This window comes from Fulvia fulva, chromosome 1 (assembly GCF_020509005.1).
Source record: "Fulvia fulva chromosome 1, complete sequence".
Taxonomy (NCBI): domain Eukaryota; kingdom Fungi; phylum Ascomycota; class Dothideomycetes; order Mycosphaerellales; family Mycosphaerellaceae; genus Fulvia; species Fulvia fulva.
The window spans coordinates 8,640,326-8,712,414 of record NC_063012.1 but is presented as its reverse complement, the minus strand read 5'-3'; the positions used below and the strand labels follow the sequence as shown (position 1 = coordinate 8,712,414).

Sequence of the window (72,089 nt, the reverse complement as noted above, 5' to 3'; positions counted from 1 at the left end):
AAGAGACCACACAGGCCCAAGGCCACCCTGCTATGGGTAGACCAAAATCAATTGTGGTTGCAGGAAGAGACCCGTCACAAAGCAGGCTCAACCTTACCACAATCCCAAATAGCAGCCAGCAGCAGGAAGCACGAGAAGACCAGCAGGAGACCAGCATGGATGAGTCATGATTGAGACACCTAATCTTACCACTATCCAGTACAACGTCAACAAAAGCCAGCACAAGGTCCAGAGAAGCTTTCTCCAAGCACTGGACCCAAAGAAACACCTAGTTATTGCAGTCCAGGAACCTTGGATCAACAGCAAATCTAACAGACCATCTACTGCTAACGACCCAAGGTATCACACACTCCTAGCCAAACAAGGCACCCCTAGAACATGCATGTACATCAGCAAAGAGATGGCAACAGACAGCTGGGAACAAATCCAACAGGAAGGGGGAGACATCACCTCAGTCAGACTCAACACCAACCAAGGCAGCATCCACATCCACAGTGTATACAACCCACCCCCCAGCTCCAGAAGCAGCACCCAGCTGGGCACACTACAACAGCTGCCAGACATCCTGCAGAGTGACTCCCAACACATCGTGCTGGGAGACTTCAACTTGCACCATCCTACATGGGGATCAGACTTTGCACCTGCCCATCACTTCCTAGCTAACAGACTCCTCTCCACTACCCAAAGCAACAACATGCACCTAGTTACCCCAAAGGGCCTAACTACCTGGTCACAGAGAGCAAGCTCAAGCACCATTGACCTGTGCTTTGCATCACATGACCTGCAGCAGAAGGTCACCAGATGCTGGGTTAACCAGGACTTGGAGTCCTCATCAGATCACCTCCCAATTCAGGTGGAGTTTGAAACACAGACACAGCAGGAAGGAGACCTAGAACCTCAGCTGGCCTGGAAGGCAGCCAACTGGGAACAGATCAGACAAGACCTGGAACAGAAGCTAGCTGGACTAGAGACCAGGAGACTGGAAACAGCCTTAGACATAGACCAAGCAGTGGCAGAACTGGTTAGAACAATGCAGGAAACTGCGGCAGCCCACACCAGAGAAAAGAAACAGTCACTGTACCAGAAGCCATTCTGGACAAAGGAATGCTCAGAGAAGGTCAAGGCAGCCAGGCAGGCCAGGAGAGCCCTTACCCAGAGCCACTCCCAGGAAGCATGGGACAGATACAACCAGGCAACCAGAGACAAGAAGGCCCAGATCAAGAGGGACAAGATGCTGGAGTGGAGGTCAACAGTTGGATCCATTACCCAGAATCCTGAGAAGATGTGGAAACTAGCAAAGTGGGCAAGACAACCCACACAGGACAGAAACATGCTGCCCCAGTTTCCAAACATTGAAGACCAGGAAGGAGTAATCCAACACACTCTCCCAGGAAAGGCACAGGCATTGGGGAAACATTTCTTTGGCACACAGGTAGAAGCTGACCTGCAGGATCTGGAGGGCAGTGTGTATCCAACACCACTAGAGCAATCCTGCACAGTGGGAGAGGGAGAGATCAAGAGCATCATTAAGACACTCTCAGGAAACAAGGCCCCAGGACCAGATGGGATTCCAAACTTGTTCATTAAGACATGCAAGGACCAGATCTCCCCTGCACTGTCAAACATCTTTTCACAGTGCATGGCCCAAGGACACTGCCCTAAACACTTCAAGGAGTCACTGACTGTGGTCTTGAGAAAACCACAGAAAGAGGACTACACAAAGCTAAAGGCATACAGACCTATTGCCTTGCTCAACACACTAGGCAAACTCCTGGAAAAGATCATAGCAGAAAGGCTGACAAACCTAGCTGAAGAACATGGAATCCTTCCTGAAGAACAGATGGGAGGCAGGAAACAAAGATCAACACTAACAGCTGTGGAACTTATCACAGAGCAGATCAAGACCCTATGGCACTTTGGGAACAACAAAGCAGCCACACTCCTCTCACTAGACATATCAGGAGCCTTTGACAATGTCTCACACCAGAGGCTGATCCACATCCTGAAACAGAAGGCTATCCCTAACTGGACAGTCCAGTTTATCCAGTCCTTCCTCAGAGGCAGAACCACAAGACTAAGACTGGGCAGATACAAATCTGACAGCATGCCTACAGAGACAGGAATCCCACAGGGATCAACAATGTCTCCAATCCTGTTTCTCCTCTTTATGGCAGACCTGCCAGCAAAGCTAAACTCCAGAAACACATCAGCCTCAGGGTTTGTAGATGACACAAACATCCTAGCCTGGTCAGACAGCACAGAAGAGAACTGCAGAATCTTGCAGAAGAAACACAAGGAATGTGAGGAATGGGCCAGGAAACATGGAGCCAGATTTGCCCCAGAGAAGTATCAACTCATCCACTTCAGTAGAGCCAGAAACAGACACAATATGCAAGCCCCAATCACTATTCAGGGACACACAACAGAACCCTCAAGTGAATTAAGGGTGCTAGGAATATGGATGGATCCAAAGCTCAGCTGGGGACCACAGGTCAAGAAAGCACAGGCAAGAGCAGACAACAACAGGCAATCAATTGACAGGCTTACAGCCTCCACATGGGGAGCCACATTTGCGAAAGCAAAGGTTATGTACAAGGCCATTGTGAAGCCAGCCATGCTATATGGAGCCCAGATCTGGTCAGCCCAAGACAAGATCCCAAAGAGAATTGCAGATCCCGTCAGCAGAGCCCAAGCCTCCTGTCTGAAAAAGGTGCTTGGAGCATACAAGTCAACTCCAACAAGGGTGGTCGAAATGGAGTCTGGCTCCCCACCAGCCAAGCTCTACCTTCAAGGGTTGAGATACCAGTATGCAGGAAAGACGTCTGCATACCCAGCCCAGCTAGTAATCCAGAAGGCAGTCAACAAAATCAGGAGCCAGTGCACAAGAAGGCACAGACAAGCAAGACCCAATCCAGCCCCACAGAAGCAGCAGGACCTGCAGAAGTTCAAAGAACTAACAGAACAGCTGCACCTAGCCCAGCAGGAACAGGACAGAAGGGCTCAAGGGAGAGGATCAGCAGCCAGCCAAGGGAAGAAGCAACAGTCTCTAGCTGAAAGGATGGCAGGACTCCTCTGGAAGACTGAATGGACAAGAACCCCACAGAGGCCAGGAACCCCAAAGGCACTCCAACAGTTTGGTAGCCACAACTACCTACTGTACTCAGACCTGACCAGGTCAGAAGCAAGCATAGCAATACAAATCCGCTCTGAACACATCGGAGTCAGGGCATACCTGCATCAGAGAAAAGCCCCAGGTATCGAAGACAAGAGTTGCCCATGCGGCTACCTGTCCCAGAATGTCGAACATAGACTTCTGGTTTGCAAAGAATGGAGTACAGGGAGAGGTGAATGGAGGGCAAGGGCAAGGAACAGAAACTTCCAAGCCATGATCAGCAATAAGGGAGACCTCTAGAGAATTACAAGGTGGATCATCCACCAAGGATTTTTGGAGCAGTTCTCTCTTACTAGGGAAAGAGAGAGATGGATTGAGGAGAGAAAGAAGGAGGAGGAGAGCAGGAAGAGGGGGACAACTCTAGGGTTGCAGACAAGGTAGTCAGAGGCTAACCACCATGACACTAGTGCACCCTAATGGAAGGAAAACTGAGAACTCATGGCAAGGAAGCTATTAGAGAAGGAGAGGAGGTTTTTACCTAGGAGTAGGTTTCCTACCTTATGTAGTAACATATATAGACATAAACCCGCATGGGCCGGAGGGTACCACAACGGGTAAATGAATCATCTATCTATCTATCTATATATCTAGGGACTATATATCGACTACGAGACGGTACGCGAACTGTCCGGGGCACTACCTATCGTATAGTACGGAATGCCTATAGCGGAAACTAGCGAAAAACAAGGCAATCACAAATAGAACCGTCGCCCTAAGATTCTACGGCGACCGTAAGGCTAGCCTATACCGGAACTAACTAGCGGCGGTCGGGTATAAGCGCCCTAGGGCCGAGAACGATATAAAGGATACGTAACCTAGGGCGTACGGGAGGCTACGTGCTCTACTAGCTACGGCGAGGGAATCTAACTAGGCCCGGCTCCCCTTTAGTATATAGCCGATAGGCGTAGACTAGGACGTATAGGGTAGTAGGATATAGGACGCTATAGAGGAAATGATTATCGATACCGATAACTAGCCTCGACACGCTTAGTATTATCTAGTATAATGTTAACTATAGTAAGGATATAGTCTAGAACCATTTCCTATACGAGGCGGACCTACGCGTCTACTACGTCCTTATAATCTAGGAGCTATAGATTAACCCGTACTATAAGAGACTAACGACCTATAAGTTACTAGGCTATACGACATACCTACGAGACGACGGTAGACCCCGTACGTACTTCTATATTAGCAAGGACATACTAGAATCCGACTAGGAGGTAGTGTACTACGTAGATAAAGAAGGCGGGGGCGATATTACCTCCCTCTACGTAGGTAGTACCTAGATATACAACCTATATATAACCGCTAGCCTCGAGGTCTAGCCGCGACCTAGGGGTCTATAGACACCTAGACAGTACGCTTAAGAGATAAGGGTACTATATCGTAGTAGGAGACTTTAATATATACTACCCTTCCTAGGAAAGCCTTATATAGCCGCACCCTATAGCCGACGAAGTACTCGACTTAATAGCGAGCAACGTAATTGCCCTTAATACCCCGAAGGACCTAGGCACCTAGAAGAGAGGGGGACTCTAAGGCACGATCGACCTCTCCTAGATCTTAGATAGCTACTACTATACGGTAACCTACTATAGGATCGAATATAAACTCGAGGCGTCGTTAGACTATATACTAGTTAGGACCTCTATTACGATATAGATATAACGTATACTAGCGAGAACCCCTAAGCTAAACTAGGGAAAGGCCTACTAGGCTAATATCTAGGCGTACCTCGATGACTCTAAGAGGCTAGTCTAGATCGCGTAGCAGCAATACAATAGTAAAGACGAGATAGACAAGGTAGTCTAGGGGTTAATAGACGAAATAAGAAAAGCGACCTTACTTTACGTTCCGCTTACCTAACTAACGACATAGTCTAAACTATACTAGACGCCGAAGTGCACTACGGTAGTAAGAGAAGTAAGGAGAGCCCGCCGGGTATAGACGAGTAGCTATAGCGAGGAGGCCTAGAACGTATATAGGGAGGCATACTAATAGAAGAAAGCTATAATACGGAGGGAGAAAGTAGTCGGCTAGAGGGCTATAGTAGAAGAAATCGCCGGCAAGCTAGAGAGGATGTAGAAGCTAGCGAAATGGGCCCGATAGGACCCTATATAGGGCCCCTCCTTCTCTATCCTAGCGCTACAATCGCCTAGTAGCCCGGTTAGCGACCCCGAGGCTAAGGCGCGTCTACTAGCTAGTAAGTTCTTCCCGCCCCTAGTCGAGGCTAATCTAAGCAATATAAACAGCTCTACTCCCCTAGCCCCTAGTATTACGGTCTAATAGGAGGTGTCCGAGGGAGAAGTTGCCGCTATACTAAGGAAGTTACCGGCGAAGAAAGCCCCGGGGCCGGATAGGATCCTAAACGAGCTACTAAAGAAGTGTTAAGATTAACTAGCCCTAGTAGTTATAGCGATCTTTAACGCCTACCTATAGACCGGATACTACCCGATAGTATTTAAACAATCGACGATAGTAGTCCTACGTAAGCCGTAAAAGGAAGACTATACGTAGGTGAAGTCGTACCGCCTAATTACGCTCCTTAACACTCTTAGGAAGGCGCTCGAGAAGCTAGTTATAACGAGACTCTCCGAGGCGGTAGAGGAACACTCCCTACTCCCGGACACCTAGATAGGTACGCGCCTATAGCGATCGACGCTATCCGCGATAGAACTTATTACCTCTTAGACATATCGGGAGCCTTTAACTACGTGTCACACCCGCGGCTACTCTATATCCTAAGGTCGAAAGGACTCCCTAGGTAGCTTATTAACTTCGTACGGTCCTACCTCTAAAACCGTAGTACGTCGATCCTAGTCGGCTAGTATAGAAGCCTATTTTAAGCAGTCTATACTAGAATCCCGTAAGGCTTAACGCTAGTACCTATTCTATTCCTCTTCTTTATAGCGACGCTACTCCTAGCCCTAGAATCCTAGAACACCGCTACGAGCGGCTTCGTAGACGATATAAACATCCTAGCGTAGTCTTCCTCGACTAAGGAGAACTATAGGCTACTATAAGAGAAGTATAAGATCTACGAGGACTAGGCTAGGAGGCACGGGGCTCGGTTTGCCCTAGAAAAGTACAATCTAATACACTTTACGCGCCGGCTACGGTTCTACAATATATAAGCTTCTATCTAGATATAGGGGCACACGACTAACCCGGTAAATCAGCTTAGGATCCTCGGACTATAGGTAGACCCGGCGCTACGGTAGAGGAAGTACGTATAGGTAATATTACGGAAAGCTAAACAGAATATAGCATTATACTAGAGGCTTACTACGTCTATATAGGGGGTAGACTTCCGGTAGTTACGACTTCTATATACGGCTATTATACGGCTAGTCCTTACCTATAGTAGCTAAGTATAGTCCTTAGACGAGAGGACCTACCTATCGAAGGGACTCGTCGCGCCGCTAGCGAAGATCTAAAACTAATACCTAAGGAAGGTCACCGGGGTATATAAGTCGATACTAACGAGGATGCTTAAGTACGAGACCGCTATACCGCCGATCGACCTATATATCTAGGGACTACGGACCTCCTACTTAGGTAAGTCGGCATAGTACCTAGTATAGAAGGTTATCGCTAGTATAGTCGTAAGGTCCCGTAAATTAGTACTAGCGTATAAGGGTATTCGACCCGGAAACGAGCCGAACTACCGGGTAAGGGACGAATAGCTAGTAATATAATAGGAAGGTAAGAAATCGTTTATAGAGTAACTATAGAAAGAGAGGTAGAACAACTAGGTTATAGGGCATAGTAGACGCCCTTAGCTAGCGGGACAACCTAAGGAATAGTTAGCTACGAAATCTGCGGTTAAGTACCCCCCGAAGCTTATCTACTACCGCCTTATAAGGGTATAGAGTAGTATAGTAACCTAACTACGAAGCGAACACATCGGCCTCTAGGGGTACCTATTATAGAGGAAGGTTCTAGAATACACGAATACTAGCTACCCCTACGGCTATCGCTCCTAGAACGTACGGTACGTACTCCTTGTCTGTCCGAGGTAGTCGCTAGGAAGGGGGGAGTAGATAGTAAAGGCGAGGAACCGGACGATTAGGGCACTTCTTAATAACGCTAAGGACCTACGGCGTATTACGAACTGGATACTAGAGAAGGGCTGGCTAGAATAGTACCGCCTAGTAGGAGTAGTATAGGAAGAGAGGACACGACGTAGCGCGACGAGACCGGCTAGGAGCGGGGGCTAACGGGGTAGTGACATAGACTACGTACGTTTAGGGGGAAAGCTAATCTAGATAAGGAGTAGTTAGGGGCGGGAAGGGTTTTCACCTATTCGGGTTTCCCTTTATATATAACAATAGATATATACCTATATAGGCCGGATAGGGTCCTAGAACAGGGGAATGACAAATCTATCTATCTATTAAAAGCCTTATCTAGTGAAACCTTGAACCTATCGTAATCTAGGCTATTTAGTAGTTTGTTCCTTATATAAATTTGGGCCTCTAGTGCTTTAGGCCAAAATTTAACCGGCATTTTAGCCTCTTTAAGCATTGCCCTTATAGAGTTCTCTAAGGTTTGTATTGACCTCTTAACTAGTCCATTCTATAGAGAGTTGTATGCCTTAGTCGGCTCGAGCCTAATCCCTAAATCCTTCTCCTACTGCTTTACTAATGCAATAAGTTCTTTTGTATTGTTGAGTCTTACTACTTTTAGCTACGCTAATGATTTCCTCTCTACTTTGATCTTCTAGTTCTAGAGAGCAACTGGAGCATCTTCTCTTTTCCTAAGAGGAAAGGTCCACTTCTTCCTAGAGAAGTTGTTAATAATCTTAAGCTAGTATTTGAATCCTAGTCTTAAGATTAGTAGTGGGCTATATATGTCAATAGATATAAGGGTAAGTCTTTTAGGTCTTCTCTCTATAACTTTGCCTTTATACTTCTTCATCTTTGCTATTAAATATACTCTATACTAGTGAAAGCCATCCTTAGTAATAGGAATAGGTTCTTTTAAGTCTATTACCTTATGAAGATTCTAGAGCAAATTCTTCCTAAAGTATACAAATCTTCTATACTAAAGCTCCTACTACTTTAGGTCGGTCTCTTATTAAGCAGTCACAAAGGCATTCTCTATTAGTAGTGCATATAATGAGTAATGTGCCCGTTCTTATAGGAGAGGAGAAATCTTATTAATAAATAGAACCCCCCTAAGGAGCTTTGTCTAGACAATAGTCTTACTCGAGGGGGAAATAAGAGAAAATGATAGAGGTTGTATACTAAACTGCTTACTAAACTAGTTCTATAAAACTAGGTTCACTCCTAGCTTAGGTATAAGTAGGATATCTTCCAAAACAACTTTTCTACTAGCTCTCCTACTTATCTCTACATTCCTAATATAAGTGGCCAATAAAAACCTACCTCCTACTTTGATCCATTTCTTCCTTATTAAGGGAGTTATAGATCTAAAGAGGTAGCTTTGGTCAGTTATATAGGATAAAGTATAGGAGTTAAGTAACTACTCTAACGAGGGGAACTTGCCTTAGACTTCTACAGTTAAGTAAGCCACTTCATTATACTCATTATCATTAGACATTGTCTCTAGGGATGAGCTACATAAGTCACGTAAATCTTAGGCAGAAAAACCTTTTCTAGTCTTCTTTACTTTAGAGGTATAAGACTAGGTCTAGTTCTTCTAGAGTAATAGTATATTAGAGCTGAGTTTCTTTACTATTTTCTTAAGTTCTTCTATAGAGGACTTCTCTCTTAGTGTCCTCCTTAAAGTAGGTAGTAGAGTTCTCTTCTTCTTAATATGTGTTATATTCTAGGAAGATAGTAGTTAGAAATGAGATCTAAGGACCTTTCTTACCTTAGGTAGACTAGGGCAGTCCTTGATTAGATGATCCTTCTTATAGAGAAGGCAGGAGAGTGGTCTTACTAGACCTAAGGGCTTGACCTAGGTGGCTACTATACTATACTTAGCCTTAGAGGGATCTAACCTAGCTTCTTAAGCTTCAAGGATCTTTAAGGTCCTTTTATAATCTATCTTTAGCTAAGCTATAATAGTATCCCTAGCTACATAGTAGTTAGGTAGTAGTGAGCTTAAGAGCTAGGTTATCCTTATATTAGCTTTCCTATAATACTGACCCTCTAGGTCAACATTAGCAATCCTTTTTCTAAGAGAAACTAGGTGTGTCTATATAGATCTAATAGTGAACTCTTCACTTATCTTAAAGGTCACAAATTGCTTTATAAGCTTATATATATAGGTTAGTAGCACCTAGCTATACTTGTTCTAGAGATATACCTACTTCTTAGTAGCTCTTCTAGATTTATATAAGCCCTTAAGCTCAAATTCATCTTCTTCTATAATCCTACTAAGGATACTGAAGTTGTATACTATATTATGTCTTGTCTATATTAGCGTATTAAGGATCTCTTTAGTTATAGCCTCTTCTTAGAGTTTCAGAGTCTTGCCCTTAATGTTGTCAAAAGACACTTCTATTAGGTCATTAATTATAAAGAATGCTGATTAGCTCTCTATCTTATATCTCTAAAGGTTGAACTATCTCTTCTAATTGTCCCTCCTAAGAATTAGGATTTTGCCTCCCTTCTCCTCTGTCTTCTCTTAGTATAAATCTATAATAAATTGGATGTAATGAAACAAGGTATATATGTTCTAAAGTAGTGGCTCAGATCCTACTAAGGCTTCTAGTATAGAATAGAAAAGTTCGTAGGTGTAGATTAAGGTAAAGAAGGAGCGGTATAAGGTCTCGGGGCTAGGATATAGGTCTGTCTCTCCTAGCAGAGCTTCAAATGATTTACTTAAAGTCCTTCTTAATAGTATCTCGATGCAGTTCTGCCTATAGAGTATCTTTAAGGTATTGGCTTTAAGTAAGCCGTATAGAGTCCTTGTCTAGGTTACCTATTACTTAGTATCGAACTAAGCTCCTTAATAGGATAGACGGGGTAGACTTCTGATTCCTAGATGTTTTCTACTACGATAGCAAGGGATATAAGTAACCTATACTAATATAGGTTGCTCTTATTCCTATATAAACCCGGGCTTATAACCTGTTAAATAGGTACGGGTAGATAGTAGCGGAGTAGAGTAAGAGATCAATCGTTAACTAACTAATAGCACGAGTATATAGCAATATATTAGGAACCAATATATTGATTATATTAGATGTCTATCTAAGCTAAAGAGGAGAGAAGGTATCTCCCTACAAGCTGAGTTATCGTAGATGCCTTAGGCTACTAGATCACTTCCTAATTATTGACTCTCTTTAAGATACTATATCTTAACAATTTTACTAAAATGTACTAATAATACCACCGGGTATATACTTAAAAACCCCCCTTATTAACCACTAAAATATAGACGACTAACTACCCTAGTAAGTAAGGGCGCGCCTAGTGACCTTAAGATAGCTTACGCGTAGGTATATATACTTATCGGTCCGCGGGCCGTAAAGTATATATAGTAATCTTAAAAAAAAGATAATAAATCTAAAAATTTTAGATTCCCGTATCTTCGCCTTATAGAGAGATTCCTCGTAAATCCTTAGCTTCCTACTAAGGTTGCCTCCTAACTATATATATCTTAGTAGTACCCCTATATACCCCTACTACGTAATTAACCGTTAAAGGTTAACGAGATTAGACGCGCAAATTTCAGGGTCTAAAGAGGCCCTTAGCTCGTTAATACTAGCCTAGCTAAATCTAGGATAGGAATCCGCTATAGTCCTACTTAAATCCTACGAATCGCGAATCTAAGAAGGTAAAGGCGAGACCGCTATATACTCCTAGAGGTAAGAGGGAAAAGGCGGCTACTTTGTCTACGAAGGTAACTACCTAGTTATATCCTACCTAGAGCTAGAATCGGTAAAAGAGTTCGTAAAGAAGAAGAAAGCCTAGAACGTTCTAAAGAAGCCTAGGAGATAATAGAAGGATAGGAAAAGCCAATCCGATAATAAGGATAAGACAAAGGTAAAGGCCGGACGAGCCTATACCTCCCGAGAAAGCGTTACCGAGGAAATATACGACGACGAAGTCGCTTATTCTACTACCGAAGTAAAAGGTAAGTTTCCGGCCTCCGAATAGTTACTCGACTCCTATACCTCCTTATATATAACTAACAATAAGTCCCTATTCAGATCGCTTAGGAAACTAGCGAGGAGGAAGGTAATTAAAGTCGGTAGAGGGTACCTAGATACCTTCTATAAAGGAATAGTAACTATAGGGGGACTAGCGGGGAAACAAATTACGTTAGAGAAAGTCTTGTTTGTTCCTAATCTCGGAGTTAATCTAGTTTCGTAGAGGTAGTTTAGTAAGTAATTCGATATCGAACCTCTAAACTTTATACTTAAGTCTAAGAGCGGAAAGCCTATCGTACGAATAGTATTACGGGGGGAGTACTAATAGTATCTTCGATATCCGACTCCCTAAACAGTACTTATCGGTCGAGATTACTAAGCTAGGTAGGTAATATATCTCTAGAGATATTACCCGCGGGTAATATTCCCGATAAGGAAGCTCTAGCCGCGGTAACTACCGAAGATTAGTAGGAGCTTTAGTATAGGAGATTCGTATACCTAGGAAAAGGATTACTCCGGAATATCTATAGAGAAAGTATATAAATATAGCCTAGGAGCGGTACGGAGCGATAGTTTACCTAAGCTACTAATAATCCTAAAAGAGTAGGAGAGGGATTCTAGTATCTAGTACGATACGACGGATCCCTATAACTCTTTATAAAACGGAGTAGTAGAAAGGTTAATCTAAGTATCGGAGAATACGATCCGCGTAATACTCGAAGAAACGGGAATACCGGTAGAATTCTAGCCTATAGTACTAGAGGTATAGGTGGTTATACGTAACCTACTAGCGAACGGGCCGCTACTTAATAGCGTCTAACTATTGCCGGAAGAAGCGTTTACTAGGAAGGTACCGACGGTATATCACATAAGAGTATAGGGCTATAGGGTAGTCGTTTACGTAGACCCGAAATCGTATCTATAAGGGCTACGAAAGGATAAGTTAATAAACCGGGGTAAAGAAGCTATTTTCGTTAAGTACGGTTAATCGACTAAGTAATAGTTATTCTAGGAGCTAGATATACGAGCTATTAGGTAATATAGCTAGGTAGATTAGTTCGAAAACGAGAAGGGGGGAGATCTAGATTTAGGTCTCTCCTTTATAAACTAATCTAGTAAGGCACCTAAACGAAGGCTAGTCGGTAGACTACCGGCGGTCTCGCGGCTACCGGCGACCTAGTAACTAGTAGATGTCCTAATAGTAATCTTACGATCCTCGGTTAGTATAATACCTAAACCTATAAGGGCGCGCGTACTATAGAGTCCGAATAAGAGAGTTATTATTCTACGAAGCTATAAAAGAGGAGCGCGTAGCGCGGCGAAGTTATAAAGTAAAGCTAAGCCGCGCTAACCCGATACGGAAGGTCCGCGGTTTACCCGGGCCGACGTAGCTATAGTAAGGGGTCGCGGTCTACCTATAATAGTACCCCCCCTCTTAAAATACGTCTTAGTCCTCTAAGCGTTATCTATCTTATACGGCCACTTGCCCGTACTACTCTATAACCGTACGAAAGTCTAATTATCCTCTAATACCTTATTATCGTCTAGTAACATATCTACATCCTATCTATCTATAACTAGCCTATCCGCGACCGGCTCCCTTCGAGAAATATACTACCTAGTTAGCTAGTTTACCCTAGACCTAAGTCTGTCTTCGGCTAGTACTCGCGTATAATCCTTAGAGCTAAGGTTAGGTATTATTATAGGCTCTATAGGTTTTACTCGAGTATCGGTATAACTACCGGTACTATCGTAGAGCTAAGAGTAGTAGGTAATACCGGAGTCCTTAGTTAAGAGAGTAGGCTTCCCCGTAACCTAGCTAGTATAGCGGTACGTAGTAAATATATACTAAGTAGACTCTATTAGAGGTATAGCTCGAGACAACTTATTCGTAACTATTACGGTTTACTACTACCGTAACGTCGCGCCGCGGCTCTTCTCCGCGTACTAGCGCCTTAGCGCTTCCCTATATATCTCGCGCGCTTTACGCTTCTCTTTCGTAGCCTTACTAAGGAACGCTTATTTTACGGTAACCCTATACTATCTTATAGATCACTACCCGTAATAGTTTGTTCGGTCTTATAAGCGGCCTATCTAGTTAGGCTAGTAGTTATAATCAAATCGTACTAGTAAAGTACGCGTTAAGGTAGGTCAAGTTTACTATAGTTACTAACCGTCGAGTCGCGCGTATAGGCGTATTAATAATAACTATAGTCGCGTAAATAAGCGTATTAGTTAAGTCAATAGATTATCTCTCTCCTTCGCGTAAAACGCGCGCCTCTCTACTCTTATAGGGCCCTTATATACCTACTAAGAGAGCAGTCTTATCTACTACGTAATAGTATAATATAGCTATACCCGGTAGTACTACTAACGGGGTACTCTTACCTAAGTAACCTCTTTATCTAGGTCTTAGTAAGTATAAGCGTTAGTCGCTTATACGCGCTAAGCTTTTCCTAACCGTATCTACTAAAACGTAGACACTCGATAACCTAGGTATCGATACCGCCCTAGGTGCCTTCCCTTCCGACGACGACTCGAACGTATTCGCCGCCGAACAATAAGAGATCGAGAAGGATCTACTACCTAAAGAATAGTAGTTTGCCTTAACCTCCGACCCTATTAACTTCGTACAATTCCTCGACAAAGAATAGATCTTAGAAGAAGGAGGAATCAAGGTGTATAAGATTATAGAGCTAAGAGATGATATATCTATATAAGATAGTAAAACTAATGATATACGCTAACCTAAGGAGTAGGCAATCGCCTTAGAATATACTACTATTAAGAGCCTAGCCGAGTTCGCGACTCGTACTATAGTACACCCGGAGATCTTGTTTTACCTCGTTCGATAGATATAGTTAGACTTGATTATACTTTTTAACTAGGTCGAGTCCCTAAAGAAGGCTAATAAGGTTATATAGCGTAAGTACGCCAATATAAAGAAGGAACGTAATATCGTATCCGAGAGTCTTAGTTAACTCGAAAAGGATAAGGATGTTAAGGGCCTCTTTATATTCTACTTTAAAAAATACTAGAAGTATAAGAGTTAGATATAAGACCTTAAGGAAGCTAATTAGCGCCTCCGATAGGACATCGATACGCTTTTTGGATAGGTCGAGGAGTCGTAGGTAGGTATGTTACCTAAGGACATTAAAGCCCTATCTAAGCGCAATTAGGCTCTAAATAAGGAGTTGGTAGAGCTAAAGGCTTAGCTAGTAGCTAAGAATACTACCGGTACTAGCGATACTAGCGGTACTAACGGTAATAATAATAATGACCGTAGTTATTAGGTCCGCGTCTACTCCCCTCGTCGTAACGGTATTTCACGATTACCTACGCCTCCTACTTAGTAGGACCGTATAGGTAGAGGCACCCGACGAGGAGGTAGTAGAGGTAGTAGCGATAACGACGGAGACAACTCTAATAAAGATAAGGGTAGAGATAATAGTCGACTACGCCGTTACCTACGCCGTAACTCCTTACGACGAGAACGCTAGGGCATACCTAGTAGTACTTCTAGGGTGACTAGCAATACCGCCGTTAGCTAGTTCACTACTATCGAACCCTCCGTTAATGTTATATATACTAATAAGTTAGTTAAGGACCTAGAAAGTAAGTTCGATAATAAGAATATAAACTTTGACCGTTAGCTCGATTAGCTAGAGATTAAGCTGTCCGTAATATAGATAAATAGATAGATTATTCATTTGCCTATTTTAGTGCCCTATAGCCTATATAGGTCTCTCGCTATTTAGGTCTATTTATATAGGTAGGAAACCCGATTAACGGATAAAGACCTCCTCGTCTTTACCCTCCTCGTTCTTTCCTATCTTGTCCTTTCGTTCTCCTTCCTTTAGGGTACGCTAGTGTTATAGTTGTTACCCTATAACTACATTGCCCGTAACCCTAGTAATGTCCTCCTCTCGATTCCCTTTCTCCCTTCTATTTCCCCGGCTCTTCTCTCTCTCCCTCCTCTCTATCTACCTTTCCGTTTCTACTACTAGGGATAATTGCTCTAGGTAGTCCTCATTAAGGATCTATCTTGTCACTCTCCTTATATCTTGTCTGTTCTAGATAATAGCCTAGTATTGCCTATCTCTTACCTTCGCCCTCTACTAGCTTCTCCCTTTTACCTACTTAGTATAGTTTAGCACTATATACTCCGGGTTTTGGGATAGGTAGCTATAGGGGTAACGTTTAGAATCGTATCCTAGGACTCTTCTTTAGTGTAAGTATACTCTTAGCCTAATGTGCTTAGAGCGAATCTAGATAGCTATACTTACTTCCGCCCTCTTTAGGTCTTTATAGATAAGGTAGTTATACCTCCCGAAGGTCCTAGCCGCTAGTAGGGCTCCTAGCCTCACCGGTTTTTAGTTCTAACGCGTTTCCTATAGGTGACCTACGATCCTTTCTACTTAGCTTTGCTTCTTTTTCCCTTTGTCCCCTATATTAGCTTGCTCCCTTAGAGCTTCTCTCTATTTAAGGGCTACTAGGATTTCCTATAATGTTTTTAGGTCTGCTTCCTTCTATAGGATTATATATAGCCGGTTAGGTCTTCTCCTCCTCTCCTACTAGGTTCTTATCCTTTAAGTAGCTACTTAGATAGTTCCCTAGGCTAGGTATACTGATGTCTTCTCTACGTATTAACACCTTATGCCCTAGAGGTACTCCCTAATAGGGGCTGTACCTGATTCCATTTCTATTATCCTATAAGGGGTTGACTTATATGCCCCTAGTACTCTCTTTAGGTAGGCTGCCTACGCTCTATCAAGGGGGTCCTTAATTCGCTTCGGGATATGTTTTTCCGCTGCCTAAATTACTACTCTATATAGCATTATAGGCTTAATAATAGCCTTATATATAGTCTAGGCCTTTGTAAAGGTCGCCCCCTAGGTTAACGTAGTAAGTCTCTCGATTAATTATCTATTAGTATCCGCTCTCGCTTACGCCTTCTTCACTTATAGTCCCTAGCTAAGTTTTAGGTCTAGCTATATCCTAAGGACTCTAAGTTCCCTTATAGGATAGGTCTCGAACCCCTAGATTTTTACTAGTACTACTAAGTTGTGTTTTGTCTTTATCTTACTAAAATAGATAAGTTAGTACTTGTCCGATACGAATTTTGCCCTATACTCTCTTGCCCACTTTTCGTATTGTCTATGTCTCTCCTCTAGGAGTGCGTAGTTTTCCTCTATAGACCCCGACTACGCTAGGATATTTATATTATCTACGAACCCCGATACTAAGGTGTTTACTGTTTCTAGGAGTAGGGTTAGGTCGGCTATAAAGAGGAGGAACAGAATTAGGGAGAGTGTAGAGCCCTATAGGATGCCCGTGTTCGTAATTAGGGTCTACGGGGCTTTAAAGGACCCTAGGAGGATCTGGGTTGTTCTGTCCTTAAGGAATGACTATATAAAGTGTACTATCTAGGCTGGGATGCTTTTTATTTTAAGGATGTATAGGAGCCTTACGTAGGACACATTGTCGAAAGCCCCTAATATGTCTAGTAAAAGTAGTAAGGCTACCTTATTATTACTATAGTACTAGATGTGTCTAATTTGCTCTATAATCAGTTCGACTACTATAAGGGTAGATCTCTTTTATCTCCCCCCTATTTACGTTACCGGGAGGAGGTTGTGTTCTTCTACTATTCCGGTAAGCCTTATAGCTACGACCTTCTCTAGGAGCTTCCCTAGTATATTTAGTAACGTAATTAGTCTATATGACTTCAACTTAGTATAGTCTTCCTTTTAGGGTTTCCTTAGGACGTAAGTTAGTAATTACCTAAAGGCCTTTAGGCAATACCCCTACTTTATATACTAGGTAAAGATTAGCGTAAGTACTAGAGTAATAAGGCTACTACTAGCTTTTAGGTAATAGTAAGGGATCTTGTCTAGGCCTAGGGCTTTGTTGCCCTTTAGTTTCTTAATAATATTTCCGATCTCTATACTAGACACTTACTAGTTAGCCTCCCTTAGCGGAGGAATGTATGTTCCTAGGATATTGCTTAGGTCTGCCTCTACCTAAGTCCCGAAGAAGTGGTCTACGAATACTTTCGCTTTCCCTATCGGAGTGGTTTACGTTTCCCCGTCTTAGTCCTATATTAAGGGAAACTAGGGCGGGGAGTTTCGTTCCTCGTCTAGTTTCCTAGCCTATTCTACTAGTCTCTAGATTTGTTCCGGGTGTTCTATAATCATCCCTATAGTTAACCTCTACTCCTACGTCTTATCTCTTCTAATCTACGCCTTCTTTGCTTTATACGTATCTATCTATCTATCTATCTATATATATTTCGAGTACTTATCGTATAAGCTATTAGAGGGTCTATTATACGTAGATCCCCTAGTTACTAAGGTTCGTTCTTATTGAATATAAACATTATATAGGCTTTGGCTCCCTTTCGCTTAGCTATCTTCTCGATTGCTCCCGCGCTAACTTCCTAGATATCGATATCCGGTAGTATCGGTATAGTTACTTTATCGGCGGGTAGCGTACTCGACGGCGATGTCGAGCAAGTACGTAGGCGCGGACGCGGCTTTATAATTGTGCCGGAGGTCATTATCTCTACCGGATCTCCTTTATTATCTTCCTCTATAGTAGCTCGGAAGGGTAGTCGTACTAGTAATATAGTCTCGAACTTCTATATAGTAACTATAGGCTCTTATCCTCTATTATTAACACTTTAGGCCTAAACTAGCTTACTATCCTATAGGTAATATTCCTTATAGTACTCCGAGTTAAGTATTATTATACTAGAAGCTAAGTAGATACCTAGTTAGTGTTCGTCGTACTAGAGCCTTCCGAGTACGATATTGTATTTAAGATAAGTTACCTAGAAAGTTCTTGTCTCTATATAACCGTTACTAAGTATAAGTTCTAGGTTTATACGGTGTTCTATCATTTCTTTAGCTATTAATCTATTTGCTAACCCGAGAGCTAGTAGGTTATTAAGCTTAATTAGAGGTAGGTTATGTTTTTACCTATAGGAGAAGTCGCTATATTTAGAGTTAGTACTATTATTAAGGAAAGTAAATATATATTGCCTATTAGCTATCCCTAGTATTATAAGGTATAAGCCGATAATAGGGTTATATTCTATTTCTACTATCCTAAGAACATATAATAATAGCTTAAGCCCTTCTAGCGGCTCTACGAGTAGTACTTCCTCGTATCGTATCTTCTCCTCTTTGTATCTACTACTTATTACGCTTAAATAGCGGACTAGGTATTTTCGCCGGTGGTATAACGGTAGTGCCGCTAGCGTTAGTACTAGGACGTACTAGTATCTCGTATTCAAAGAGTTTATAAGTACGCTACTATAGATAGTAACCGGGCTTACGACATTTCTTATAGAGGTTCTTACGTATATAACGATTTTTTTAGCTTCGTCTATAGTCTCCCCGAGATTACTCTTAAAAGGTTTAGGACGGGTAGACTAGGCCTTACGGGTTAGCTTATTAGAGCCTAAGCCCGAGCCTAGGCCTACTAGCTTATCGCCCTTGTTCTTATTATCCTTCTTATTGTTCTTTAGCTTCTCGGAGCGCGGGTATAGGGCGTCGAGGATCTTAAAGTCTTCGTCTACTTAATAGAGATTGTCGATTATCTTAGTTATTAATAATAGTCGGAAGTTAAGATACTTATTAGGGTAGCGGACAGTTAGCTTACGTTATAGATTATCTATTACATCTTTACCCTTAAGGCCTAGGATGTTAGTATTCTAGCGCTACTTAGGAAAGAAGGTCTAGAAGCTATCCTTATTATCTATCTTAAGATTATTTAGGCGGTTACGAGCCCTATCGACTAGGTTACGGTCTCTATATCGCTTAGCAAGTTCCTTAATTAGGACGTTAAGGCCCTTATACGTCTTCTTACTACTAGTTAGGCTTCCTAAGATAGTAGGGATCTTAGGTCTAACTAACTCCTAGGCGTTACCTAGCGAGGCTAGTAAGTCGTATACGAACTTAAGTACTACCTTCTTATTACGGAAGACTATATAGTCGATAATAGTCTCTAACTCGGAGAAGAACTTCTCGAGGGAGGGTCTAGATAGCTTACTATTAATAGTACCGATAAACTTCTTAGGCTTGTCTATACTACTCTAAGTCTTAAAGGGCTAGCTAAGGTCCGGATCGTACTTAATTAGAGACTCGAAGTCGTAGACTAGCTCCTTCTTAGAAGAGCGGCGATAAGTACGAGCATCGCTATCTAACTCCGAGGCCTCCTCTAACTTATTAGATAATAGATCGGAGTCGTTACTATTATCTAGCTTACGTATAGACTTCTTAGCTTTCTTTCTAGTAGTACGGCAAGCTACCTTATCCTCGTACTTATTACCGCGGTCCTTATTACTAGCTCTACTAGCTCTACTATTATTATTCTTATCCTTAGATAGGGTCCGGCCGTTTTATAGGGCACGGCGCTATAATATAGCGCGAGAAAGTAAGGATTATACTCGAGAGCGGCCTCGGCGGTCGTCGAGTTACTTCTTAAGGTTATCTACCTAAGTTTACTACAACTTATTAAGCTACTCGATATCGCTCTAATAGGTCTAGGCTTCTGTCTTATATATATTAAGGTCAAATTCGAGGGCCTTAATCTTCGAGTCGTTATTAGATAACTACTAAAGTACCTCCTTCGCTTACTTCTTTAGGGTATCGAGTTATAGGAGGTTATTAACGGGGATTCGGAGGGTCTTCGCGACTTATTATTATGTCTTACCTTCCTCTCCCTCGCCTTCTTCGGTAGCGCCGTCGTCGTCGTAGTTAACTACCGCCGTAGCTATACTATCGGCATTCTAGATCTCGTTATCGGAAAGAAGGTCGTATAGGTTGAACTTAGGCGGTAGGTCGGTAACTAGTCGCTATAAGCTCTCGAGTTTATACTATAAGGCGTCGTCGGTAGTTTACTACTACTACTATATTTGTCCTAGAGTCTATATATTATATATAGACTTATACTATACTACTAGTTATATAGCTAGTAGTAAGCCTTGCTATCCTTAAGGGCGTACTATATTAGGTGCTACTTAGCCTAAGGTAGTAGTCTCTTATACCGAGTCGTACGTTTTTTTAACGTACGCCGTAATGTCTTATTACGGTTATTAATAATCTATACTCTTATAGATCCTGTCGTAGCTCTTCTATAGATATAGAGACCTAGCTAAGTATAGCGGTTTATAGTCGTGTTAATATAGAGTAGCTAGGTACGTAGGAAAGAGGAGCGCGAGGTACGCCGAGGCTATATATAAGCCGAGGTGTTACGCTAGTACGCGCGGTCACGTGACCTACGTACTAGCTGTCTATTCACTAGGCCTAGGGCCGTGATAATAGAGATAGTATATCTCGCTATACCGTTCACCTTTAAAGTGTTCTTAGATATAACGGAGTCCGGGAGGTTAGCCGATAAGTCGTCGATAACCTAGAAGACTTCCCGGCTTTCGAGATAGTCCCGTAGTATTACGAACTAGCGCTTCTAGTTCGTACGGGTAAGAATAGGGCCTACCTTCCGGGGGCCCTCGTAACTCGTTAAGTCTTCTATAGCGAAGGTAGCCTTAGATATATAGTAAGGTCTCCTACTTAACTACGGTAGTTATTATAAGCTTAGACTCCCCGAGTCTATTAGTAGCGTTCCGTATAGACTCCCCGAGTCTATTAGTAGTATACCGTACGATTCCTAGTATAGGGTACGATACCCTACGTCGTACTTCCTAAGTATATTAATGTCCTATTAAGTAAACCCGGGCTTATAACCTATTAAATAGGTATAGTATATATACGTATAGAAGTTAGGATAGGTAATAGGGAACGAGGAAATATTAATATAGTATTCGACGGTATATAGTAGAACAGCTTTTAGTTATAAAGGTATCTTATCCCCTAGGATTAGAGACGTAGTCTCTTATACCTATATAGGGGGAATCTAGATCTCTAGCCCCTACTCCTTTCCAAACGCCTTAGCGGTTTTACCTACGTTTTACTATACGACGACGATCTCTATAGTAGTCTCGTACTAACGCTATACTAGTGTCTCGACTAATACGATATACCTACCGACCTATATTAGTAATCTATAGAGCCGTTAGATAAACCTACGCTACTAGAAGAACGGAAGCAAACGGAGTTATATAAAGAAGAACTATATATAGAAGTATATAATAGCCCGCCGGCTACGGTTCTATAATATATAAGCTTCTATCTAGATATAGGGGTGTACGACTAACCCGGTAAATTAGCTTAGGATCCTCGGACTATAGGTAGACCCGGCGCTACGATAGAGGAAGTACGTATAGGTAATATTACGGAAAGCTAAATAGAATATAGCATTATATAAGAGGCTTACTATATCTATATACGGGGCGGACTTTTAGTAGTTACGACTTCTATCTACGGCTATTATACGGCTAGTCCTTACCTATAGTAGCTAAGTATAGTCCTTAGGCGAGAGGGCCTACCTATTAAAGAGACTCGTCGCGCCGTTAGCGAAGATCTAAAACTAATGCCTAAGGAAGGTTACCGGGGTATATAAGTTAATACTAATAAGGATACTTAAGTACGAGACCGCTATACCGCCGATAGACCTATATATCTAGGGACTACGGACCTCCTACTTAGGCAAGTCGGCATAGTACCTAGTATAGAAGGTTATCGCTAGTATAGTCGTAAGGGCCCGCGAATTAGTACTAGCGTATAAGGGCATTCGACCCGGAAACGAGCCGAACTACCGGGTAAGGGACGAATAGCTAGTAATACGATAGGAAGGTAAGAAATCGTTTATAGAGTAACTATAGAAAGAGAGGTGGAACAACTAGGATGTAGGGTGTAGTAGACGCCCTTAGCTAGCGGGATAACCTAAGGAATAGTTAGCTACGAAATCCGCGGTCAAGTACCTCCCGAAGCTTATCTACTACCGCCTTACGAGGCTATAGAGTAGTATAGTAACCTAACTACGAAGCGAACATATCGGCCTCTAGGGGTACCTATTATAGAGGAAGGTTCTAGAATATATAAATACTAGCTACCCCTACGGCTATTACTTCTAGAACGTACGGTACGTACTCCTCGTCTGTCCGAGGTAGTCGCTAGGAAGGGGGGAGTAGATAGTAAAGGCGAGGAACCGGACGATTAGGGCACTTCTTAATAACGTTAAGGACCTACGGCGTATTACGAACTAGATACTAGAGAAGGGCTAGCTAGAACAGTACCGCCTAGTAGGAGTAGTATAGGAAGAGAGGATACGGCGTAGCGCGACGAGACCGGCTAGGAGCGGGGGCTAACGGGGTAGTAATATAGACTACGTACGTTTAGAGGGAAAGCTAATCTAGATAAGGAGAAGTTAGGGGCGGGAGGGGTTTTTACGTATTCGGGTTTCCCTTTATATATAACAATAGATATATACCTATATAGGCCGAATAGGGTCCTAGAATAGGGGAATAACAAATCTATCTATTTATATATATTGTTCATTAAGCTATTATAGTGCCTCCTAGCCTATATAGCTATTCTACGTACTTCTATCTTACGAAGGGGAAACCGCTCGCGGTAAAAACCCCTCTTCTCTTCTATACTACTATTATCTATTATTTGCCTTCCTACTTTCCTTATAGAGGGTGTACTAGTGTTATAGGCCTACCCTAATAACTACCTTGTCTACATCTCCTTAGTCTCCCTCCTCTTCTCTATCTACTCCTCCGTCTCGTTAGCTAGTTTAAACTAGGTAAGGTATCCTTATCTTAGGACCTAACGTACTATCCTCTATACGTCGCTCTTATTCGTAACGATTGACTAGTAGTCGCGTCTAGCTACTCTCGCTCTCTATATACTCCGCCCTTCTACCTACTATAGGCACCGTACGACTATATATTCCGGGTTCTACGACGGGTTGCTATACTCGTACGCTAGGTTATCTATATCTAGGACGTGCCTCCTATATAAGTAAGCCCTAAGCCCGATATATTCGGACCGGATTTAGATTATTACGCTTGCTTCTACCCTTATAAGGTCGCGGTATAGGAGGTAGTTATGTCTCTAGAAGGTTCGTAGGGCTAAGGGGCCTATTCTCGCTAGCGGGTTACTATTCTATTCCTATTCTTATAGGCAGCCGGCTACCTACTCTACGAGGCTCTAGGACTTTCCCTTACTCCTCTTCTTTTCCCGGGTTCTTCGTTCCTCCTCCTCTCTTACTAGCTACTCCGGCGTTCCTTATACTTTCCTAAAAACCTATAAGTCGTCCCGCTTCTAACTCCTCCTTACGTACGGTCCTATATATAGCCGGCTATATCTCTATACTATTCGTACTGTCTTATCGTAGATAGTTTACTATACTAGGTACTCTATCGTCTTCGCCGTATATTAGATCCTTATCCCTTAGATATAGTAACGGATAGGTAGTGTCCCGGTCTCTATCTCGGCTACTCTCGTCGGTATAGTCTTATACGCTCCGAGAATTCTCCTTAAGTTGCCTACTTAGGTTCGATTAAGAGGCTGTTCGATCCGTCGCGGTACTAGCTTATTGACTCTCCCCGTGCCCTAGATTTATATCCCGTAAAGTATCGCTAGTCGAACGATTACTTTATATATTATTCTTGCTTTGTCGAAGGTCGCCCCCGACGTTAACTTAGTAAGACGTGTTATTAATACCTCGTTTACTTATACCCTATTCTAGGCCTTCTTAATCTATAGGTTCTAGCTTAGCTTTGGGTCTAGCTAGATCCTAGTACTCGGAGTTCGGGGGAGGGCTTCGTCTCGTATCCCTAGATTATTATAGTTACCTATATATTGTAGTAGGTCCTTACTTTACTAAAGTAGATCAGATAGTATTTCTCTAGGGTAAAACGGACGCCGTAGCGTCTAGCCTAGTTCTCGTATACTCTATATCTCTCCGTAAGTAGTCTATAGTTTTCCTTTGTTATCGCGGACTAGGCTAGGATGTTTATATCGTCTACGAAGCCTAACGCCGAAGTCTAAGGGAATGTAAGTAGGGGGATGAGGTCGGCTATAAAGATTAGGAATAGGATCGGGGATAGCGTAGATCCTTAGAAGATTCCGGTCTCTACGTATACCCTATTAGGATCTATCTATATAATAGCCGGTCTATAACGATACGTATACTTAAACTAAAGTCCGATCTCTAGTAGAGAATCGCTAACGTATAGCTATAATAATAGAAGATCGCCGTATTAGATTACGAAATTATCGCGGATCGACTATACGTCGATAAAGCCTTATATATCCTAGCCTTTTAGAACCTCCGTACCCGGATAGTACGTAAATACTATAATAGTAGAGTAGCTAGCTACTAAGGTATAGTAAGGACTTTTAATCTACTATCGAGGTAAAACCTCTTCTAGCCTAGTATAGTAAGTAATGTCGTAAGATACGTATAATACTACCTAATATATAGGCGCTCGACTCTATTAAGACTAATAAAGTAAGGTACCCTATCTCTATACTATACGCCCGGTTACGAATAGAAGTATATCGCCGTAGACTTTATCGTCGACCTACCCGCTAGTAAAGATTATAATACTAGACTAATCTATAAATATATTATAATAGTTACTAATATACTAAGTAAACGCGTACGGCTACTCTCTACTAATAACTTAAACTTTAAGTACGCCGCTACCTTGTTCTATAAGTATATATTCCCCGTATACGGCCTCCCGGAGGTAGTCGTAAGCGATAAAGGCACGTAATTTGTTAGCGCGCTCTTCCGTAGACTCTACGTAAGGCTTAGTATCTACTAAAATCTTTCTATAGCCTTCTATCTAGAAACGGATAGGTAATTAGAACGTACGAACTAAGTACTCGAATAGTATATCCGTACCTATACTAACTATTAATAAGATAACTAGGTCGAGTTACTAGCCGACGCCGAGTTCGCCCTTAATAATTACGAGTCTATAAGTACCGGAATAACTCTATTCTTTGCCGACTCTAGCCGCTACCCGCGGATAGAGTTTAGTAGCCTAGCTAAACTATAAGTTATAGCTCGGGAAGTACCTAACGTCGAGGCCGCTAACGCGTTAGTTAATAATATATAAGACACTTAAGTATAAATACGGCGGGTACTCGAGTCTATACGCCGCGACCGCCTAGACGAGCTACGCGACGTATATACTTTTACGTAAGTACGAACGGCCGACGCCGTAAGTACTCGGCGAGCGCTAGCGCCTACCTACTAGCCTAACGATATAGTTTTACTAGATACCCGTAATATTAAGACTATATACCTAAGTAAGAGACTCGATTATAAGTTCCTTAGACCGTTTCGAGTTATTAGGGCCGTAGGTAGACGCTCGTATAAACTCGAACTTAGCGAAAGGATATAAATCTATTACGTATTCTATACGAGTAAGTTACGCCGCGTAGTAACCGAAGGGATGCCTAGATAACTTAAACTACTACTAGCGCCCGTAACCGTCGAACGCGAAGGCTAGGTATTAGAGGAACACGAAGTAGAGGATCTAGTAGATTCTAAGATTTGGTATAACGATATATAGTATATAGTTATTTAGAAGGATCGTACGCGGAGCTAGGCTAAGTAGTTAGCCGTACTACCTAGATATAAAGAACTCGTAATCGCGTTCTACTAGCGATACCTAGATAAACCTAAGCCTACCTTCGACGGACTCGATTAGCCGGTAACTTAATACGGGCTAGCGCTAATCCTCGGACCGTTTATATAAACGCGGTATAACTATAGCTTCCTCGATAAAGCTCTCGAAACTAGTACCGGTATTAGTACTAGCGATAGCCCTCTATACGCTCTAAGTATTAAACGTAGAAACGTCGTAGAAGCTCCTTATTTGAGGAGGGGGGGTACTATTACGAGATAGCCCTTTTTACGAACTGCCTCGTAATATAGTATCGTCGGCCGTACGGCCGCGCGCTAGCGGCCGCTAGTACCCGCTAGCTCGATTCGCGCGACTTTATCTTCTTACGCTTCTTACGCTCTCTTAGATAGCTCGCGTAACTATATATATCTTTACCCGACCCTATTATAGTACTCTAGCCCGTAATAGAGGATAGCTACTCGATATAACTATACGATACGGAATGGCTCTAGTAACCCTAAAGGGAATAGAGACGTAGAAGGTATATATAAGTACGAGTATAATCGACCTATACTTCCTATTATAGGAACTTAAGGAAAGACTAGTTAACTACTAGCTAAACTACGTACTAGAAGTATCCTCTAACTATATCCCTATATAGATAACGCTCGACGTAAAAGCTATAGAGGAGCCTATAAGAGAACCCCGCTATAATTAGAAGAAAGCTTAATAGAACGAAATACGGTAATATATTATAGTAAACCTACTATAGAACTAGACCCTCGAGACGATAACCTAGTTAGACTATATAGTAGAACAAGTTACTACTATAATCTAGTAAGTAGTAGATCGATATATACCGCTACTTAAACCCTCGACCTACTAGAAGCTATACTAGACCTAAGATTATACTATAAAGGTAAAGGAAGTAAGGAAGGTAAGGATATAATAGATAGAAGAATATACTTAAGAAGTATAGGATCGCTACTACCGCGCGGTATAGGATAAGAAGGTATAGATACGGCGCGACAAACTATAAGAATAGAAAGCGATAGTAGGGATAGTTATAGAGTACCTAGAGTAAATATAGAGACTCGCTAAATAGGCGAGATTACCCCGAGAAGAAAGGGCTCCCTACTTCCCCCCGATCGTAAATAGCGAATAGGTTACCTAGACTACGCCTAGAGATAAAGCTAGAGCCTTAGCCGATTACTTATTCTTAATATACGTAGAGGCGGACCTTACCGATATAGACTCGATAACGTATCTAGAGCTATTAGAAATAGACTAGGCGGTTACTCTAGAGATAGTAGAGGGAGTTATAGATAAGCTTAAGGGACGAAAAGCCCCGGGGATAGACAAGATACCCAACCTCCTACTAAAAGAGTATAAGAAGGAAATCGCCCCGAGCCTAGTAGCCCTTTTTACCGTATACCTACGATAAGGATACTACCCGAAGCCGTATAGAGAATCGATAATAGTAGTACTTAGGAAGCTATAGAAGGAGGACTATACTCGACTTAAGTTATACCGACCGATTACGCTCCTTAATACGATAGGTAAGGTCCTCGAGAAGATAGTAGCCTAGAGGATTACGTAAATAGTTAAGGATAACTACCTACTCCTAGTAATATAGATAGGCGGACGGAGTTAACGGTTAACGCTAACGGCGATAGAACTAATTACGGAATAGATCTAAACCCTCTAGTACTACGGTAGAAACCGGGTAGCGTTACCACTCTCTCTCGATATCTTAGGAGCGTTCAATAATATCTTATACTAAAGGCTTATCTATATCTTACGATAGAAAGGCATCTCCCTCTAGGCTATAGAATTTGTCTACTCCTTCCTCTAGGACCGGACGACGAATATCCTTCTCGGAAGGTATAGATCCGATCCGGTAAAAGTAACGACTAGGATTCCTTAAGGATCTACTCTCTCCCCTATCCTATTCCTTACCTTTATAGCGGACCTTATCCTACTACTAACCTCCCTATAGACCTTAGTATCGAGATTCGTTAACGATACTAATATCCTCGCCTAGTCTAACTCTTTAGAGGAGAACTACCGCCTACTCGAGGAGAGATAGTAATAGTATAAGGAGTAGGTAAGGAAATATAGCGCCCGGTTTACTCTAGAGAAATACTAGCTTATATAGATAGATAGATTTGTTATTCCCCTGTTCTAGGACCCTATCCGGCCTATATAGGTATATATCTATTGTTATGTACAAAGGGAAACCCGAATAGGTGAAAACCCTTCCCGCCCCCGACTACTCCTTATCTAGTTTAGCTTTCCCTCTAAACGTACGTAGTCTATGTCACTACCCCGTTAGCCCCCGCTCCTAGCCGGTCTCGTCGCGCTACGTCGTGTCCTCTCTTCCTATACTGTTCCTACTAGGCGGTACTGTTCTAGCTAGCCCTTCTCTAGTATCTAGTTCGTAATACGCCGTAGGTCCTTAGCGTTGTTAAGAAGTGCCTTAATCGTCCGGTTCCTCGCCTTTGCTATCCACTCCCCCCTTCCTAGCGACCACCTCGGACAGACGAGGAGTGCGTACCGTACGTTCTAGGAGCGATAGCCGTAGGGGCAGCTAGTATTCGTGTATCCTAGAACCTTCCTCTATAATAGGTACCCCTAGAGGCCGATATGTTCGCTTCGTAGTTAGGTTACTATACTACTCTATAGCCTCGTAAGGCGGTAGTAGATAAGCTTCGGGAGGTACTTGACCGCGGATTTCGTAGCTAACTATTCCTTAGGTTATCCCGCTAGCTAAGGGCGTCTACTACACCCTACATCCTAGTTGTTCCACCTCTCTTTCTATAGTTACTCTATAAACGATTTCTTACCTTCCTATCGTATTACTAGCTATTCGTCCCTTACCCGGTAGTTCGGCTCGTTTCCGGGTCGAATGCCCCTATACGCTAGTACTAATTCGCGGGCCCTTACGACTATACTAGCGATGACCTTCTATACTAGGTACTATGCCGACTTGCCTAAGTAGGAGGTCCGTAGTCCCTAGGTGCTTATATACTTTAGTAAGGTAAGGATATACTATAATATAGAGGTAGTAGTAAATATCTAGGGATACGAGACGAAACCTTCTAGCGAGCTTAGGGTTCTAGGGATCTAGCTCGACCTAAAGCTAAGCTAGAACCTATAGATTAAGAAGGCCCTAGACCGAGCCCGGACTAACGAGGCTTCGGTAAAGAGACTAATAGTATCTACCTAGAGGGCGACGTTCGAGAAGGCGAAGGTAATATATAAGGTAATAGTAAAACTAGTAATACTTTATAGGGCGTAGATATAGGCTACGGGCGGAGCGGGTAAACTAATTCCGAGGCGGATAGAGCAACCCCTTAACTATATATAGGCGGGTAACCTACGATAGATACTAGAGGCCTATAGGACTATACCGACGGATACGGTAGAGATAGAGACGGGAACACCCCTAATAGCCTAATATATAAGGGGAATAAGAACCTAGTACGCCGCGAAGATAAGTAACTATCTAGTATAGACTACTATCTAAGAGGTAAAGAGGAAAATCGCGAACCGCTACTAGAGAGGACCCGGATATAGGATAAGCTAAAAGGAGGACGACCTTAAGACCTTCGTAGCCGTATAAGAAAGTACTGAATAGTAGGAGTAGAAAGTAGAGGAGTAGAGAGTACGCTAGGCTTATAGAAGTAAGGTAAAGACCTAGAGCCTCGTAGAATAAGGAGTAAGCTACCTATAGGAGTAGGAATAGAAAAAGAGACCCTCTAAGATAATAGGCCTAATAGTACTTCGAACCTTCTAGAGACATAACTACTAAGTATATAAGGACCTTACTAGGGCCGAAGTAAGTATAGCGATCTAAATTAGGTCCGAATATATCGGGTTAAGGGCCTATCTATTTAGAAGATACGTACTAGATATCGAGAGCTTAGCTTACTAATATAGCTACCTATCGTAAAACCCGGAGTATATACTACTACGATACCTATAGTAGGTAAGCGGTAGGGATACGTAGAGACATTAAGTAGAGAGAAGGAACTATAAGTCCCTTATTGAAGATAAGGGTAATATCCGCCGGATTATACGGTAGATACTACGATAAGGTTTCTTCTAATAATTTAGCCTAGTAAAGGAGACGGAAGAGTAGATATATAAGAGGCGGAAGCTAGAGGGGTTATAGATAGGGTAGTTATTAGAGTAGGCCTATAATACTAGCGTACCCTTAATAAGGAAAGCGTAAGATATAGGGATAAGAGATAGGACCTATAGGAGAGAGGAGGGGTTTTTACTAATATAGTTTCCCCTTTATATATTATAAATAAGATAGTATAGCTATATAGGCTATAGAGTACTATAATAGCTTAATGAAATATCTATATATCTATATACTTCTAGATATATAAAGACTCTACGTAGAGCTCTAGCTAACGGTTAAACTTATCCTATTAGTTATAGCTCTTTAGAACTATAGTATCCTAAGGTAGGGTACTAGTAGTTACCTTAGATATCTCGGAGGTTATTAAATAGGTACGAGTTACGTAGTAGTAGAAGATAGCGGATTATACGAAGGACGAAGAAGGACTTAATAGGATAGCGTATATCTATATACAGTATCGCCGGTATTAGTATAGGTAGGTGCTAGGTGTCCGGATGTTTACTAGCCTATAGGCTAGTAAACCCTAGTCACGTGATCTAGTCATATAACACACCTATACCTATATGCTTGTCCTACGGCCTATATGTTCTTAACACTCCTACTTAGGCCATATAGTCTCCTATAATCCCTTTACGTAAGCTAGAGCTACCTTACAAAGTTTTGGAACTACTAGCTATTAAGGGGCTTTATTAACCTATTAGTAGCTATGTCCTTTATATAGATAGATAGATTATTCATTCGCCTGTTTTAGTGCCCTATGGCCTATGCAGGTCTCTCGCTATTTAGGTCTATTTGTGTAGGTAGGAAACCCGATTAACGGATGAAAACCTCCTCGTCTTTGCCCTCCTCGTTCTTTCCTGTCTTGTCCTTTCGTTCTCCTTCCTTCAGGGTACGCTAGTGTCATGGTTGTTACCCTATGACTACCTTGCCCGTAACCCTGGTGATGTCCTCCTCTCGATTCCCTTTCTCCCTTCTGTTTCCCCGGCTCTTCTCTCTCTCTCCCTCCTCTCTATCCACCTTTCCGTTTCTACTGCTAGGGAGAATTGCTCTAGGTAGTCCTCGTTAAGGATCCATCTTGTCACTCTCCTTATATCTTGTCTGTCCTGGATGATGGCCTGGTATTGCCTGTCTCTTGCCTTCGCCCTCCACTGGCTTCTCCCTTTTACCCACTTAGTACAGTTCAGCACCATGTGCTCCGGGTTTTGGGATAGGTAGCCACAGGGGCAACGTTTGGAATCGTATCCTGGGACTCTTCTTTGGTGCAAGTATGCTCTCAGCCCAATGTGCTCAGAGCGAATCTGGATAGCTATGCTTGCTTCCGCCCTCTTCAGGTCTTTATAGATAAGGTAGTTATACCTCCCGAAGGTCCTGGCCGCTGGTGGGGCTCCTGGCCTCACCGGTTTTTGGTTCCAACGCGTTTCCCATAGGTGACCTGCGATCCTTTCTGCTTGGCTTTGCTTCTTTTTCCCTTTGTCCCCTGTGTTAGCTTGCTCCCTCAGAGCTTCTCTCTGTTCAAGGGCTGCTAGGATTTCCTGTGATGTTTTTAGGTCTGCTTCCTTCTGTGGGATCATGTGTGGCCGGTTGGGTCTTCTCCTCCTCTCCCACTGGGTTCTTATCCTTTGAGTAGCTGCTTGGATGGTTCCCTGGGCTGGGTATGCTGATGTCTTCTCTGCGTATTGACACCTCATGCCCTGGAGGTACTCCCTGATGGGGGCTGTACCTGATTCCATTTCCATTGTCCTGTGAGGGGTTGACTTGTATGCCCCTAGTACTCTCTTTAGGCAGGCTGCCTGCGCTCTGTTGAGGGGGTCCTCAATTCTCTTCGGGATGTGTTTTTCCGCTGCCCAAATTGCTGCTCCATATAGCATTGCGGGCTTGACAATGGCCTTGTACATGGTCTGGGCCTTTGTGAAGGTCGCCCCCCAGGTTGACGCAGTGAGTCTCTCGATTGATTGTCTGTTGGTGTCCGCTCTCGCTTGCGCCTTCTTCACTTGTGGTCCCCAGCTGAGTTTCGGGTCTAGCCATATCCCAAGGACTCTGAGTTCCCTTGTAGGATGGGTCTCGAACCCCTGGATTTTTACTGGTGCTGCCAAGTTGTGTTTTGTCTTTGCCTTGCTAAAATGGATAAGTTGGTACTTGTCCGGTGCGAATTTTGCCCCATGCTCTCTTGCCCACTTTTCGCATTGTCTATGTCTCTCCTCTAGGAGCGCGCAGTTTTCCTCTGTGGACCCCGACCACGCTAGGATATTTGTGTCATCCACGAACCCCGATGCTGAGGTGTTTGCTGTTTCTAGGAGTGGGGTCAGGTCGGCCATAAAGAGGAGGAACAGAATTGGGGAGAGTGTAGAGCCCTGTGGGATGCCCGTGTTCGCAATTGGGGTCTGCGGGGCTTTGAAGGACCCTAGGAGGATCTGGGTTGTTCTGTCCTTAAGGAATGACTGCACAAAGTGTACTATCCAGGCTGGGATGCTTTTCATTCTGAGGATGTGTAGGAGCCTTGCGTGGGACACATTGTCGAAAGCCCCTGATATGTCTAGTGAAAGCAGTGAGGCTACCTTGTTGTTGCCATAGTGCCAGATGTGTCTGATTTGCTCTGTGATCAGTTCGACTGCTGTGAGGGTAGATCTCTTTTGTCTTCCCCCCATTTGCGTTGCCGGGAGGAGGTTGTGTTCTTCTACTATTCCGGTGAGCCTTATAGCCACGACCTTCTCTAGGAGCTTCCCTAGTGTGTTCAGCAACGCAATTGGTCTGTATGACTTCAACTTGGTATAGTCTTCCTTTTGGGGTTTCCTTAGGACGCAAGTCAGTGATTGCCTAAAGGCCTTTGGGCAATACCCCTGCTTCATGCACTGGGTAAAGATTGGCGCAAGCACTGGAGTGATAAGGCTGCTGCTAGCTTTTAGGTAACAGTTAGGGATCTTGTCTGGGCCTGGGGCTTTGTTGCCCTTCAGTTTCTTGATAATGTTTCCGATCTCTATAGCAGACACTTGCCAGTTAGCCTCCCTTGGCGGAGGAATGTGTGTTCCTGGGATGTTGCTTAGGTCTGCCTCTACCTGAGTCCCGAAGAAGTGGTCTGCGAATGCTTTCGCTTTCCCTATCGGAGTGGTTTGCGTTTCCCCGTCTTGGTCCTGTATTGAGGGAAACTGGGGCGGGGAGTTTCGTTCCTCGTCTGGTTTCCTGGCCCATTCTGCTAGTCTCCAGATTTGTTCCGGGTGTTCTGTGATCATCCCTACAGTTGACCTCCACTCCTGCGTCTTGTCTCTTCTGATCTGCGCCTTCTTTGCTTTGCACGCGTTGTTATAGGCTTCCCAGTTTGCTTGGGTGCGTCGTTGCTCCCATCTCCTTCTTGCTCTCCTTGCCTCCTTGACTTTGGCTGTGCACTCTGGTGTCCAGTATGGCTTCTGGTATAGCGACCATCTCTTCTCAGGTATATGGGCCTGGGCTGCCCTTTGCATAGCTTCTATCAGCTGCTCCACTGCTTGGTCAATCCCCTCCGTTGTGTGTATGTTGTCAATGTTCACCTGTTCTAGTTCGCCTTCTAGCCGCTGCTGTACTAGTGTCCACTCGGCCTGCTTCCAGCAGAGCCTCCTCTCAGGTTCCCTCTCCTCCTCAACTGTGAGTTGGATGTCGGTTTGGATTGGATAGTGGTCTGATGAGGACTCTAGTTGGTCATTGACTGTGCAGCTTTCTACCCGTCGTGTTAAGGCGTGGGACATGAAGCATAGGTCTAGCGTGCTAGAACTGTTGTTTCTAGCCCAAGTTTCTGTTCCCTTTGGCGTGATCAAGTCCATTTGGGCTGTTTCCATCTGACCAATGAGCCTCCCTGCTAAGAAGTGGTGTGCTGGGGTGAAGTCCGATCCCCACTTTGGGTGATGGAGGTTGAAATCTCCTATCACGATGTTGTGGTTTTGTTGGTCCATTGCTTCCGGGAGCCTTCCTAGCGTGTGTAGTTGTGTGCTGCTTCTGGACTCTGGAGGTGGGTTGTATACGCTATGGATCAGGACTTGGCCTTGATGTCCTTTATATAGTAGTAGTCTACTATAATCTTCTTCTACCACTAGAGATGTCTAATATAGTTATATATAACATCAATATACTTTGACCTTTTATATATATAGGCATCTTTAATAAGTGTCAAAGCGGCTTAGTTGTTACCTATAAGCTTAACTAGCCTTAGCTCGTTAATAGTGCCCTTGCTTGCCCTTACACTCGGCTAGAAAGAGCTCTTTCCTACTAGTTCTAGGCACCCCATTTCCCTAAGGACAGTAGCAAGAAATTGTGACTACTTTACGGCTACGTTTATAGCTATAAACTCAGCTTCTATTATTAATGTTATAACAGACTTCTACTTCCTATTTGTCTAGGACATAGGTGATCTATAAAGGAACTACACGTATCCTAGAATTGAGACTCTATCCACTTTGTCTATAGCGTAGTTAGAGTCCGAGTATCCCTAGAGATTGCCCCCTCCCTTTCTATATATAAGACCTAGGTCTAGGTACGACCGTAGGTATTAGGAGAGCTTCTTTAAAGCCTTTATATACTACTACGAGGGATTAGTAATATATAAGCTAATTCTTCTAAGGGAGAATGCTAAGTCTGGCCTTATTATTGTTATTGGCTATATCTAGGTACTATTATAGCTCTAGTAATCCTGTTTGTTACACCTCTTATCTATAGGTACCGTAGGTACTAAGTGCTCGTAGCTCTCTATAGGTAAGTAGGTTAGCGTAGCCTTCTCTCTAGCTATGTTTATCTTGGCTAAGTTAGCGTAGATATAGTGTCCTTAATTAAGCTTTAAAGTGCCTTAGGACCTGTCTCTTATAATCCTTATTCTAAGGATCTTCGTAGGTTCACTAAGATCTTTAATCTTAAACACTTTTCTAAGCTTAGCCTTAAACCACTGAACATCTAACAGCTTCGGAGCTACAATAGGTATGTCATCTATATAGGTAAGGACTATAAGGTCTCTATCTATATAGATAAGTAGGTATAGATCTACCTAGGACTAGGTAAATCTAATCTTCTCTAGCTTCGTAACATAGAGCTTGTTCTAGTCTCTAGCTACTTGCTTAAGCCTATAAAGGCTTCGTAGGACCTTAAACACTATGTTTAGAGGTGCTTTAACTCCTAGGGGTAGGATTATATAGATGTCTTTAAGAAGGCTACTTTAGGTAAAAGCATTATTTATATCTACTAGGTACATCTCGAGATCTCTCTTATACACTACTACTATAAATACTCGGAGAGTATTATGTCTAATAGTAGGTACAAAGGTCTCTTCGAAGTCAACCCTATATTTCTATAAAAACCCTCTTATAACTAGTCTTGCCTTGAACTTCTTAATAGCTCTACTAATCATTCTTTTCACATTAAAGACCTACCTAGAAGTAATTAGATTCGTACCCTTTAGCGGTACAACTGCTTCCTAGGTGTTGTTGCTTACTAAGGCAATAAGTTCGTTCTCGATTACCTCTCTCTATATATATCCCTATTTAGGGTCTCCTACGGCTACCTTATAGGACTTTAGGATTAGCACTTCCTACTAATAGGCTATAGCCTACCTAATAGTAGCAAATATATGTTCTTCTACGTCGTTTAGAATCTCCTCTACCTAGCTTATTGTAGGGTCTAGATAGAACATCTAGGCGATAAGAGCCTTATAGTGTTTAGCCTTATACTCTTTAGAGTTATTATCTCCGTCCCCCCTTGACCTCTTGTTGCCTACAACCTAAGGTAGCGCTAGGTGTTTAGAGAGGTCGAACTGAACGACATCTTCTTTTTCTTTTATTAGAGTACTATAATCTCTAAACTTCTAGTATTCCCTAATGTCCTTTAGGGGAGGGGGAAGTTATATAGATAGCGGTTGCTATAGTATTAATAACTCGGGTAGGTTCTATATAGATCCACCGTTATCGGCCTTCGATAGTGTTAAAACCGCCTTAATATTTTCTCCTAGCCTTCGTAACGGTGTTTCTAATAATCCCCTATCGGAAAATTTCGCCCTAAAGGGCTTTCTCCTAATAGGATTACGCTATGGCGCTCGACTCGGCTAGTTAGTAAAGGTGATACTAAGATCTATATCTCCCCCCTTCTTATTCTTAAACTAGTCGACGTGATTATACGCTTTTATAGCTTTTATGTCGGGATCCTAGAACAGCCATTGTTTTGTAGTGTTTTCTAAGTAGCCTATAAATACGGCTTCTTTTCCTTAGTTCATCAACTTGTCTCTCCTTAAGCCTTAAGGTTAGGCTCTTAGGTCTATATAGACTATAGCTTTGTATCCCTAGACGCGGAAATGGTCGACTAACGGTACTTAGTTAGTAAAGGCTTCTTCTAGTGAAAGAGCAATACTATTAATGATCGGACTATTAGGTAGTCTGTTTCTAATTATAGTCTATGCTTACAAAGCTTCTAGCCAGAACTTAACTAGTATACTAGAGTCTTTTAGTATAGCCCGGACTGTGTTCTTAGAGGCTTAAATTGACCTTTCTATAGGTCTATTCTAAAGAGAGTTGTAGGTATTAGTTATATCTATCTAAGTGCTAAACTCCTTCTCCTACTCTTTTAGTAAGGCGAGAATTTCCTTTATACTATTACTACGGATCGTAGATAGAAAGTACCTTGACTGCCGTTCTGCCTAGACCTTCTAATCCCGTAGGGCTGTAGGAGCGTCGCTCCTAGCCTTTAAAGGGATTACCTACTTCTTCCTAGAGAAGTTATCTACAATCTCAAGCTAATATTTGTATCCTAGCCTAGAGACTACGCCCTAAAAAGGCCTATAGATGTCAATAGAGATGAGGGCCAGTCTCTCCCCTTTTCTCTCTATAGCAGGTCCTTTGAACTTCCTTATATTTATAAGGGAGTAGACCTTGTAATTCTAGTGTTTAGAAGGAACAGGAATAGGATCTTTCTTATTAGTAACTCTATATAGGTTTCTTAGTAGTCCCTTACTAAGGTGTACACATCTTCTATACTATAGCTCCTACTAATCTTCGGACTTAGTATTAGCTATAGCGGTACCGTTACGTTCTTAAGAGAGTATACTAGTATACTGTAGCTTAAGAATTTCCGAGATCGAGTAGATAAACGGTACTCCTCCTCGAACTTTGGTCTAGACAACGGGTTTACTAGACAGGGATTTCAGGGTGAAACTAGGTAGTTAGATAGCAAACTATTAGCTAAACTAATTCTACGAAACAAGACTAACTCTAAGGCTAGGAACAAACAGGACATTTTCTAAGACAATTTGCTTTCTAGAAGGACTACCTATTACTACACTTCCTATATATATAGCTTATAGATAGCCACCCCTAACCTTGATCCACTTCCTCTTTTGAAGAGGCTTTAGTGTCCTAAATAGTGAATCTTAGTCAGTTATATATAATGATGTATAAGAGTTAAGCAACTACTCGGACGAGGGGTACTTACCTTTAGCTTCTATAGTAGAATAGGCAACCTCATTAATATTATCATCTTCTAATAGTATCTTAGAGTCTAATACGTCTTCCTAGGTCGTATAGGCCCTTATAGGCTTACTAGAGGAGGCCTTTGGCTTACGGCTCTCCTTTATCTACTTTATAAGGACCGTTATTACCTTAAGGACATTACGAAGGTTTAGTAATAATGACCTCCTACGAGGTAGTAACGGTTGTCTCTTAGTAGGGTAGGTAACCCTAGCTAGTTTGTCCTTGTTCCTAACAGCCTACTAAGCTATAGAAAGGTATAGGCACTTGCTTATAAAATAGTCACTATTATAGAGATGGTACGTAAGCTTGCCTTAGAAACCCTTCTTAGCGAACATAGCTATCCCTTAATAAATTATCGATTCTTGCTTCTCCCTAAGGATTATAAGAATGTCTTATAGTAAGAGATTCACCTAGGTATTAACTATATCGCGAATTGAGCCAAATGAGTCTAGTAGAGCTACTAAGAGTTACTAGATCTTTCTGTCCTTAGTCTTAATGTCTTAGAACTAAGGCGAGATTAAAACAGCCCTCCTTATAATTGAGCTAAGCTCCTACTAGGCGTTATCTATTGACTAGTCCTCTATTATCACGAAATTGGTGTATTGCTAAAGCAAACTTCTTCTAGTAGCGAGAAGTCTTCTCTTATATTTAGCTTTAGCCTATTCCTATAACTCCTTCGTATACCGGATCTCGTATATTATCTCTTAGTTATCTATTGACAGACAGATATATATCTTATATAGGGCCGTTACATTATACCGTCTGTACGATGCCTTCCTTATCGCTTGATCTAAAGGAAGGGATGACTCCGATAATATAGAGGGTGTCGCTAGGGTTATAGCGGGAATGTCCGTAGTAATGTCCTCGAGGACCTAGTTAACCTGCTTTAATACTAGGTGTATTCTTATTAGCTTGAACTATGTTTCGTAGTTCTCTCTTATTAGAAGAGGTACTACTCTCTTTCTTATAAGCCTAGTCTCGTTCTCTATTTTTATAAGTTAAGGGACAGGTTAGCTACCCTTAGGTAATAGGATATATTTGGTCGTACGCGATCGGATCGAAATGAGATAAACCGAACGCGAGGTTAATATTAGTACTAAGACACTATAGCGTAACTCTCTTAGTAGAGGGGGTTTCTAAGACACTACGGCTCTCTTAGAATAAACAGTTAGTCGATACGAACGCTATGTCCGGAGAGCGACTCTTCTTAGTAAGCTCGCCTACTTGTCTAAGGTATTAGTATAGGCTCCCTAACTCGGAGTCTAATAGTACCTTACTAGGCTCTTTTACGTCTTATATATACCTATAGCACGGCTATAGCTTCCTATATAAGGCGGGTACGGCCTCTAGTCTGCCTTCCTTTTGTTCTAAAGAGGAATAACTCTAATACGACTTTGTCGAGGGTGAAATACCGAGTTACTAACCCGGGCTTATAACCTATTAAATAGGTACGAGTTACGTAGTAGTAGAAGACAGCGGATTATACGAAGGACAAAGAAGGACCTAATAGGATAGCGTATATCAATATATAGTATCGCCGGTATTAGTATAGGTAGATGCTAGGTGTCCGGATATTTACTAGCCTATAGGCTAGTAAACCCTAGTCACGTGATCTAGTTACATAACATACCTATACCTATATACTTGTCCTACGGCCTATATATTCTTAATAGAGGTAGTAATAACTACGGATAGGTTTTAGGTAGGCTAGTTAAAGTTCTACCCGGGCTTACTATACCTAGGAGGTACTACTATACTTATTATAGTAGTAGTATTATAACGATATAAACTCTATTTTAGGGCTTCCTTATCGTAGTAAATATTAGTAAGCGCTAGTCGGGCTTATAACTATCTCGTTATTTGTATAGAAAGTTATTGTACGGGCTCATAAAGCGTGTTTCAAAAGCAGGTTGTGTATTGCATGTGTCTATCTAGAATAGACAAGTGTTGCTCTTGGAGAGGCTACAGGTGACTAATCAGTCACCTGATTCTTGGCGTACGTGGCCTCAAGTTTTGATGATGGGCTGTTGCCCATGTGCACGCTCGGATCGCGACACATTCGCTATGCGGCACTGCGTCGTCTTGGGCATGGAAAAGGTGTGAGGTCCGTCTGGGTCACGCACATTGCTGTTGTGAGGCAGCCGCGTGCTCACGGTGGCGGTCGCACACGTGCTTCTGCTCGTTCCACGACGATGCGAAATCCGGGTGGATTGCATGTGTGCTGTAGAATAGCCGGTGGAGGGCGAAAAGTTTAGAGCAGCAGTGAGCAGCTACCTAGCACCGGCTCGAGGTAGTGTTGGTGTTGGTGTGGTGGACTACTGCTTAGATCCCTTGAATGGCCGTCGAGCACTTCTGCCGCTGATTGCTCAATCTCACTTCATCTCCTTGACGATCGTTAGCGAGGCTTTCGTAGTGCGCATCCTCTCGCCAAAGCGCGCGCACAATCTTGCTGTGAGGACACTGCGAGGCGACACTGTCAATGGAGTGCTGAGACGCTCGGTGAGGCTGTGGTCGCTTTGGCTTTGTCCATCTGGCCGCGACAACAATACCGCGACGACACCACCGACGACAACGACGACGGCGAGGTGATTGCAGGGCGAGGTCCCATTCTTCGCTGCGCTGGTCGCTGCTCGACCGCGTGCTATGGATACATCCGCCCAGCAGGCATGGTCACAGCCGGACACCCTCGACCCAATGGCGCAAATCAGCAATGACCTCGACGACCTCGGAAACCTGTTCGAATTCGGCGACATCGATCTCAACATTGGCGCCGACGCCGCACAATATGGCGACCACATGCAGCAGCAGGGCACACACCCAAGCACACCCTTTGACGAGATCAGCGAGGCGCAAGCAATAGCGGGCACGGCGGCGCAGGACTTTGGCACGCATGGACAATATGCCATGTCGCAGGCAGCCGAGCATGCGCAACACCAACACCAACACCACTTCGCTGCGCAGGCGCAAACCAGCCATCCGTATCCTGTCGATCCCATGTATCAGCCTGCAATGCATCCGCAATACCAGCAGCAGTTTCAGTACCCGGGAATGCAAGCCTATCCTTCGAACCAGCACATCCCGCCCACACCAAACAGCTTGGAGATGCACGGGGAAGTGGGCAGGTTCCTCCAGCATCAGCTGGACCCGCAGCAACGGGCACTACTAGACCAGAGATATCAACTGAGGAAGGAGGATGCTGTTCGTGCCAGCTCGCAATCATCTACTCCAAAGTCTTGGCTGACTTCCCATCAGATCGCCTTTACCCCGATGGTGTCTCCTGCTGGGACGCCGCAGTACAATGTGCAACCAGAGTATACCATACCGGGGGCATATTTCTCGCCGCTTACATCGCCCATGCTGCACGCCCAGAATGCACAGCATGGTCAACACCATCAACAAGGCTACTACACCAACCCTAGCACCGCACCCAGCTCAAACGCCACATCGCCCTTGGATCCGCACGCTCCTGGCAATGACATGGAAGGTATTGAAATGTCGCTCAATGAAGCAGCAAAGGCGAGTGCCAGGAAGTCTAGCCGCCGGAAAGTCGCAACACCAAGAAGCGCCGGGCCATTGGGGAGAGTGAAGCAGAGTCCGATCCAGAAGGCGATGAAACGGAAGTCTGGTACTATGCTCTCTTCCTTTGTTCCGCCACGAGAGGCAGACCGTGAGGTTCCACGATCGGGAAGTGCGCAGCCTCGATCCGCAGGCCTACAGATGCCGCGCACCGACAGTTCACAAGATGGAAGCATCAGTCCCGAACCACTTAGCGAAGCATTGATGGCTCCTCCGCCTCGACCAGGATCGAGTGTTACACACTCGCCTGCTCTTGCTGCTCAACGACAAGAAGGAGCCAACGGCTCGGGAGGGAAAGCGGCTACCCCAAAGACCATTTTATCAATGCGGAGCAATCAGCACTCAGGGACAGGCGACACGTCGCAACGATCGGATGGTGTGGATGAAAGGATGGACCTGGAAGACCTCGAGCTGCCAGCAGCTGCTGCGCCAGAAGCTGGTCCACGTCGTTCTCTACCACAACTTGATACGAGCTTGACTTCAGGTCATTCGACCGAAAACACTCCGCGTCTATCAGCAAGAAAGACGCCGAAGCTAGGTGCGAGCCATACACCAGCGTCGGCAAGGCCACCCTCCGCAACGGCAAGTCCCTCTATCATGGGTTCACCCATGACTGCTTCTAGTCCAGGTGCACTCTTGAAAGACAGGAAGGGTGCGGAAGCAATAGGCGGCAGAGGCAACAAGAAGCGAGGGAGTGTCAGTGCCAGCAACTCGAGTATGGTCTCTCCTGCGCTACGGCCTAGGATCAGTCCAAGCATCAAGCCGTTGCTCCCCGAAGGTGGTAAGTTCTATTCGCTGCACGCAGACTACGTTCATTGCTAATCTTCCATTACAGCTGCACTACATTCGCCACAACACGCTCTCATGCTCGCTTCCAAGTCCAACTACCAAAATCTTCTCGAAGGCAACCAACTGCCCGGCGTGTCATACCCAGAACACTTATCTACCGGCTTGACATCGAAGCGCACATCGCATAAAGTGGCCGAACAAGGACGTCGCAACCGAATCAACGAGGCGCTCAAAGAAATGCAATCGCTCCTCCCTAAATCAGCCACACCGAAGCTCGGCAAGGACAACAGCAACAGCGACGGCAGCCCTGAAGCCCAAACCAACGGCGACAGTAAAGAGTCAAAAGAAGACGCCACCGCCAAAAGCAACAACAGCAAAGCTGCTACCGTCGAGTCTGCCAATGAGTACATACGTAACCTACAAAAGGAGATTGCAATGATGCAACTACTCAAGCAAGAGAACGAGGAAATGAAGCGGAAACTCGAAAGCATCGACGAGCACGGCGATACAGCTACTCGATCCTCGCCAACCAATTCCTCCAGCAATGCGAAGAGCGAAAGTCCGGCTGCGACATGATAGATGCCATCTCTCTATCACCGCTTGCTTCTTAATGTCTGAATGTTCTTACTAATATCGCAAGACGACGATGAGCACGGCCGACCACGACGTTACGTGGAACGACGTTGACTGCTTTGCGTCATAGCGATGGCGTTGGTTGGTGGTTGAGTGCATATAGAAAGGGATGGTTATGATTCCACTTCAACAGCGCTGGTCTCGGGTGTGTGGTACACATATGGGTGGTTGTCTGAGCTCTTGGCGATTGAGAGATCTTTAAAGAGGTCCCAGGGAGAGGTACTAGTTCTATGATACCAGGTATGCTGTTTCAGCAGCGTGCCAGAACCTCATTCGTGTCTGGTTTGGTGTGCTATTGCTTTAGATAGGTATGAAAGTTTGTTGGTGCGAAGTCGACACGGCACGATTGTAAAGTAATACCACTGGCATGCCGAGCTACTTGGTTCATAACTTCTAGAAGTGACCGAGCACGGCACTGAAGTGTCGTTGCTCGGGCGATTCGAATGATTCCGGGCGGTCGTTGTAGTGCATCAGAGCTTCCAGGTCTACTCTTTGGTAGTAAGAGATGTGACCGAAGCCTTCCCAGAACTGCGCCAGAGTATTATGGGATATCAAGATGAGCTGGGACGGCGTGTACTGGTCTGTGAGACTGTTAGTGGATGATCATAGGATTGTCAGGTTTCGCTTCTTACCTGATCTGAACCCTCTGCCAGCAATATGGCCAGCGCTTCGAACAACTCTCGCCCCTCTGAAGGTGGGCTCGTCTGCAATGCGGACAAAGCCACCATGACCGATATCTGGAGCGATGAACGTGTAGTGCCCACGAGGTATGTTGGGATCTCCAGTGAGTTTGATAGCTTCTATGCGACCTGATGGCACATCATCGAGTGGTATGTCACTGCTGCTAGCCTCCGGCTTCTCCTTGACCATATGAGGCAGCGTCTCGACGTCGAGAATAGATCGACTCGGACCTGCCTCGCTCGAATCATCGTCCTCGATAGCGTTCGTGTTATCAAGTTCCTCGCGGGCACTGACAAAGCTAGCGTCACTGCTCGAACTCCCTCTGCGGCCACCTGTGAACCATTCTTGCAGCCATTGTATGCCTCGAGGAAGAGGTTTCTGGTCTCCTGCGTCTGGCTGAATGATGGCGATGAACTCGCAGCCATGTCCACTGTAGTCGCCACACCAGATGCCTTGCCATGGCTTCTGCGCGGTGGGAGTGTAGCAAGAGTCTGGAAGGCTGGCATAGGTAGTGATGTCTTCGGGCATCCGTATACTCATGCCGCCGCCTGCGGAGCCCAGACTTGAGGCAAAGTATGGCATGCCGACCCCAAGTGCGTCGGAGATGCCAGGTGTAAATGAGATCATGTTTGGGCTGGACCGACGTCCGGAGTATTCGACCCATTTGCGAAGGCGGAAATTGTTTTGGCTCACTTCGCTGGATCTTGTGGGTCGATGTCCAGCAGAATTGTAATTGTTTTGGCTATCGTTGCGTGCTCGATCGGTTGCAGGAAACCTCAGCGGTGGCCATACCTTCGTCTGCTCGGTGATGGCACGATCTGGGAGACTTCGACACAGCATGAAGGAGCCAAACAACCCTGCTTCTGAAAATGTCTCCATGAGAATTTCTTTACTGTAAATTGACTCGGGAGCATATCCTCGATCGCTGGGGTAGTCATTGGGAGGATTTGCTCTCGGACTGTCAACGCTGAGCTTCACCACAGGTTGATGCAGGTCTAGCGATATCTTCGGTTCAAAGCTGTGAATGATGACTTCTCGGTCTTTCTCCCAAAATGATAACTCTGAATAGCCTCGGCTAGCGGTAGCAGCGAACGCTTCGATGGCTCCGCGTTCGTCGTTGTAACGTGTGACCAAGAGTTTGCCATGCGGCTCCGAATCCGCGAACCATATTCGATTTCTTGTTAGAAACCAATGAGGATGATGGGCGATGTACAGGTCTCTGAACGACGAGACAGGCCCATGAGTCGATGTCGCTTGGCCGGGAAGCTCTGCGTTGACGATCGGCTGCCAGACTTGATCGTCGTAACACTGTCTGTAGAGGTGACGACATGTTTTGGCGGCGTTTGTGACATCTGATGCACCGAGGAAGGTCAGGATGTGCAATATGAGCTCGGCCGGCAGGTCGAGCAGAGTCGGCGGGTCCATGGCAGTCGAAGCTGTTGTGTCGATGGAGGCTGTGGTATCACTGGATAGTATCATGCCGTGCGACTTGTGTGTTGGTGGTGCGTGTCTGGTGGCAAACGCTCAGATGGAAGTGAGATTCTTCAGCGCACGTGGAGCATGAGCAAGGGTGCAAGGATGTTGTGAGAACTGTATTAATATCTCTGGGTTGTACTTTCTTGACTGCCTGTCCTGGCCTACGGTGATGTTGGATGCGTGACAGATTTGACAGATGATGGTCAAATGTGGCAGGTGCGAAGGCGCGAAGCTCTGGCGCCAGCCTTTCAACGATCCAAAAAGCAGCTACTTTGTATATGATCGTCTGTTTGCAGACTAAATCACACCCGACGACATTGAACACGAGCCAATCGATCACATATGCATTGCTTCTCAATCTATCTCTATTGAATTGATGTGCAGGACAATCTGGGCCTTTGACCGATATCGTCGGAGCCGTGCCGACAGCTGCAACAGATGTGGCACAGAATGTGGTATGCCGAGTATGCATACTCTGACCCTCTACATACACCTATATATTCCGTTACAATCAACGATTACTCCTCTGCACACCATCAATCACCACATCGGCGAGGTAACCTGGCATCGCCATGAAGGGCGAGTGACCGGCATCGATCCATACCATCTCGTGCTCAAAGCCAGCCCAGAGCTGTTTCTGCAAGGCAGGAACCATCGCTTTGTCGTTTTTCGTGGCAATTATGGTCCGTGGCACTTGTAACCAGTCATCGATAGTAACAGCACCTCCACCGGGGATGTAATACATTGGCTTGATCTCATCAATATAGATAGATAGATTTGTCATTCCCCCTGTTCTAGGACCCTATTCGGCCTATGCAGGTATATATCTATTGTTATGTACAAAGAGAAACCCGAATAGGTGAAAACCCTTCCCGCCCCCGACTTCTCCTTGTCTAGATTAGCTTTCCCTCTGAACGTGCGTAGTCCATGTCACTACCCCGTTAGCCCCCGCTCCTAGCCGGTCTCGTCGCGCTGCGCCGTGTCCTCTCTTCCTGCACTGCTCCCACTAGGCGGTACTGTTCTAACTAGCCCTTCTCTAGTATCTAGTTCGTAATGCGCCGTAGGTCCTTAACGTTGTTAAGAAGTGCCCTAATCGTCCGGTTCCTCGCCTTTACTATCTACTCCCCCCTTCCTAGCGACTACCTCGGACAGACGAGGAGTGCGTGCCGTACATTCTAGGAGTAGTAGCCGTAGGAGCAGCTAGTATTCGGGTATTCTAGAACCTTCCTCTATAATAGGTACCCCTAGAGGCCGATGTATTCGCTTCGTAGTTAGGTTACTATACTACTCTATACCCTCGTAAGGCGGTAGTAGATAAGCTTCGGGGGGTACTTAACCGCGGATTTCGTAGCTAACTATTCCTTAGGTTATCCCGCTAGCTAAGGGCGTCCACTATACTATATAACCTAGTTGTTCTACCTCTCTTTCTATAGTTGCTCTATAAACGATTTCCTACCCTCCTATTATATTACTAGCTATTCGTCCCTTACCCGGTAGTTCGGCTCGTTTCCGGGTCGAATTGTTACGGCCCTAGGCCTAGCGAATGTCTAGCTAGCACGTGGGTCACGTGACCGCGCGTACTAGCGTAGCACCTCCGCTTATATATAGCCTCGGCGCACCTCGCGCTCCTCTTTCGTACGTACCTAGCTACTTTATATTAACATAATTATAAACCGTTACACTTAGCTAGGTCTCTATATCCGTAGAAGAGCTACGACGGGATCTATAAGAGCGTAGATTATTAATAACCGCGATAAGAAGTCGCGGCGTACGATAGAAGAGTACGACGCGGTGTAAGAGACTACCTTAGGCTAAGTAGTACCTAATATAGTACGACCCTAAGGACAGCGAGGCTCGCTACTAGCTATACGCCTAGTAGTACGGCGCGAGTCTATATTTAATATATAGACTTAAGGACAAACTTAAGAACAGTATTAGGCTACCGACGACGCTATCTAGTAGAGACTCGAAAACTTATAGCGCCTAGTTACCTACCTACCTACTAAGTTTAACTTATACGACCCCCTTACCGACGACGAGATTTAAGAAGTTAACGGTATAGCTATAGCGGTAGTCGACTACGATAACGACGGCGCGACTAAGGAAGGCGAAGGAGAAGAAATATAATAAGTCGCGAAAACCCTCCGTATCCTAGTTAATAACTTCCTCTAACTCGACGCTAACTAGCTCGTCAAGCTAATATAAGATCCCGAGATAGTAGCGGCTATTTACTTTATCCTACGCCGCGTAGAGTAAGAGTATAGGAATATAATATAGATAGCTACTATTCTTTACGAATAACTAGGTAAGGTAGGGTAGGAACTCGGAAAATAGAAGAGCTACGAATAGTAGATACGTAACGAGTATAACGTATTAGTTAAGGACCGCGACATATAGAAGACTAAGAAGGAGGAAGCTACTAAGCACCGTAATATATATTAGAAGGACTTAGGCATAGTACGAGTAGAGATAAATTAGGCTAAGTAGTAGCTTATTACGGTCTAGTAGGAAGTCGACAACCTAAAGGCTTAACCTAAACCCTCCTCTAGCGCCGTACTCGTAGTACAAAACAAGTCTCTAAAGAAGTAAGCTAAGGAAGCCCTATAATAGCTTAACGATAACGACTCTAAGATTAGGGCGCTTGAATTAGACCTCGATATATATAAGACAGAGGCTCAAACCTACTAGAACGACATCTAGGAGCTAAATCAATCCTAGTAAAACTAGGTCGACGAGCTTAAGAAGTAACTCGAGGATCGTAGTAGGTCTAGGGTACGCTCGTCGCTATCTCGCGTAATGTTATAACGCCGCGTACTATAGAACGGTCGTGACTCTTTAAGAGGTAAGGATAATAAGGCGGAAGGCAGACGAGTAACTAAGAAGGGTAAGAAACACTCTCGTAAGACAGATAATAACGACTCGGACCCGTTATCCGAAGGTTTAGAGTTAGAGGAAGACTTAGAGTCGGATAGCGATGCCCGTGCTTATCGCCGCTCTTCTAAGAAGAAGAAGTAGGTATACGACTTTGAGTCTCTAGTTAAGTACGATACCGAACTTAGCTAGCCCTTTAAGACTTAGCGCGGTATTAATAAGCCCGAGAAGTTTATCGGTGCTATCGATAGTAAGCTATTAGGACCCTCCCTTAAGAAGTTCCTCTTAGAGTTAGAGACTATCGTCGACTATACGGTCTTCCGTAATAAGAAGGTAGTATTAAAGTTCGTCTATAACCTCCTTACTTCTCCTAGCGACGCGTAGGAGTTGGTCGGACCTAAGATTCCTACTATCTCTAGCGTCCTTACGAGTAACAAGAAGTTATATAAGGGCATTAACGACCTAATTTAAGAGCTCGCTAATCGCTATAGTAACCGTAACCCTATCGGCCGAGCCCGCGAGCGTATATACTCTCTAAAGATAGACGGTAAGGACACCTTCTAGTCCTTCTACCCGAAGTAGCGCTAGAACGTAAATATCCTAGGCCTAAAGGATAAAGACGCGATAGACTACCTATAACGTAAGCTAATAGTCCGCTACCTTAATAAGTATCTAACGTATCGGCTAACCTCTCTTAGCGATATAATCGACAACCTTTATTAAGCCGATAAAGACTTTAAGATCTTAGACAGCCTCTACCCCCGTAATAAGAAGCCTAAGAATAATAAGAAGGACGGTAAGGACAAGGACGATAAGCTAGTAGGCGTAGCTCCCGGTAAGCTACCTCGTAAGGCCTAGTCGACCCGTCCTAAGCCCTTTAAGAGCAGTCTCGGTAAGACCTTAGACGAAGCCGAGAACACTCGCTATATACGTAAGAGCCTCTATAAGAAGTGCCGTAAGCCCGGTCACCGCCTATAGTAGCGTACTTACGAGCTATTTGAGTACGAGATACTAGTACGTCTAGGTACTAATGCTAGCGGTACTACCGTTATACTACCGGCGGAAAATGCCTAGTCTACTACTTAAGCGTAACAACTAGTAGATATAAAAAGGAGAATATAAGACATAACGAAGAGGCACTACTAGTAAAGCCACCCGAAGGGCTTAAGCTATCATTATATATTCTTAGAATAGTAGAAATAGAACATCACCCTATTATCGGCTTACACCTCGTAATACTAGGGTTAGCTAATAGGCAAAATGTATTTACTTTCCTTAATAACGGTACTAATTCTAAGTATATCGACTTCTCCTATACGTAAAAATACAATCTGCCCTTGATTAAGCTTAACAACCTACTAGCCCTTAGGTTAGTAAACGGCTCGATAGCCGCGGAAATGATAGAATACCGTATAAGTCTAGAACTTATACTCGGCAATAGTTACAAGGAGACTAGAACCTTCTAGGTCATATATCTAGAGTATAACATCGTACTAGGTAGGCCCTAGCATAATGAACACTAGCTAGGTATCTACTTTACGTTAGGCACTATGACCCTCTACTCGGAGCACTATAAGGAGTATTACCTATAGGATAGCGAGCTAGTCTAGGTATAGAGTGTTAACGATAAGTAGGAACCGGTAATTACTAAGTAGACCTTCGAACCTACCCTAAAGACCCGACTAGCGTATTAAGCCACTATCGAAGAAGATAACGATAGAGATTTTGTCTAGACTATAACCTCTAATACAATTATAAAGGAACGCCCGCGAACCGCTAAACTATTATTCGAAAAGAAACTAGCTACGCCGATACTACCGGATGTCGATATCTAGGAAGTCAGCGCGGAGGCAATTAAGAAGATAGCAAGGCGGAAAGGAGTAGAGGTATATATAGATAGATAGATTATTCATTCGCCTGTTTTAGTGCCCTATGGCCTATGCAGGTCTCTCGCTATTTAGGTCTATTTGTGTAGGTAGGAAACCCGATTAACGGATGAAAACCTCCTCGTCTTTGCCCTCCTCGTTCTTTCCTGTCTTGTCCTTTCGTTCTCCTTCCTTCAGGGTACGCTAGTGTCATGGTTGTTACCCTATGACTACCTTGCCCGTAACCCTGGTGATGTCCTCCTCTCGATTCCCTTTCTCCCTTCTGTTTCCCCGGCTCTTCTCTCTCTCTCCCTCCTCTCTATCCACCTTTCCGTTTCTACTGCTAGGGAGAATTGCTCTAGGTAGTCCTCGTTAAGGATCCATCTTGTCACTCTCCTTATATCTTGTCTGTCCTGGATGATGGCCTGGTATTGCCTGTCTCTTGCCTTCGCCCTCCACTGGCTTCTCCCTTTTACCCACTTAGTACAGTTCAGCACCATGTGCTCCGGGTTTTGGGATAGGTAGCCACAGGGGCAACGTTTGGAATCGTATCCTGGGACTCTTCTTTGGTGCAAGTATGCTCTCAGCCCAATGTGCTCAGAGCGAATCTGGATAGCTATGCTTGCTTCCGCCCTCTTCAGGTCTTTATAGATAAGGTAGTTATACCTCCCGAAGGTCCTGGCCGCTGGTGGGGCTCCTGGCCTCACCGGTTTTTGGTTCCAACGCGTTTCCCATAGGTGACCTGCGATCCTTTCTGCTTGGCTTTGCTTCTTTTTCCCTTTGTCCCCTGTGTTAGCTTGCTCCCTCAGAGCTTCTCTCTGTTCAAGGGCTGCTAGGATTTCCTGTGATGTTTTTAGGTCTGCTTCCTTCTGTGGGATCATGTGTGGCCGGTTGGGTCTTCTCCTCCTCTCCCACTGGGTTCTTATCCTTTGAGTAGCTGCTTGGATGGTTCCCTGGGCTGGGTATGCTGATGTCTTCTCTGCGTATTGACACCTCATGCCCTGGAGGTACTCCCTGATGGGGGCTGTACCTGATTCCATTTCCATTGTCCTGTGAGGGGTTGACTTGTATGCCCCTAGTACTCTCTTTAGGCAGGCTGCCTGCGCTCTGTTGAGGGGGTCCTCAATTCTCTTCGGGATGTGTTTTTCCGCTGCCCAAATTGCTGCTCCATATAGCATTGCGGGCTTGACAATGGCCTTGTACATGGTCTGGGCCTTTGTGAAGGTCGCCCCCCAGGTTGACGCAGTGAGTCTCTCGATTGATTGTCTGTTGGTGTCCGCTCTCGCTTGCGCCTTCTTCACTTGTGGTCCCCAGCTGAGTTTCGGGTCTAGCCATATCCCAAGGACTCTGAGTTCCCTTGTAGGATGGGTCTCGAACCCCTGGATTTTTACTGGTGCTGCCAAGTTGTGTTTTGTCTTTGCCTTGCTAAAATGGATAAGTTGGTACTTGTCCGGTGCGAATTTTGCCCCATGCTCTCTTGCCCACTTTTCGCATTGTCTATGTCTCTCCTCTAGGAGCGCGCAGTTTTCCTCTGTGGACCCCGACCACGCTAGGATATTTGTGTCATCCACGAACCCCGATGCTGAGGTGTTTGCTGTTTCTAGGAGTGGGGTCAGGTCGGCCATAAAGAGGAGGAACAGAATTGGGGAGAGTGTAGAGCCCTGTGGGATGCCCGTGTTCGCAATTGGGGTCTGCGGGGCTTTGAAGGACCCTAGGAGGATCTGGGTTGTTCTGTCCTTAAGGAATGACTGCACAAAGTGTACTATCCAGGCTGGGATGCTTTTCATTCTGAGGATGTGTAGGAGCCTTGCGTGGGACACATTGTCGAAAGCCCCTGATATGTCTAGTGAAAGCAGTGAGGCTACCTTGTTGTTGCCATAGTGCCAGATGTGTCTGATTTGCTCTGTGATCAGTTCGACTGCTGTGAGGGTAGATCTCTTTTGTCTTCCCCCCATTTGCGTTGCCGGGAGGAGGTTGTGTTCTTCTACTATTCCGGTGAGCCTTATAGCCACGACCTTCTCTAGGAGCTTCCCTAGTGTGTTCAGCAACGCAATTGGTCTGTATGACTTCAACTTGGTATAGTCTTCCTTTTGGGGTTTCCTTAGGACGCAAGTCAGTGATTGCCTAAAGGCCTTTGGGCAATACCCCTGCTTCATGCACTGGGTAAAGATTGGCGCAAGCACTGGAGTGATAAGGCTGCTGCTAGCTTTTAGGTAACAGTTAGGGATCTTGTCTGGGCCTGGGGCTTTGTTGCCCTTCAGTTTCTTGATAATGTTTCCGATCTCTATAGCAGACACTTGCCAGTTAGCCTCCCTTGGCGGAGGAATGTGTGTTCCTGGGATGTTGCTTAGGTCTGCCTCTACCTGAGTCCCGAAGAAGTGGTCTGCGAATGCTTTCGCTTTCCCTATCGGAGTGGTTTGCGTTTCCCCGTCTTGGTCCTGTATTGAGGGAAACTGGGGCGGGGAGTTTCGTTCCTCGTCTGGTTTCCTGGCCCATTCTGCTAGTCTCCAGATTTGTTCCGGGTGTTCTGTGATCATCCCTACAGTTGACCTCCACTCCTGCGTCTTGTCTCTTCTGATCTGCGCCTTCTTTGCTTTGCACGCGTTGTTATAGGCTTCCCAGTTTGCTTGGGTGCGTCGTTGCTCCCATCTCCTTCTTGCTCTCCTTGCCTCCTTGACTTTGGCTGTGCACTCTGGTGTCCAGTATGGCTTCTGGTATAGCGACCATCTCTTCTCAGGTATATGGGCCTGGGCTGCCCTTTGCATAGCTTCTATCAGCTGCTCCACTGCTTGGTCAATCCCCTCCGTTGTGTGTATGTTGTCAATGTTCACCTGTTCTAGTTCGCCTTCTAGCCGCTGCTGTACTAGTGTCCACTCGGCCTGCTTCCAGCAGAGCCTCCTCTCAGGTTCCCTCTCCTCCTCAACTGTGAGTTGGATGTCGGTTTGGATTGGATAGTGGTCTGATGAGGACTCTAGTTGGTCATTGACTGTGCAGCTTTCTACCCGTCGTGTTAAGGCGTGGGACATGAAGCATAGGTCTAGCGTGCTAGAACTGTTGTTTCTAGCCCAAGTTTCTGTTCCCTTTGGCGTGATCAAGTCCATTTGGGCTGTTTCCATCTGACCAATGAGCCTCCCTGCTAAGAAGTGGTGTGCTGGGGTGAAGTCCGATCCCCACTTTGGGTGATGGAGGTTGAAATCTCCTATCACGATGTTGTGGTTTTGTTGGTCCATTGCTTCCGGGAGCCTTCCTAGCGTGTGTAGTTGTGTGCTGCTTCTGGACTCTGGAGGTGGGTTGTATACGCTATGGATCAGGACTTGGCCTTGAGTTGTTTTGAGCTGCACTGTGGTGATATCCCTGTCGGTTCTCGGCCAGGCCTGCCAGTCCTCTGCTAGTACCTTCTTACTGACATAGATACAAGTTCGTGGGACTCCCTCGGTTCTGTTTATTACTACGTGGTATCTCGGGTCTCGCACAGTTGATGGAATCCTAGAGTGTGGGTTGATCCATGGTTCCTGTATTGCTATAATGTGGTGTTCCTCCGGGTCTAAGGCTTGTAGAAAGCTCCTTTGGACCTTGTCTTTGCTTCTGTTCACATTATACTGAATGATTGATAGTCTCTTAGTGTGAGGCATCAGGACATGTTTGTGTCTGGGTCCGTTTGGTCTTGCTGTTGGTCTTGCTGTTGGTTTTCCCGTCCCTCCTCCTGTTCTTCCCTTTGGGGTTGGCTCCCTATCATTTGGTTGATTCTCATTTGTCCATTGCTCTGCGCTGCCTTGTACAAGAACTTTGGTCTCCCTATTGCTGGCACTATTTGTGGCTCCTCTTGTGGCCGGGGTCTCTTATTCGGGTGGGTGGTTCTCTCTGGTTGTTTCTGTTCACCTACTAGGAACCTGGTTGGTGTTGTTACCCTTGCTTCCCGCGCTCTCCACTGGGCTGATAGTCTAACTGGGCATTGGTTTGACCATGCCGGGTGTTTTCTCCCACATGCTGCGCATCTTGTGTCCTCCTTCCGTTTTTGGCACTCTTGGGTCGCGTGATCACCAGCACAGTGTGAGCAGACTGGTGTGGCTTTGCTACACTTTGGGGCAATATGTCCGTACTGTTGACAGTTGAAACATTGAAGGATTCTGTGGTTGCTCTGATGGATTTCTACATCCAGCCTCTCAAAGTCCCAGTACAACCCTTGGTCTAAGACCTTGTTCGCTTGCTCTGGTGTTGCAACCCATAAGATCAGCGAGGAGGCCCTCTTGCCCTCCTCTATCTTCTTCTTGACCCACGCTGTCTTTGTGATCTGTAGTCCTGGTGCTGTTACCTGGTTTTGCCTCTGGAGGTTTGGTGTATCCCTTTGTGTATCAAAGGTTCGTGGGACCCCATGCGCAATTACCATGTACTGTTGATGGGAGACTTTCGCTGTGCTCCCGATCTTCAGTGTCCACTCCTTGTTTATTTCGAGGGCCTTCTTGTCCTGTACGTGTGCTGTAAACAGCTTGACCCCTTTGTTGTCTGCCCTTGCCCCTACTATTCCCTTTACTCCGATCTTCTCGACTATCTCCCTCCCGGTCATCTTTCCTATCTCTTCCTTCTCTTTCTGGTCCGTAATATGGACTCGTAGTACTGTGCTTTGAGGGGGGGTGGGTTGGCTCGCGATTGTTGCCCAGGTCGTTGGGCCCTGGGTCTGTCTCGGGTCTCTTTGAGGGTTGTTTCTTGCGTTTCGTGTTGCTGCCTCGATTGCCATGTTGATCGTAGTGCTTGTTTGTCGTTTGAGCGCCTTCAGTCCCCCGAGCAGTTCGCTCATTACTCCTTTCAGTGCTCTCTCCGGAAACCTCCCTTCTTCTGCCGCTACCATCTCTTCCGCCTTCTTGCAGAGCGTCCTCCACTCGTCTCCCCCTTGCTCTCGGTCGTCTACTGCCGTCGTCGTCGCCATTTTTGGGCCAGTATAGCTTCCGTTCAAGGTCGTTTTTCTACGAACAGTAGATACGTCCTAGGGACTATATTAGAGGTATATATAATATTTATCTTTAATAGTAACGAGCTATAGCAACCTAGCGATATACGTACTATAGACCTACTTACTACCTACGCTATAAGCGCCCGTAACATATATAATATAGCGACATACTCGCCTAATACCGGCTATAGGATGCTTTCTAATAACAAGACTATCGAGCGACTTGATGTACGTGTAGCGGCGTTCGTACTAGTAGCGTAACGCGTTAGTCCGACTCTCTCTACCTACAAGATATATATATAAGCCGATGTAGACAAATTTATACGTAAGAAGGAGGAGACTATCGATCTAAAGGACCACCTTCTCCCTATATATCACGAATTCGCATATTGCTTCTCTAAACAAGATATAAAGGAGCTTCTACTATATAGGCCTAGTATTGACCACGAGATTAAGCTAAAGCTAGGAACTATACCGCCTTTTAGTAGACCCTACCGGATGTTAAACTAGGAGGACGAAGTCATCGCGTACTAGGTCTAAGAGTAGCTAGCCTAGAAGGGTATTCGTAGATACGAAGGTAGAGTAGATACTTTATCACCCGTACTTATTATTAAGAAACTAGGAGGTGGATTAAGAGTCTATATTGACTATAGACAAGTCAACGAACGTACGATCAAGTCTAGGTATCCTATACCCTTAATATAAGACACACTCAATCGTATCACTAGTAAGAAGTACTTTACTAAGCTAGATGTCATTACCGCTTTTAATCGTATTAGAATAGTAGAGGGCTCCGAATGGCTGACCGTATACATAACACGATATAGACAGTTTAAATGCCTAGTGATACCATTCGGGTTGTGTAATGCCCCTAGTACTTTCTAGTCTTATATTAACAATATACTACGAGAGTTCCTTAACGACTTTACGTCGGCATACCTAGATAATATACTCATCTTTACCGACACTCTTAAGGAGCATATAGAGCATATTAAGAAGGTACTTTACAAATGTAGTGAAGCCGGCCTACAACTCTATATTACTAAATGTGAGTTTTATACCTAATCTACTAAATACCTAGGCCTTATTATCGGTAAGGACGGAGTCTTAATAGACCTAGCTAAGGTATAAGCTATAAGGGAATAGGGAACACTAGCAAACGTGAAAGATGTCCTTACGTTTAATAGGTTCTCCGGGTTCTATCGGCGCTTTATTAAGGACTATAGTAAGATAGTATTACCTATAGTGAAGCTGACTAAGAAGGACTGCCCTTAGTAATAGACAGAGGAATGTTAGAAGGTATTCGACGGGCTAAAGCAAGCTTTTACCGATACTAAAGGTACTATATTAGCGATATTTGTCCTAGGATATAGAACAGTACTTGAAACGGATACGAGTGACTTTATTACGGCTACGGTCCTATCGTAATACGATAAGGACAACATCCTAAGGCAAATCGCATACCTATCTAAGAAGATGAGCCCGTAGGAGTACAATTACGACATTTATAACAAGGAACTGCTTGCTATCGTCAAAGCATTTAAAGAGTAGAAGCCCGAACTTATAGCTAGTAATATTAACGAACTAGACTTTAAGAACTTCACTAATCTAAGCGGCTACCTAGTACTAGTATATAGCGACTACAAGAACCTCGAATACTTTATAACCTCTAAGTAACTAAATAGACGATAAGTAAGATAGGCCGAGTTCCTCTTATAATTCTTCTTTAAGATTATGTATCGTCTAGGTATTTAAGGAGCTAAACTAGATAGCCTTACTAGACGTTTATAGGACGCGATTCTATATAACAAAGTAGATCCGCGGTACGTATAGTAGGATCGTATACTGCTTAAACTAGAACACTTCTTATCTATTAGCGCTAGCTAAATCCTACGGCTAAGCGTATCCGAAGTCGAAGGAGTAGTAATAGACGAAGCGCTATTAGCCGACATTAGTAAGCTATATAAACAGGACGATATAATCGAAGCTACGACCTAGTTAGTAGTAGGCGAACCTATTAAACTACTACGTAGGAACAAGATTGACGATAAGTACGCGATACTGGTCGATAGGATGATCTATATTAAGAATAGACATAGCGGTTATAGTCTCTTTATCCTACCTACCGAAGATAAGGGAAACACTATACGTATACGTATCGTTAAGGCCTTCTACGATACACCTACTATAGGACACCCCGGTAAGATAACTACGAGCCGGTTAGTATCACGTTACTATATATAGCTACGAATAACACGTTTATTAGATCTTTCGTACGAGTATACCGTATATACCGTAATAGCCGTAGTATTAACGAACCTTAATATAGACTACTTACTCTACTACTAGTCCTATTCGACGCGTAGGACGACGTTGCCTTAGACTTTGTTATCGAACTACTAAGGGCTAAGTATATAGTAGATAGTCAGTACTATAAGAACGTACTTATAGTTATAGACCGTTTAGGTAAGGAGCGGCATTATATTCTAGTATTAGAAATGATAGCGGAGTATACCGTATATATCTACGTGAAGTACATCTTCTCCCGATATAGTCTACTAAGGATAATCACGTCGGATCGTAGTCCTTAATAGGTATTAGCCTTCTAGGGACGCCTCTACGAGTTGCTACAAATTAAGCGCAAGATCTTAACCGGCTATTACCCTAAGACTAATAGTCAAAGCGAGAATACTAATAAGATAATAGAACAGTACCTACGTATATTTACTAGTTACGCTTAGGATAACTAGCTAGATTAGCTCCTACTTATAGAGTTTACTACAAACGACCACGTCTCCGAAACGACTAGCGTAAGTCCTTTTATAGCGAATATTAGTAAGAACCTACGTTATGTAGATACTGAACTCAATCTCCCTATATAACTACTTCCGTATAAATAGCGATTAGACGTAGAGTCTATAAATATATTTGTATAACGTATAACAGACCTTAGGTATAAGCTACGAGACTTTATAGTAATAGCATAAGTATCGTAAGCTGAATATACTAATAAGTATAGAACGATTATACTACGGTACGAAGTCGGAGACCTAGTACACCTTAGTATACGTAACTAGCGTACTAAGCGCCTATTAAAGAAGCTTAATTACCGCTATACTAGACTATACGTAGTTACTAAGGTGCTACTATACAATACGTACCGTCTAGACCTCCCTTAATCCCTAAGTAACCTCTATAACGGCTTTTACGCTAACTTACTAATACCTATATACGTACTAATACTAGGACAAGTATAGCTACCTCCGGCCCCGATCGAAGTAGAAGATAATAACGGAGATATAAATACGTATTAGCTTCTAGATATAGTGCTTAACGTAAAGAGCACATTACCGCTAGGCCTAGCGCTACGCGGTAGGAGGAAGGAACGAAGGTATAAATACCTTATATAATAGGTAGGTTATAGCGAGCCTACCTAGGAGCCCGCTAAGGAGTTAAGGGATACTACTACCGCCTCTATCGCGGACTTCTACTATAACTACCCTACGAAGGATAGGCTAGCTAACTTCACGCCGCTACTAGGGTAGATTCCTAATAAGGATATACCCGAAGACGTTATAATTAGCGAAGTAATGAACGCTTTAGCCGTAAACGCTTCGTTAATAGTTACGCCTAACCCGGTAACTATAGGTAGGCTACGTAAGTTATTCGCGTAGGTGTCTATAGCTCTTCCGGTAGTTACGTATTACGAACCTAATACTAGTACTTATAATAGCCCGTAGGTGTCATGGTCTCCCCACAGAGTGTACAGAAGGTGGGGACAGAAGAGCCTCAGAGTGCTCAGAAGTCGTCAAGAAGTGACAGTCCAGCTTGGTGTGTGAGCGCCAAGAATCACATGCCCCGCAACATTCGCTACGGGACCCAGCCCTCCAAATTCACCCCTCTACCAAACCTTGACAGATTCACTTCGGCTCGTGACTGTGTGACTCACGGCACTCCCGCGAGCACCCGCGACTGCGCTGGACCCTGGAAGAAGCACGTGGAAGACTCGGAACGTAGGGCAGGTTGGAATAAGGTTTTGAGCAAAGCTGCTGAGCGCGGCTTCGCACGGGTTAGCCCTGTTGATGCGGGGACACGCACTCGCGAGGGTCGCGTATAAATATCTGGCCTTCCCCAGGCCTCTCTTGCTTTCTTCGTCTTTTGTTTTGTGTAGCAATCATACCATACCCTTTTGCATCTGCACTTCGCACCTGCATTCTCGCTTTCACCCTTGCATCTCACAGGCCAGGCTCTCGCCCTGACATCACAAAAGACCAACAAACCGTCAACCACTCGAGTCATCCTCATGGGTGACCACGCCACCGATAGAGGTGTCAACCTCGACAACCAAGACACTCCATTCCACTTCAGTGAGTGGACTGACATCCCCTTCTCGAACGCCGCTGCCTTCGGTGCCTGGGCAAACGCCAACCCCGACACCGCCTACGCTCTCATCAACCGCACCGTCTCCTCTTTCCGCGAGACCGCCCAGCAGGTCGAGCAAGCAAACAACCAAGCAACATACCTTCAAGGTATTGTGAACACCTTCCAGAACCTCGCCCCGCACGCCGACGACAACCGCCGCCAGCACTTCTCCAAGAAGGTCAACGACCCAGACGAGTTCGACGGCAACAAGAGCAAGTTTGAGGCATTTGAGACACAGCTCACCATCAAGCTGTTGGCTAATGCCGACCACTTTCCGCAAGAGAAGGACAAAGTCACGTACGTCTTCTCCCTCCTTCGGGGAGACGCCGCGGCTCAGGTACAACACTACATCGACAACGCCACGCAGACTATCGGCTGCCCGGACGTCCTCACCTTGATGCAGGACCTCCGTGCTGCCTTTGGTGATCCAGACCGTAGAGCCACCGCCCAGAACGCCATCCACAACCTCCTCCAGAAGAACAAGAGCTTCGCCGAGTACCTCGCGGCCTTCAACCGCGACATCGGGTTCACCGGCTACAACGAAGAGACCAAGAAGAGCACTCTCCGCCGTGGTTTGTCAGCAGAGCTTCTTCGAGCCCTCGAGGACAAGGACGTCGGTGCTATGAGCTTCCGTGAGCTCGTCGAGACCTGCCAGCGCCTCGACTCCAACATGAAACACACCGCCTCTCTCCTCGCTTCCCGTTCTCAAGGTCGTCAGCCTCGTGGTCCCGGAAGCCACTTCGCTGCTCCACTAGGCGCCGCCGCTCCTACGGCTCTCCCTCCCGTCTCTGTAGGTGACGCTATGGATCTCAGCGCTGGTGCCGCCGTCCCTCGAGTCCAGGGCCTCGTCAACGGTAAGCTCACTCCCGAAGAGAAGCTTCGCCGTCGCCAGGCCGGACTCTGCACCTACTGCGGCGGTCCAGGCCACATCGCAGCCAACTGTCCGCAGCTCGCTGCTCGTAACGCCCGCAACCCGGTTCGCGGCGCTGTCGGCGCTATCGAGCCTGCTCCTGCTGCTCCCGCTGAGCAGGAAAAAGCCTAGGTCTTCCTCATCGACGCGATGAAGACCAAGAACAACGTTTACCGAAAGTGAAGAGAGGAAAGAAGTTGAGGATCAATACAGCACAGCTAGACCTGTACGACGAGACGGGCAAGGACCACGCTTGCAAACCGTTCGTCACGAATGTAAATATCGGCTCAAAGAAACTCTCTTCTTCCAATCTCACTCTCATGGACACTGGCGCACTAGGCGAGTCTTTTATGGACTATAAACTCGCGACCTCTCTCAACCTCGAACCCCAGGAACTGAAGTACCCTCGCACCCTTGAACTCTTTGACGGCACGGAGACTACCACTGGTAAGATTACTCATGTTGTACACACGTCAATCACCCTCGGAGGCAAGCGTATGTCGATCACCAGCTTCCTTACGTCCCTACCGCATCAGAAGTTTATCCTCGGCCTCCCCTGGTTCAGACGACACCGACCTATCATCGACTGGACTTCCCTTACTGTCAGCTTCCCTCCAGAAGTTCCTCCGGCACCTCCGCCTTCTCCGCCGCCTCAGCGCGGTCCTGAGTATACCAAGATCTTCCAGGTGAACGCCGCTGCCTTCACCACTGCTGCTAAGCAGCCCAAAGCTCAAGTCTTCGCCGCCTCTCTCCGCGATATCGACATCGCCCTCGAGAAGCTCGACAAGAAGCGTACACCTACCGACCCTGCTACGAAGGTCCCTCCTTGGGCACACCACATCCTCCACGTATTCGATGCTAAAGCCGCAGACGAGCTGCCTCCTCATCGCCCTCACGACCACAAGATTGAGCTAGAAGAAGGTGCAGAGACACCGTTCGGACCGTTATATTCCATGTCCCGAGAAGAGCTTATCGTCCTCAAGAGATACCTCGAAGAGAACCTAAAGAAGGGGTTCATTCGAGCGAGCCGTTCCAGCGCTGGCAGTCCCGTCATGTTCGTCAAGAAGCCCGGCGGTGGTCTACGCTTCTGCGTAGACTACCGAGGCTTGAACGCTGTTACAAAGAAGAACCGCTACCCAATACCGTTGATTCAGGAGACGCTCGAGCGCCTCTCTAAGGCCAAGTACTTCACCAAGCTCGATGTCATCGCTGCGTTCAACAAGTTACGAATGGCAGAAGGACACGAGTATCTCACAGCCTTCCGTACTCGCTACGGGCTGTTCGAGTCGCTCGTTATGCCCTTCGGCGTTTGTAACGGGCCTAGTACCTTCCAGAACTTCATTAACGACATCCTTCAGGAGTTCCTCGATCAGTTCTGCACTGCCTACATCGACGACATCCTAGTCTATAGCGAGACCAAGGAGGAGCACCGCGAGCACGTCTGTAAGGTCCTTCAGAAGCTCGCAGACGCCGGCTTGCAGCTCGACATCGACAAGTGCGAGTTTGAGAAGACCGAAGTCAAGTTCCTTGGTTTGATCATTACCGCAGACGGCATCAAGATGGACCAAGAGAAGATCGACGCTATCGTCGAATGGGATGCTCCTACGAACGTCAAAGAGGTCCAGGGTTTCCTAGGCTTTGCCAACTTCTACCGCCGCTTCATCCACGCATTTTCGGGCGTGGTACGCCCTTTGACGAAGCTCACGCGCAAGGGTGAGAAGTTCGCCTGGACCGACGAATGCCAGGAGGCTTTTGACTTGCTCAAAGCGAAGTTTGTTGAGAACCCGCTTCTACGGCACTTCGATTTCGAACTGGAGACCCGTGTAGAGACCGACGCATCCGACGGCGTGGTGGGCGGTGTCCTGCTACAACGCCGCTCGCCTGAATCCCCCTGGTTACCTGTCGCCTTCCTCTCCAAGAAGATGACCGCCACGGAGTGTAACTACGAGATCTACGACAAGGAGCTTCTCGCCATCGTCAAAGCTTTCGAAGAGTGGCGCCCCGAGCTCGAAGGCTCTGCTATGCCCGTCCAAGTAAGCTCCGACCATAAGAACCTCGTCTACTTTATGAAGAGCAAGCTGCTCAATCGTCGCCAGGCCCGCTGGAGCGAGTTCCTCTCCCGGTTCAACTTCGTGATCTCGTACACGCCCGGCAAGGCCAACTCGATGGCCGACGCCCTTACCCGCCGCCCTGGTGACTCTCCAGTTGATCGAAGAGGGGGCCGGCAAATCGCAGGGCAACAAGTCATCAAAGAGCACAACCTCTCTTCCGAGCTTCGAGAGTACCTATCGAATGGCCAGCCTACGCTCGCCGCTTCCTTTGCTACTCTCGTGCTCGCTCCTGCCTACCTTGACGAGAGTGACGATGAATCCGAGCCTGAAGAATACGCCTCGGACGCTGAGGACTTGAACGACGATGAAGAGGGCTCAGTAACGACCGACGGCTCATCCGAATCAGACTTTGAGGGGTTTGATAATGAGGAGCAGCCCGAAGGCATCATGGCACGAGTACGAACAGCGTACGATGCCGACATAGACGCCCAAGAGTTAGTTCAGGCCCTTGAATCTGGCGCGAGGACATTCCCGGGCTTCTCGCTGTCCGAGTGCGAGCTCCAGGAAGGTGTCGTCTACTTCCGTAAGAAGCTTTACGTACCGCAGCCCGAAGGCTCTAATATCCGAGCTGAGATTCTTCAAATCATCCACGACTCCGCCTCTGGGGGTCACCCAGGCGTAGCCAAGACCCACAAGCTCCTCGCTAGGTATTACTGGTGGCCGCATTCCTGGAAGGACGTCCGCCGCTACGTGCTGAACTGCGCTGCTTGCCGAAGAGCCAAAGCTAACCGCCACCGTCCCCACGGTCTCTTGCACCCTCTCCCGGCTCCTGATCGTCCGTGGAAGCACATCACTATGGACTTTATCACCGATCTTCCTCACGGCAAGACCTTCAGCGGCGTGAAAGCAAAGGCCCTTCTAGTGATCGTGGACCGTCACTCCAAGGACCGGTACATGATCCCGTGCTGGAGCATGACCGCAAAGGAGACTGCTCGCTTGTTCTACGAATTCGTCTGGCGCTTTCAAGGCCTCCCGGATAGCATCACCTCTGACAGAGGCACCCAGTTCATCTCGCACTTCTGGAAGCGTCTGTGTGCTATCCTGGGCATCAAGCATAACCTCTCGACCAGTTTTCAGCCACAGACCGACGGCCAGACCGAAATTACGAACGCTATCCTCGAGCAGGTCCTTCGTTGCTTCGTCGACTACCACCAGAAGGATTGGCCTCAGCATATCCCTGCGGTGGAGTTCGCTACTCGTAACTGGGACTCGGAGACTACTGGCTACTCTCCCTTCTATACTACGAGAGGTTACCACCCTCGTACAGGCATGGAACCAGAAGAACCTCTCCCGCCTACCGAAGACGCAAACGAGCAAGCAGCAGACGAGTTCGCTACTATGCTCTCACAGATCCATGAAGAAGTTCACGACGAGATGGTGTACGCACAAGCAATCTACGAGGATCAAGCCAATCGTCGTCGCCAGCCAGCTCCCGACTACCAAGTAGGCGATATGGTCTACCTCAACTCCAAGAACATCAAGACAGACCGCCCCTCCAAGAAGCTGAACTGGAAGAACCTAGGTCCTTTTGAGATCACCGAGCGTATCAGTTCACACGCCTACCGTCTAGCTCTTCCTGCGAACATAAAGATCCACGACGTCTTCCATCCCGTACGCCTTCGGCCGTCGGCTGAGGACCCATTCCCGAACCAAAACCAAGACATGCCAGGTCCTCCCGATGAAGTAGAAGTCGACGAGCCTGTTAACCTACCTTCTGACGACTATGCCGTCCGCAAGATCCGGGGAATCCGCGTAGAGCCCAACGACGTTGAAGGACTACCGCCGATCAAGTATGAAGTCGAATGGCAAGGTTGCCCTGAGTGGGATACCTCATGGGAACCTATCCAACATATCATCTTCAATCGTCAAGCAATCGAAGAATACCACGCCCGCGCAGACGGCCCAGAAGTCAACATCGGCAGGCTCTTCGAATCTGAGCTTTTCGACGGGGCTTACCAATGGTGTATCGACCATGACATCAGGCCTAGGCCTGGTACTGAAGCTGAACATCCTCGATATGTGGAACTACTACGGCTTCGTAGGAACTCAGCTTTGTTCGGGGGGGCTACTGTCATGGTCTCCCCACAGAGTGTACAGAAGGTGGGGACAGAAGAGCCTCAGAGTGCTCAGAAGTCGTCAAGAAGTGACAGTCCAGCTTGGTGTGTGAGCGCCAAGAATCACATGCCCCGCAACATTCGCTACGGGACCCAGCCCTCCAAATTCACCCCTCTACCAAACCTTGACAGATTCACTTCGGCTCGTGACTGTGTGACTCACGGCACTCCCGCGAGCACCCGCGACTGCGCTGGACCCTGGAAGAAGCACGTGGAAGACTCGGAACGTAGGGCAGGTTGGAATAAGGTTTTGAGCAAAGCTGCTGAGCGCGGCTTCGCACGGGTTAGCCCTGTTGATGCGGGGACACGCACTCGCGAGGGTCGCGTATAAATATCTGGCCTTCCCCAGGCCTCTCTTGCTTTCTTCGTCTTTTGTTTTGTGTAGCAATCATACCATACCCTTTTGCATCTGCACTTCGCACCTGCATTCTCGCTTTCACCCTTGCATCTCACAGGCCAGGCTCTCGCCCTGACAGTAGGCGGCTACTTTAAGAAAGATGACCGTTAGTAGGTAAGTACCGGATATACGTTAATACGGTATAGAGGATAATATAGAGGATGACGCCGCGTTTATAGCGGCTATACTACGAGCTTAAGGGACTAAGCGCGATTTTGAAGGGCGGTTAGTATCACGGCCCTAGGCCTAGCGAATGTCTAGCTAGTACGTAGGTCACGTGACCGCGCGTACTAGCGTAGCACCTCGGCTTATATATAGCCTCGGCACACCTCGCGCTCCTCTTTCCTACGTACCTAGCTACTTTATATTAACACGATTATGAACCGTTATACGAATACCTTATACGCTAGTACTAATTCGCGGGCCCTTACGACTATACTAGCGATAACCTTCTATACTAGGTACTATACCGACTTACCTAAGTAGGAGGTCCGTAGTCCCTAGATATATAGGTCGATCGGCGGTATAGCGGTCTTATACTTAAGTATCCTTATTAGTATTAACTTATATACTCCGGTGACCTTCCTTAGGTATTAGTTTTAGATCTTCGCTAACGGCGCGACGAGTCCCTTTAATAGGTAGGCCCTCTTACCTAAGGACTATACTTAGCTACTATAGGTAAGGACTAGCCGTATAATAGCTATATATAGAAGTCGTAACTACCGAAAGTCCGCCCCCTATATAGACGTAGTAAGTCTCTAGTATAATACTATATTCTGTTTAGCTTTCCGTAATATTACCTATACGTACTTCCTCTACCGTAGCGCCGGGTCTACCTATAGTCCGAGGATCCTAAGCTAATTTACCGGGTTAGTCGTGTACCCCTATAACTAGTTAGAAGCTTATATATTATAGAACCGTAGCCGGCGCGTAAAGTGTATTAGATTGTACTTTTCTAGGGTATACCGAGCCCTATAACTCCTAGCCTAGTCCTCGTAGATCTTGTACTTCTCTTCTAGTAGCCTATAGTTCTCCTTAGTCGAGGAAGACCACGCTAGGATGTTTGTGTCGTCTACGAAGCCGCTCGTAGCGGTGTTCTAGAATTCTAGGGCTAGGAGTAGCGTCGCTATAAAGAAGAGGAACAGAATAGGTACTAGCGTTAAGCCTTACGGGATTCTAGTATAGACTACTTAAAATAGGCTTTTATACTAACCGACTAGGATCGACGTACTATAGTTTTAGAGGTAGGACCGTACGAAGTTAACGAGCTACTTAGGGAGTCCTTTCGACCTTAGGATATAGAGTAGCCGCGGGTATAATACGTAGTCGAGGACTCCTAATATATCTAGACTAAGTAAGGATACTACCTTGCCCCTATTCCTATACTAGATAGCCTTTATCTAAGAGGTAATAAGTTCTATCGCGAATAGCGTCGATCGCTATAGGCGCGTACCTATCTAGGTGTCCGGGAGTAGGGAGTACTCCTCTACCGCCTCGGAGAGTCTCGTTATAACTAGCTTCTTAAGCGCCTTCCTAAGAGTATTAAGGAGCGTAATTAGGCGGTATAACTTTACCTACGTATAGTCTTCCTTTTACGGCTTACGTAGTACTACTATTGTCGATTGTTTAAATACTATTAGGTAGTATCCGGTCTATAGGTAGGCGTTAAAGATCGCTACGACTACTAGGGCTAGTTAATCTCTATACTTCTTTAGTAGCTTATTTAGGATCCTATTCGGCCCTAGGGCTTTCTTCGCCGGTAACTTCCTAAGTATAGCGGTAACATCTCCCTCGGACACATCCTATTAGACCGCGATACTAGGGGCTAGGGGAGTAGAGCTATTTATATCGCTTAGATTAGCCTCTACTAGGGGCGGGAAGAACTTACTAGCTAGTAGACGCGCCTTAGCCTCGGGGTCGCTAACCGGGCTACTAGGCGATTATAGCGCTAGGATAGAGAAGGAGGGGCCCTATATAGGGTCTTACTAGGCCCATTTCGCTAGCTTCTATATCCTCGCTAGCTTTTCGGCGATTTCTTCTACTATAGCTCTCTAGCCGACTACGTTCTCTCTCTATATTATAGCTTTCTTCTATTAGTATACCTCCCTATATACGTTCTAGGCCTCCTCGCTATAGCTACTTGTCTATACCCGGCGGGCTCTCCTTACTTCTCTTACTCCCGTAGTATACTTCGGCGTCTAGTATACTTTAGACTATATCGTTAGTTAGGTAAGCGGAACGTAAAGTAAGGTCACTTTTCTTATTTCGTCTATTAACCCTTAGACTACCTCGTCTATCTCGACTTTACTATTATATTGCTACTACGCGATCTAGACTAGCCTCTTGGAGTTATCGAGGTACGCCTAGATATTAGTCTAGTAGACCTTTCCCTAGTTTAGCTTAGAGGTTCTCGCTAGTATACGTTATATCTATATCGTAATAGAGGTCCTAACTAGTATATAGTCTCACGACGCCTCGAGTCCACGTTCGATCCTATAGTAGGTTACTATATAGTAGTAGCTATCTAAGATCTAGGAGAGGTCGATTGTGCCTTAGGTTCCCCCTCTCTTCTAGGTGCCTAGGTCCTTTAGGGTGTTAAGGGTAATTACGTTATTCGCTATTAAGTCGATTACTTCGTCGGCTATAGGGTACGGCTATATAAGGCTTTCCTAGGAAGGGTAGTATATATTAAAGTCTCCTACTACGATATAGTACCCTTATCTCTTAAGCGTACTGTCTAGGTGTCTATAGACCCTAAGGTCGCGGCTAGACCTCGAGGCTAGCGGTTATATTTATATATATATTATATATCTAAGTACTACCTACGTAGAGGGAGGTAATATCGCCCCCGCCTTCTTCGTCTACGTAGTATACTACCTCCTCGGCGGATTCTAGTATATTCTTACTAATATAGAAGTACGTACGGGGTCTACCGTTACTTCGTAGGTATATCGTATAGCCTAGTAACTTATAGGTCGTTAGTCTCTTATAGTACGGGTCAATCTATAGCTCCTAGATTACTAGGACGTAGTAGACGTACGGGTCCGCCTCGTATAGGAAATAGTTCTAGACTATATCCTTACTATAGTTAACGTTATACTAGATAATACTAAGTATATCGAGGCTAGTTATCGTTATCGACAATCATTTCCTCTATAATGTCCTATATCCTACTACCTAGCGCGTCCTAGTCTACGCCTATCGGTTATATACTAAAGGGGAGCCGGGCCTAGTTAGATTCCCTCGCCGTAGCTAGTAGAGTACGTAGCCTCCCGTACGCCCTAGATTACGTATCCTTTATATTATTCTTAGCCCTAGGGCGCTTCTACCCGACCGCCGCTAGCTAGTTCCGGTATAGACTAGCCTTACGGTCGCCGTAGAATCTTAGGGCGACGGTTCTACTTATAATCACCTTGTTTTTCGCTAGTTTCTATATAGGCATTCCGCGCTATACGATAGGTAGTACCCCGGATAGTTCGCGTACCGACTCGTAGCCTATTACGGTTCACCTCGTAAGGCTATACTTAGTGTTACGTGACCTAGTACGCTAGCGCGCCCGGACCCTAGACCCTAATCTCGACGTTTACTTTATTATAGCTTCGCGACTTTCTTATCTTCTCTTCTTCGTAGAACTTATTCGATTCTAAGGTATTAATACGTTTACGCCCTGTCTTACGCCTTGTCCGTATTATAGCCAATATATAGTCCCTAGATATATAGTCTCCTATATAGTTCGAATAGGCCTACTTATTTATATACGTATAGGTTTAGTGTCTATACTATTAGTATTTGAAGTATTAGAGGACACGAAAGGATAAGGAGTGCTTTTCTACTATCTTAAGGCTATATTACTAGATTAGGCCTTGTTCTATTACTAGATCCGCTACTTTCGCGTCTTATAGCTATACGATTAGCGCCGAGGCCTTCTTACCTTCTAGCTATTTCCTATAGAGCCAAGTCGCCTTCTAGATTAGAGAGTTAAGAGTGACCGGGTTGTCCTCTTAGAGAGTACGTAGGTGACCTTAGTTAGTTAGGTCGAACTCCTTAGGTATATTATAGACTAGGATCGTAAATTACTTCGTTAAGACCTTCGCTAATACCGTAACCTTAGATACCTACTATAGCTATGCCTCTAGGTGCCTCCTAGTAGTAGTAGAGCTAGTATAGATCTATAGAGTACCGCTAGACTATTAGTTCACTACGACCACCCCTAGTTAATTAATTTATTAGGCGAGCTCCTTGTTCGATAGCTTCGTAACTTTAGCCTAGTCTTCCTTTACTATAATACGGATCGTAACTATATCGTACGTTAGGCGGGGGCCTAGTATCGATGCCGCGACCGATACCTAGCTATAGGGGTGTTAATTCCGGGTGGCCTTATTAATCGCCTAAGACGTCGTCCTCATTTCTTGTTGCCCTTGGTAATACGATAGTACTAGCGCCGTACGTAGCTAAGTGATCATTACCTATAGAGACCGGTATAGGAGCTGATCGTTAGGACTATACTTTTTACGTCCTCTATAAGTTGCTGCCAATTGTCTTGGGGGAGCTTCGCCTATAGAGCCGTAGGCGCCGGTGGTGCCGTAGCCTGGGCTGCCATTGCCTAGGCGTTGCCTAATGTAGCTAGGCACCTCCGCGGCTTTTGGAGCTGAAGAAACAGGGTGAAGAGAACTTCAAGCTGTCCAAATTGAATGAGGTAGAACTCCCTCAATTCTAGGGGCAGTAGCCTGCTTTGTAGATCGTTGGAATGGCCTTGATAAGGGCTTTCAAATGTCATCTCATCAATATAGGGCTGAGCTTCCTCCCTGGTCGCAATGTCTGTGAAGAACTCTTCGTACGGCGTGTTGTGGATTGCCATATTTGTGGACTCATTAATGTGAAAGCTTGATTTTGCAGGCCCTACGAAATCTTTCGTATCTACAACGAATCCTTTTGGAAAGTGGTGGGCTGCGAAGAAGAGTAGATTCTGCAGGCGACCTTGTCCAGATCTTGACTCGAGAGTACCCGCCTGGACCAGACGATTGACTGCCTCGGTGCCTGGAAGGCCGGCGTAGCTATGAAGGAGAAGAGCAACATCCTGGCCCGTATCCAACTCCTCTCGTACTGCGAAAACAATTCGATTCACCTCGTCGTCCCACGTCGGTCGTGGTCCTTGCGTGTCAACGGTAGCCAGTACAACGCATCGTGTCTTGTAGCGACGTTCTTCCAATGCCTCCATGAACGATCGAACGTGAATATCTTTGTGCCAAGCTCCAGGGACAATCACCACTGTTGGCATATAACTGCTCGTGGCCATTGTGATCAGGTCGAGTGGGGAGCTCCAGCTGGTGGTACTGCCTTTCCGATTCCAAGACAGGGGACGGTGAGAATGTATTGGGTCGCGATCCTAAGTCTTGCGCTCCGGGTTAGGCGACTGTGGAAAACACATGCTTTCTTGTGAGAAACGCCAGACATTCGTAGTTCTTACGGCTGAGCAGGATCATAAGGATTCTGCCCTCACATCATTAGACTTTTCGCGTAATGACAATAGCACTCGAGCTCAACTCAATGCCATATGCAGTCGACTCCATTACTTCACATGCCGCCGCTGCATGGCAGGTCGAATGTTGGAGGTGATATGTCGGGTTCGACATTGTGATCAGAAGAAGAAAGCGTGAGCAGGGCGGCTTGCCGCTTGCGGCTTGAGATCTGAGATGTGAGACATGTGGGGCTTCTTGCAAGGATCATGGTTCTTGCAATCTGCCGGATTCGGTACCTGCCTTAGTGCTCGTCCTTGGTTCTCCAGTCGTCCTCTTCCAAGCAAGATTTGAGACACCGAAGGACGTCACATGCCATTTGAGCACCCCTCGACACCGTGCGAATCTCAAGCGAACCCAAAGCAACATGTCTGGCAACGAGGTGAAGAAGGTCACCGTCAACGGCACCGCAGCCGCCTACAATCCAACCACACAGGATACCATCATGATGGCCTTGCTGCAGAACGGCGGCGTGGCGCGCATACAACGCACCTTTCAGGAGCGCCTTGACGAGACTGGATGGACGCAGGCTCTGCGCACATACGTGGAGAATATGTTCAGGAGCGGCGAGGTCACCACGTATGACCAGGCTCTGAAGAAGGTCAGCGATCGCATATCGCTGCAGGGCGCTGAGGACGATACCAAGAGCAACGGCGTCAATGGAGTAGGGGGTGCCTCAGATCTGACCATACCACGAGAGGCAGCGAATGATGCCGCCGAGAGTGTGAAGAAGGAGCTGGCGCAAGTGGTGAAGATCGAGAAGTGAAGAACGACTTCGTCTCTTGGAGTATTGGATACTGAACGGGCTGGAGCAACAGGCATGCAACTCAAGGGTTACCGGCCATCTAAAGTCACACAGCCGTACCAGCAGGCAGTAAGTCTTGACCTTTGGGTAGACAAAGCCTGTAAGGTCCAGGCAGGAGCTACAAACACTTCTCGGCCTGTCTACAACGCGTCCCAAAACATGTCAGCAAGCTTGAGACGGAAGCGAAGAGAACATCCTCCTGAGAGCACGATTCGCTGGAAGAGCAAGGAATCAATAGCTGTCAAGACTGCTGTGTTATTGCCGGCGCCTTGAGCAAGGCTGCTGGAGGCACGATCGCATCACATCGGGGGCCCTTGCAGAGGCGAGGAAGGTGCTAATTGGGCCACTGATCAGCAAGCAGTGAGCGTGTTCAGAACAAGGAGAGAGAAAGCCTCTGTTATGTGACCATCGCTATAGACTAGCATGAGGAGGAGTCGAGAGCGAGACACAGGTATATCGCTTAACGCAATGGCGAAGATTACAGTGCCACAACTTCCTGCCTCTTGTGGTGCTATACATGGTGCGCTCCCAACCTCGCTATCGCCGTTCGGAGAGCGAGCGCTACGGAGTACATTGTATGTTGACCAGGTCGTATGCTTATGTCATGACCGGAAGGCACTCGTCATCGCAGGAAGAAGGGTCAGCAATCTGCAGCTACTGTAAGCCTTGAACGACATGAAAGCGAGCCTCTCGGAGTGAAGTGCGGAAGCATTGGCGTCGGTGAAATACTCCCATGTCCCTCATTGTGTCAAAAAGTACCGCCATGTCCCTCTTATGTTGAAAAGTTCTCCCGTAGCCCTTACATTGTTGTAAAAATACTGCGATGTCCTTCGTCAATGTGTAGTAGTCGTAGCATCGCGGGAACAACGCTAGCGTGTGTAGAATATACGTTTTAGAGGTTTTGTAAGAGGTAGAACTAAGAAAAGTATATAGTAATATGCTATAAATACAATATTCCTTAAATTCTCAAGATCTGAAATTTTCAGATTTTGAGCTTTATATATATATATAGTATTAACTATATAATATATAGTTATATATAGAAGCGTAACGTGCTTTACTACCGAGCGGGCTATACTACCGAGCGGGCCACTTTTACTAAGAACTATACTACTTCTACTTTAATTACGACGGTATCTTAATACGACGATATCCTATAGAATCGTTACTAGGAGGACAATTCCTCTTCAGATTCTTTGCTATCTAGTAAGTCTACTTAATAGGTACGTACGTTATGCCCCGACTCGCTATATTACTTATAGCGTCGTAGCCTTAGTACTAGCCGAATACTATCTAGCGACTCTCTACTTACTTCCTACCTCCTAGTATCCTCTAGAGGTATTAATTACGACGCCTTATCGAAGGTTAGAGACCCTCTAGACTAAATGTACTTACGCTTTCGTACTTTCCGCTATATAAGAGCCTCGTTAGACTTACGTAGCTTACTAATCTCGCTTCGTATAAGAGCTATCTAATACGCTATCTCTCTACTCCCTTTTATAAGCTAATACACCCCTTCCTATAACGAGTTTAGCGATAAACCTACCCGGGCACGT

The 72,089-nt window shown here is 45.4% G+C and overlaps 4 protein-coding genes across 4 annotated transcripts; 2 read left to right on the top strand and 2 right to left on the bottom strand.

Annotated features, from left to right (window-relative positions):
• Window positions 1-40,062: 40,062 nt before the first annotated feature.
• Window positions 40,063-42,360, top strand: CLAFUR5_01732 (Phosphorus acquisition-controlling protein; the record flags this gene model as incomplete). Its single annotated transcript, XM_047900880.1, has 2 exons — window positions 40,063-41,776; window positions 41,831-42,360. The coding sequence occupies 2 exons, from the start codon at window positions 40,063-40,065 to the stop codon at window positions 42,358-42,360; spliced, it is 2,244 nt and encodes a 747-aa protein (XP_047756463.1).
• A 450-nt stretch (window positions 42,361-42,810) lies between these two features.
• On the bottom strand, window positions 42,811-44,577 carry CLAFUR5_01731 (uncharacterized protein; the record flags this gene model as incomplete). Its single annotated transcript, XM_047900879.1, has 2 exons — window positions 42,811-42,998; window positions 43,050-44,577. The coding sequence occupies 2 exons, from the start codon at window positions 44,575-44,577 to the stop codon at window positions 42,811-42,813; spliced, it is 1,716 nt and encodes a 571-aa protein (XP_047756464.1).
• A 24,238-nt stretch (window positions 44,578-68,815) lies between these two features.
• CLAFUR5_01730 (uncharacterized protein) lies at window positions 68,816-69,508 on the bottom strand (the record flags this gene model as incomplete). The annotated part of the gene is made up of 1 exon (XM_047900878.1): window positions 68,816-69,508. One exon carries the CDS (start codon window positions 69,506-69,508, stop codon window positions 68,816-68,818), a length of 693 nt encoding a protein of 230 aa, XP_047756465.1.
• Window positions 69,509-70,095: 587 nt separating this feature from the next.
• Window positions 70,096-70,494, top strand: CLAFUR5_01729 (uncharacterized protein; the record flags this gene model as incomplete). Its single annotated transcript, XM_047900877.1, has 1 exon — window positions 70,096-70,494. The coding sequence occupies one exon, from the start codon at window positions 70,096-70,098 to the stop codon at window positions 70,492-70,494; it is 399 nt and encodes a 132-aa protein (XP_047755347.1).
• Between the last annotated feature and the right edge of the window lie 1,595 nt (window positions 70,495-72,089).